General features: G+C 43.2%; 2 protein-coding genes across 2 annotated transcripts; one reads left to right on the top strand and one right to left on the bottom strand.

Annotated features, from left to right (window-relative positions):
• Positions 1–649: 649 nt before the first annotated feature.
• Positions 650–13378, top strand: LOC116971103 (claudin-23-like). The gene is made up of 2 exons (XM_033017940.1): positions 650–1564; positions 12634–13378. Exon 1 carries the CDS (start codon positions 819–821, stop codon positions 1515–1517), a length of 699 nt encoding a protein of 232 aa, XP_032873831.1. The 5' UTR covers positions 650–818; the 3' UTR covers positions 1518–1564; positions 12634–13378.
• Positions 13379–21390: 8012 nt separating this feature from the next.
• Positions 21391–56267, bottom strand: LOC116971561 (very low-density lipoprotein receptor-like). Its single transcript, XM_033018795.1, has 20 exons — positions 56204–56267; positions 55210–55380; positions 53962–54177; positions 51244–51473; positions 47792–47918; positions 47484–47662; positions 44458–44644; positions 42112–42327; positions 41019–41202; positions 39514–39715; positions 39155–39232; positions 37295–37456; positions 36689–36886; positions 35848–35883; positions 32317–32842; positions 30739–30864; positions 30569–30667; positions 24404–24634; positions 22616–23087; positions 21391–21619 (listed from the first exon to the last, which is right to left on the bottom strand). Exons 1-20 carry the CDS (start codon positions 56265–56267, stop codon positions 21526–21528), a joined length of 3798 nt encoding a protein of 1265 aa, XP_032874686.1. The 3' UTR covers positions 21391–21525.
• Between the last annotated feature and the right edge of the window lie 4681 nt (positions 56268–60948).

The raw sequence follows: 60948 nt of genomic DNA, 5'->3' as shown, positions 1-60948 counted from the left end.
TATAATGCTCTGATTTTCTAGTTTTACTGATAATTTATAATATTATTGATCATTGTATGTTTATTTATTGTGTTAATGTGCCAGTAAATCTGCAACACAAGAATGTCATTGTTCTGTTGCTGATCCATTTGATAGCCGGAAGATGGATCCTACTTGAAACGTTAATTATCAACTATATAGGCCTGACCCGATCCAAAAGTTCGTGTGTTTTTTTTTTGTAAACTAGCATCTGCATATCCTTGTATACATCTGATAATTAAACTTTCTCCTGATCCCCATCCATCGTTCCCGTTCTCATATGCAAAATATCTGCTGCTTTCCAGACCCAAGTATCGGGTTCTGAAAATATGCACAGCAGAATCTGAGCCAATTCGGCCGTGCATTCAATGTTCGTGCTATGCATACCACGGAGCAGGAAGAAATGTGTCTGGGTGCGTGCCATTCAACCACCGAAACCCAAACAGAAACTACAGGTGTAGCGGAAACGTTGAGATGTACATACCGACTTTACCTATTGGAACGCGTTTGGGTTTAATTCTGTACCCTGTCCCTCCCTCGCCTCAAGCAAAATAGCTCACATTGAAACTGCAGAGTTGATTACACACCACTTGAATGTGGGGCGGGGTTGAAGCAGGGAATTGAATGTTGAAAGGTACAAGCAGTTCACTCTTCTGGTCATGTGCAAAGGGAGCAAAACCTGTCTTTCTGCTTTTTTGTTGTAAACCGAGAAGCCTGGTGTCCCTGAGCATTTGCGTGTTTGCAAAACCCTGTGCTCTGCCTGCGACGGTGACTCCTGGATCTGAGCCCCAGTGTCCACAATGAGGACCCCGATGGTGATGATTCTTGGGCTGATTTGTGCCCCGGTCGGCTACGTGCTGATCCTTACGTGCACCGTGGCCCCAAACTGGAGGGACGTGGCCGAGATCCCCACCGGCTCTCTGGACGAGGTGCATCACCAGGGGCTCTGGGAGATCTGCAGGGACCTGGAATCGGTGCGAGAACTGTCCTGCGGCCAGCAGGACGATGTCTACTTCAATGACCAAGTGATCAGCATAGCGAGAGGACTGAGCATTGCCTCTCTGGTGGTGTCCGCCGCTGGCATCCTGTTGGCGTCCTGGGGCGTCCGCTGCTGGACGGAGACCCCCAGCCCAGCCATTGCCGGGGCAGGCGGGGTCATCCTGTTGATCGGCGGAGTCCTGATGCTGATCCCCGTCTCCTGGTACACGGACCGTCTCAACCAAATCCCCAACACCGTGGCCGGTGCCAGACTCACAGTCGGATACGCCGTGGTCCTTGGCTTCGTAGGCGGTTGCCTCATAGTGATCGGGGGCATCAGCCTGATGTTCAGCTTCGGCAAGTTAAGGAGACGAAAGAGTTCAGCCTTTGGGAATTATTACCCGAAGAGCGCGGCAAAGCCAGCAAACAGATACCCCACTGGGATCTCCAACCCAATTGCTGTCGTAGATGTCCCACCCTCCGCCCGCACCTCCACAACTCCCTGGGATGACGACTTGTGATCATTTGCTGATAAACGGCATGGATGGCACCATTTGGGATCAAGAAGGTACAACACAATCAAGTCATTAGGGCCATCTGGTCTTTCATTTCTCAATATTTATATAATTTGGGTATCTTTTCTTAGAAGCAAATAAATGGCCTTTTCAGCCTATCGCCGCCAATTCCAATTGTCAACAATTTTCCAATCCAATCCAAGTCCTAGTCTAGATGCCTTTTAAATATTGGTAGTTGTACCAGCCTCTACCTCTGGCAGCTCATTTCATATAACCACTGCCCAGTGAGCAATTTTTTTGCCCCGCGGGTCTCCTTTAAACTTCTCTCCTCTCATCTTAAACCTATGCCCTCTAAACTTTAATTAGTAACCTACCCCTTGTAATAATATTATAAACTTATTTCAGGTCACCCATCAGCCTCCAACTTCATTAGTGGAAATAAATCCGACCCATCCAGTCTCTCCTTGTAACGGAGTGCCTATTTCCGGCACTATCCTCGTAAACTGCACACCGTAGATTTCACTATTCTCATATGAGCGGCACAATGACGAAGCAGTAAAATTGCTTCCTTAAAGCGCCTGAGACCCGAGTTCGATCCTGACAACTGGTGCTGTTTGTACGGAGTTTGTACTTTGGCAGGATAGATTAGAGGGCTCGTCTAGGGAGGCTATTTGGGTGGAACTGAGAAATGGGAAAGGGGTAGCAACACTTATAGGGGTGTATTATAGACCGCCAAATGGGGAGCGAGAATTGGAAGAGCAAATATGTAAGGAGATTGCAGATATTAGTAGTAAGCACAAGGTAGTGATTGTGGGAGATTTCAATTTTCCACACATAGACTGGGAAACACATTCTGTAAATGGGCTGGATGGGTTGGAGTTTGTAAAATGTGTGCAGGATAGTTATTTGCAGCAATACATAGAAGTACCTACTAGAGAAGGGGCGGTGCTGGACCTCCTGTTAGGAAATGAGACGGGTCAGGTGGCAGAGGTATGCGTTGGGGAACAGTTCGGGACCAGTGATCACAATACCATTAGTTTCAATATAATTATGGAGAGGGTCAGAACTGGACCTAGGGTTGAGATTTTTGATTGGAGAAAGGCTAACTTTGAGGAGATGCGAAAGGATTTAAAAGGAGTAAATTGGGACATTTTGTTTTATGGGAAAGATGTGGAAGAGAAATGGAGTACATTTAAAGGTGAAATTTTAAGAGTACAGAATCTTTATGTCCCTGTTCGGTTGAAAGGAAATCGTAAAAATTGTAAAGAGCCATGGTTTTCAAGGGAAATTGGACACTTGGTTCGGAAAAAGAGGGAGATCTACAATAATTATAGGCAGCATGGAGTAAATGAGGTGCTTGAGTATAAAGAATGTAAAAAGAATCTTAAGAAAGAAATTAGAAAAGCTAAAAGAAGATATGAGGTTGCTTTGGCAAGTAAGGTGAAAGTAAACCCAAAGGGTTTCTACAGCTATATTAATAGCAAAAGGATAACGAGGGATAAAATTGGTCCATTAGAGAGTCAGAGTGGACAGCTATCTGCAGAGCCAAAAGAGATGGGGGAGATATTGAACAATTTCTTTTCTTCGGTATTCACCAAGGAGAAGGATATTGAATTATGTGAGGTAAGGGAAACAAATAGAGTAGCTATGGAAACTATGAGATTCAAAGAAGAGGAAGTACTGACACTTTTGAGAAATATAAAAGTGGATAAGTCTCCAGGTCTGGACAGGATATTCCCTAGGACATTGCGGGAAGTTAGTGTAGAAATAGCAGGGGCTCTGACAGAAATATTTCAAATGTCATTAGAAACGGGAATAGTGCCGGAGGATTGGCGTACTGCGCATGTTGTTCCATTGTTTAAAAAGGGGTCTAAGAGTAAACCTAGCAATTATAGACCTGTTAGTTTGACGTCAGTGGTGGGCAAATTAATGGAAAGGATACTTAGAGATAATATATATAAGCATCTGGATAAACAGGGTCTAATTAGGAACAGTCAACATGGATTTGTGCCTGGAAGGTCATGTTTGACTAATCTTCTTGAATTTTTTGAAGAGGTTACTCGGGAAATTGATGAGGGTAAAGCAGTGGATGTTGTATATATGGACTTCAGTAAGGCCTTTGACAAGGTTCCTCATGGAAGGTTGGTTAAGAAGGTTCAATGGTTGGGTATTAATGGTGGAGTAGCAAGATGGATTCAACAGTGGCTGAATGGGAGATGCCAGAGAGTAATGGTGGATGGTTGTTTGTCAGGTTGGAGGCCAGTGACTAGTGGGGTGCCACAGGGATCTGTTGGGTCCACTGTTGTTTGTCATGTACATCAATGATCTGGATGATGGTGTGGTAAATTGGATTAGTAAGTATGCAGATGATACTAAGATAGGTGGGGTTGTGGATAATGAAGTAGATTTTCAAAGTCTACAGAGAGATTTATGCCAGTTGGAAGAGTGGACTGAAAGATGGCAGATGGAGTTTAATGCTGATAAGTGTGAGGTGCTACATCTTGGCAGGACAAATCAAAATAGGACGTACATGGTAAATGGTAGGGAATTGAAGAATGCAGGTGAACAGAGGGATCTGGGGATAACTGTGCACAGTTCCCTGAAAGTGGAATCTCATGTAGATAGGGTGGTAAAGAAAGCTTTTGGTGTGCTGGCATTTATAAATCAGAGCATTGAGTATAGAAGTTGGGATGTAATGTTAAAATTGTACAAGGCATTGGTGAGGCCAATTCTGGAGTATGGGGTACAATTTTGGTCGCCTAATTATAGGAAGGATGTCAACAAAATAGAGAGAGTACAGAGGAGATTTACTAGAATGTTGCCTGGGTTTCAGCAACTAAGTTACAGAGAAAGGTTGAACAAGTTAGGGCTTTATTCTTTGGAGCGCAGAAGGTTAAGGGGGGACGTGATAGAGGTCTTTAAAATGATGAGAGGGATAGACAGAGTTGACGTGGATAAGCTTTTCCCACTGAGAGTAGGGAAGATTCAAACAAGGGGACATGACTTGAGAATTAAGGGACAGAAGTTTAGGGGTAACATGAGGGGGAACTTCTTTACTCAGAGAGTGGTGGCTGTGTGGAATGAGCTTCCAGTGAAGGTGGTGGAGGCAGGTTCGTTTTTATCATTTAAAAATAAATTGGATAGTTATATGGACGGGAAAGGAATGGAGGGTTATGGTCTGAGCGCAGGTATATGGGACTAGGGGAGAATACGTGTTCGGCACGGACTAGAAGGGTCGAGATGGCCTGTTTCCGTGCTGTAATTGTTATATGATTATATGGTTCGCCCTATGTTTTTTTTAACCGGGTGCTCCGGTTTCCTCCCATATTCTAAAGACGTGCAGGTTTGTAGTTAATTGGCTTCTGTAAATTGTCCCTCGTGTGTAGGATGGAGCTCGGGTATTGCTCGGCGCAGACTCGGTTGGTCGTAGGGCCTATTTTCACACTGTATCTCTAAACTAAACAATTAAACAAGTTCCTACAGATTGTAAATATCATCATAAGCCGTTTCTTTATCTTGACAATTTAAACACTCCTAATAAATCACCTGTCAAATCTTTCTAATATGGTTACATACTTTTGGAGGTTAAGGTATCACAAAAGTGAAGATGGTTTAGACATTTAAAAAAAACCCAATCAGTGCATTAGTACAAAAAAAAAGTGTTTTATTGTCATATGTCTCAGAACAGTAAAATTCTTACTTGCAATCACACAACAGAATATGTAAACATAGTACACTGTAAACAATATGATAAACATTGTTTACAGTGAGAAGAAAGAAAAAAGACAAAGGCTGGAGTAACTTAGTCAGGCAACATCTCTGGAGAACATGGTTAGGTGACATTTCAGGTCGGGCCCTTTCTTCAGACTGATTACCAAAGTCAGGTGGCTGAGGTTGGGGGCGGGAAGGAGGAGGAGAAAGCTGGAAAATAGGTTGGAGCAGGACAAAGCCTGGTGAGTGATAGCTGGATACAGGAAAGGAGATACTCCGGCATTGGTTTTTTTTTTAAGTGCAATCCTGATTCCAACCTCTGAATTATTTTTGCACCTTCTTCATGTTTAAAAAATGAAAACCAGATTTCTGCCCTGGGTTAGATTGGCAGAGGGTGGGCCCTAAAGTACTACTGTGGCAGATGAGAGAGGTAAAGCAAATATAGACAATTAAGCAATTAAAGTCAATAGTCAACCAGCTCAGACAGGGGCAAATCTGGGAGTGAGGAAGGTTGGCCAGAAAAAAAGTTTTAATACAACATAGAACAGTATCTGGAGATACAGTAGATAGATTCTTGATTAGTACAGGTATTAGAAGTACAGGTGCACAACCTTTTATCCGAAATTCCGGAAACCGAAAAGCACCGAAAATCAGACATTTTCGGTCCTGGAAAAAAGGGAGGGTATATTGCCCGGGAGAGTAGGAATCCCTAGACCTTGTACAGTGAGCGTCCACCGAGGGTCGCCCGGAGAGGTTCCGCGGTCACCTCTCCGGGTGACCCTCGGTGGACGCTCACTGAACTAGGTCTATGGATTCACAAAAATGCTGGAGAAACTCCGCGGGTGCAGCAGCATCTATGGAGCGAAGGAAACAGGTAACGCTTCGGGCCGAAACCCTTCCTCAGACTGCCCTATCAGTCCCCCCTATCAGTCTGAGGAAGGGTTTCGGCAAAGGGAGGGGAGAGAAGGGAAAAGAGAGAGGAAGGATCTGCCGGACATGCTGTGTTTGTGTGTGTGTTTGTTTGGCGGAGTCTGAGGGGAGAAGGAGGGAAGGGAGGGAGAGGTCCAGCGGCGGGAACGGATGCCTGGGTCCGGGCGTGAGCTGAGTCCGAGGTTTGTAAACATTGCTGCAACCCCCGGCCCGGCCCTCCGTGTATTGTTCACCGCGTCTTCCTGGAGAGAGGGGGGAGGGCGGGAGCCGGGGCTGTGTGTGTGAAGCACGGCGATTAGAGGGACGGGAGAGCTGCCCCGGGAGCGTGAGGGCACCTCCCCCTTCTCCATTTCCCCTCACACCCCCCTCCCCATCTACCCCTTTGTTCCCCCTCTACCTCTCTACTCTCTCGGCCCGCAGCGATCTGCCGGACATGCTGTGTGTGTGTGTGTGTGTTTGTTTGGCGGAGTCTGAGGGGAGAAACGCCGGCACTAAGAGCGAGCGAACGCGCGGACAGAACAGACAAAAGCAACGATCATAGGTCGGAATAGGTGACCAAAGGTGACATTTCGGGTCGAGACCCCTCTTCTGACTGACTCAGGGGAAAGAGGAGCAAGAGCTATGGACGGTACTAAGGACAAGTGAATGGAAGATATGCCGATATCTCCCGTTTCCCTTGACTATCAGTCTGAAGGGTCTCGACCCGAAATGTCTACCAACGCCGCTCTATGAACGTTGCTTTCGTCCGTCTGTTCACGCTTTCGCTCGCACTTGGTGCCGGCGCTTCTCCCCTCATGGCAGCTATTGAAAAAGTGCGCACTACGCGTCAGTTCATTGTATTTCGCAGGAGTGGACCATCTAGCGCGGGGCCGCCTTAGGCGCGGGGCCCAATTGGGAGACAGGTCCTATCGGCTAAAGGCCGGACCTGACCGGGTAACTGCCGGGATTGAGGCACAAACTCGCGACCTTGCGGCCACGAGCCGAGCACTCTACCACTGAGCCACATGTTAAAATCTATGCTAAAAACCTTCCATTCGGAAAACCGAAAAATCCCGAAATCCGAGAAGTGTCTGGTCCCAAGGCTTTCGGATAAAAGTTTGTGCACCTGTAATGGGTAGAAAGCAGGAGGATTGGGTTAGGAGGGAGAGAAAGATCAGCCATGAATGAATGGCGGAGTAGACTTGATGGGCCAAATGGCCTAATTCTACTCCTATCACTTATGACCTTACTACCGCACAGGAACAGGTCACAGCCCACAATGTCTAGGCCAAACATGATGCCAAGTTAAACTAATCTCCTCTACCTGCACATAATCCACAGCCCTTCAATCCTTGCATACCCATATGCTTATCTAAAAGCCTCTTACATGCCTATCATATCTCTCTCCACCATTCACCCCTGGCAGTAAATACCAGCCATGTACTTAAAAAAAATAAAAAATAAAAGTAATCATGCCCTGCACATCTTTAAACTTTGCCCCTCTTACCTCGAAATTATATCTTCCAGTCCTTGACATTTCCATCCTGGAAAACATGTTCTGACTGCCCCTCATTATTTTCCATACTTCTCCCGTCAACCTCCAAAGTCCCAGAGAAAACAATCCAAGTTTGTTCCAATATTTCCTTAAAGGTAAATCCAGGCAGTATTCTTGCAAAACTCTTCCGCACCCACTGCAGCGCCTCCACCACCTTCACGTAATGGGAGGACCAGAAATGCACACAATACTTCAAATGCAGCTTAACCAAAGTCCTGTAAAGCTACAACATGACTTCCTGACTGTTATAATTGGTCACAACTGATGAAGCCAAATCTGACAGATGAGCTCAGGGCATGATGGGCACATGTTATTGCCATATAACCATAAAACTATATAACAATTACAGCACGGAAAACAGGCCATCTTGGCCCTTCAAGTCTGTGCCGAACACTTATTTTCCCCTAGTCCCATCTACCTGCACTCAGACCATAACCCTCCATTCCTTTCCGGTCCACATAATTTATTTTTAAATGATAAAATCGAACCTGCCTCCACCACTTCCACCGGAAGCTCATTCCACACAGCTACCACTCTCTGAGTAAAGATGTTCCCCCTCATGTTACCCCTAAACTTCTGTCCGTTAATTCTCAAGTCATGTCCTCTTGTTTGAATCTTCCCTACTCTCAATGGAAAAAGCTTATCCACGTCAGCTCTGTCTATCCCTCTCATTATTTTAAAGACCTCTATCAAGTCCCCTCCTTAACTTTCTGCACTCCAAAGAATAAAGACCTAACTTGTTCAACCTTTTTCTGTAACTTAGTTGCTGAAACCCAGGCAACATTCGAGTAAATCTCCTCTGTACTCTCTATTTTGTTGACATCCTTCCTATAATGTACCTATGGTTAAAGAAATATGGTTGAGATGGACAGCACTGCCAACTCAGTATTCCAGGGTGCAAATGGAAGAGGCAAAGGTAAAATGAGATGGGGGTTTCATTTTTGAATGGGAAGATGATCATGCAGAAATTCCTGGGAAAACATCCAGTGAAGCAGTACATGTAGAATTTAGGTATAAAATGGCAGGGATTGTATTATAATCCCCCAGTAGTACTATATTATGAGGGGCATAGATAGGATAGACCGTCAGAACACTTTTTTTCCAGGACGGAAATGTCAAGCACTGGAGGACATAGTTTCCCACTCCCCCAGTAGTCAGTGGGAATTAGACAATAGGTGCAGGAGTAGGCCATTCGGCCCTTCGAGCCAGCACCGCCACTCATTGTGATCATGGCTGGTCATCTATAATCAGTACGCCGTTCCAGCCTTCTCCCCATATCCCCCGACTATGCTATCTTTAAGAGCCCAATCTAGCTCTCTCTTGAAAGTATCCAGAGAACTGGCCTCCACCGCCCTCTGAGGCAGAGAATTCCACAGATTCACAACCCTCTGTGTGGTAAAGTTTTTCCTCATCTCCATTCTAAATGGATTACCCCTTATTCTTAAACTGTGACCTTTGGTCTGGACTCCCTCAGCATAGGGAACACGTTTCCTGCCTCTGGCGTGTCCAAACCCTTAATAATCTTATGTTTCAATAAGATCCCCAAACAGCAATTAGCCTACTACAGAACCCCGAGGCAAACCACTCGTCACAGGCCTCCAGTCCAAAAAAAAAATATCCTTGCTTCTCTGCTTCCTTCCATGAAGCCAATTCTTTCTGCAGTCAGCTATCTTGCCTTGGATCCCATGCGATCTAACTTTCCACAGCACCTACCATACAGAACTTTGTCAACTGCCCATGCCTATATACAATATGTACACAATCAATATATTGTTTTCCCCTTCATATACATAAAATCCCTTTGGATTTTCCTTCATCTTATCTACCAGAGACAGTTCATGCTCCTTTTCTGTCCTCATAACTTTCTTCTTAAGTACTCCTCTGTACTCCCACAGGGATACACTTGATCCCATACCGTACCCGATTTCCAAATTCTCCCACTTCTAATATTAGTTTAGTTTTAGATATGCAGCAAGGAAACAGGTCCTTCTGCCCATCGAGTCCATGCTGACCATCGATCTCCCATTCACACTAGCTCTACTTTAGGATCCATTCTCCACATACTAGGGGCCATTGACCAAGACATGTCAACATACAAACCCACAGGCTTTGGGATGTAGGAGGAAACTGGAGCACCCAGAGAAAACATAAAAGGACTGGACAAGCTAGGTGCAGGAAAAATGTTCCCAATGTTGGGCGAGTCCAGAACCAGGGGTCACAGTCTTAGAATAAAGGGGAGGTCATTTATAACCGAGGTGAGAAAAAACTATTTCACCCAGAGTTGTGAATTTATGGAATTCCCTGCCACAGAGGGCAGTGGAGGCCAAATCACTGGATGGATTTAAGAGAGAGTTAGAGCTCTATGGGCTAGTGGAGTCAAGGGATATGGGGAGAAGGCAGGCACGGGTTATTGATACGGGACGATCAGCCATGATTTCAACGAATGGCGGTACTGGCTCGAAGGGCCGAATGGCCTCCTCCTGCACCTATTTTCTATGTTTCTATGAAACCCACATGGTCACTGGGAGAATGTGCAAACACCACACAGGTGAGGATTGAACCTAGGTCTCTAGCTCCGTGAGGCAGCAGCTCTACCCTAAATGAAAGGGTTAATGACTTGGAACAATAATGTTTTACCCTCCACTGTTGCTGTATGACCTGATCAACACTTCCTGCCTCCGCTTTTAATTTCAGATTTTCAACATCTACAATATGCTGGTTGTGTTATGCTAATAGTGCACCCAGTGAGTGCAGCATTGGTTATTCTGGATTTCCATTCTGCACTTCTCTTTACTCTATCTAGTCCTATAATTTATTTTTTCTTTTAATATGTTTCCTGCGATGTGCACCTAACACTATTTGGTCTGCTTTACTGTGAGTAAATGTGAGGTTATCCACTTTGGTGGCAAAAACAGGAAAGCAGACTATTATCTAAATGGTGGCCGATTAGGAAAAGGGGAGATGCAACGAGACCTGGGTGTCATGGTACACCAGTCATTGAAAGTATGCATTCAGGTGCAGCAGGCAGTGAAGAAAGCAAATGGTATGTTAGCATTCATAGCAAAAGGATTTGAGTATAGGAACAGGGAGTTTCTACTGCAGTTGTACAGGGCCTTGGTGAGACCACACCTGGAGTATTGCGTACAGTTTTGGTCTCCAAATCTGAGGAAGGACATTATTGCCATAGAGGGAGTGCAGAGAAGGTTCACCAGACTGATTCCTGGGACGTCAGGACTTTCATATGAAGAAAGACTGGATAGACTCGGCTTGTACTCGCTAGAATTTAGGAGATTGAGGGGGGATCTTATAGAAACTTACAAAATTCTTAAGGGGTTGGACAGGCTAGATGCAGGAAGATTGTTCCCGATGTTGGGGAAGTCCAGGACACGGGCTCACAGCTTAAGGATAGAGGGGAAATCCTTTAGGACCGAGATGAGAAAAACTTTTTTCACACAGAGAGTGGTGAATCTCTGGAACTCTCTGCCACAGAAGGTAGTTGAGGCCAGTTCATTGGCTATATTTAAGAGGGAGTTAGATGTGGAACTTGTGGCTAAAGGAATTAGGGGGTATGGAGAGAAGACAGGTACGGGATACTGTGTTGGATGATCAGCCATGATCATATTGAATGGCTCGAAGGGTCGAATGGCCTACTCCTGCACCTATTTTCTATGAGTAGGTATGTTGCAAAGCCTACCTGAAGCGTCTTTGAAAATCTGCCGCTGAGGTTGTGCGCGATTTTGGCGCCGTTTAGAGGGGGCGGGTTTAAAACGCGATTTTCTCTAGGCTGTTCAAATCGAAGATGTTCAGCCTAGTTAATTATTAACGAAAAATCGCTGGAAGACCCCGTCGCAAAAGCTATTATTAGGTTTAAAGGCCTCGTATAATAGTTATAGTAGTTTAAAAATCAATCTCTAAACCCGCGACTGCCAGCAACCGCAGGGTCTCATAAAGCAAATAGCAGAAGTTAGGTTGTATATTTTTACATTAAAAAGGGCTTCTAAAGATCCCTTTATACAAAATTTAATATTGCGAGTAGCTCATTTTGGGCAAATTATATCGCGCAGTATTTTTCTGGGCATTTGAGGCACAAATCTACCGCAATGTGAACGTTCTAAACCAGCGCGTTCCACAGGGACCCACTGGAAAGCTGATTTAAATGGGCATTTATTTACAGCAATTGAACACTGAATTCCTTCCATTTGGTCTATAAATTAATGTAAATGAGATTTAAAAATCATGTTTTATTGTGAATTATTTGTGAATATTATTTGGACATTTAGGCTATTTAAAAATGTTAATAATTTATTAAGAAATGGATAGATGTTTAGATCTAGTATTGAAGTCTGAAATTAGCTACAATTAGGTAACTAACTAATTATATGCTTTAATTTCAGGTCATCCAAGTAAGATTATTTTATATTTGTTTCAGAATGCTTCAATCTATGATAACTGAAAATTTCATTCAGTTCTCTTAATTTTTAAGAAAGTTATGGGCTTTTGACTGTTCACGATCACAACTTTTTTGTTATGTCCATAGAAAATCAATAGGGAACAAGATGCTCATTTCCGAGTATGAAAATGGCCATAACTTTTTAAATACTTGAGATATGAAAGTGAATTAGGTGTCAAATTAAACTTATTTTTATGCTTTATCTGATGGGATAAATTACAGACTTGATTTTTAAAATCTCAATATTTTGTAACATTGCTACTATGAGTATGTTTATCTCTGTTAAAAATCCAACTATTGCATATGATGAAGCTTTTCTACTTGTTACATTTTTAAAGTATTCAGTAGGTTGGTCAAGTATGAATTTCATCCTTGACCAACATGTTTTACTGATTTACCCAAAAATGATTGTTAGGATCATCCTCTAATGCATTGATTATCAGTTGCACATTTACACACTATCACTTAAAAATAATTGTTTGTGTTTTCACATCAAGGATTTTCAACACCACATCGCTGAAAAGCCTGCTGACTGAGAAAACCATCGTCTCCCAAGATCTTTCACAAGTCACACATGCTTCTGTTTTCAACTAATATTACTATTTGATCGTTATTGCTTGATCAAAATCTTGGAACACTCAGCCTAACAGAATTATAAAATTACTTTTGTTCCACAGCTGTTTGTGGTTTGTAAAGGAGCCCAACTACTTTCCCATGGGGCAAGGAGGCCGACCAATGTCAGCTCTCACGGTGACCCCGAGAACAAACTAATTTAACACATCTATTAATTGCTGAAGTTAATGGGAGCAACAATGGGCCATATTACTTGTTTAGAACTGGAGAAAAGAAGCATGAGGCAAGATTGAGAGAAAACTCACCTTAATAATACATTTTAGGAAACTGGTAAGTGTTTGTCAAAGATCAAAAAATGAAGGATTACAGATTATAGTACTTCTGAACACAAATGACGAGGTTAAAAATAACTTGGTATAATTATGAAATTAAACCAAACCATAGCCTCAAAGCAATCTATTGTGCATGCCAGGAATGGAATTTGAAATATGTCTGGAAAAATAAACCTTAACTGAAATGTAAATGAGTATGATTATGGAAGCAAGATTAAACATATCCAACTGATTTTTTTGATTAAATGCAGTGCGAACAAACAAAGGAGCACAAATGTTGTTAAAGGCAATTGTGATATGACAAAGAATGTATAAAGTTTAATAATATTTTCAGTGACTAGCTTTTATATTAACGTTTGCCATGTCAACCAGCCACGATGAAATAAGTGGGCACATAATGGTGACTGTTAGCTCACAGCATTCCCAATATGAATTAATATTGGGTCTACAATATTGTATGCAGGCATCTGAATCAACCTTGGTTTCCTAATTGGAGCAGGTGATGGTATCATTCCTGTAATCAGAGCAGAATAACCAGCTCCCAGTACTGTATCCCCAGCAGCAAACCTATGCTTTATATCACAGCCTCCCAGCAAATCAACCATACTTTACTACAAACTACAAGAAAAAAGTGGCTGGATATCCAAAGTGGGAATAGAATATACTTTGCAGAACAGACTAATGATTAACATCTCGTTGCTTTGTGCATCAGACTACTAGAAGTGAGGTGGCATTAACAAAGTGAATTTTAAAGAAAAGACAAATGCTTTGCTTAAAATGTTAATCCCAGAGATAGCATCAGTGACTGTGATGCTTTCAATGTCTTTTCCTTAAGTCTTCTCCATTGACACAGGGGAAAAGATAAGGCTTCCACTTGGCTCCTCAAATAACTTTGTCTGTGGACATCTGATTTATATATAGAATATTTGTGCCATACAAATGATGCCAAGCTGAACGGATCTCAATTGCTTGCACATGAACCACATTCCTCTCCCCCTGTACCTATCTAAAAGCCACTGAAACACCACTAGCATATCTGCCTCCACCAGCACCCCAGCAAGGCCTCCACCACCCTCAGCGTAAAAAAAAAAAATCCCCCTCTCTCAAACAATTGAAGTCTATCCAAACCCTGTCGCTGAAATCCTCTAATCAAGGCAGTCACAGTGGCGCAGTATGAGAGTTGCTGCCTTGCAGCGAATGCAGCGCCGGAGACCTGGGTTCAATGTAAAATTGTTCCTAGTGGGTGTAGGATAGTGTTAAAGTGCAGGGATCGCCGGTCAGCGCGAACTCTGTGGGCCGAAGGGCCTGTTTCCGAGCTGTATCTATAAACTAAAAGGCAGCACTCAGAGAAACTTCCTATCTGTAATGGGGCGACCCATACTGCACCCAATACTCCAAATGCAGCCTAACCAAAGACCTATAGTGCTGTATCATGACTTCCTGACTCTTATATTTAATGCTCCTAGCAATACCATATGCCTTCTTTACCACCCAAACTACTTGCAATTGCATCTTTAGTGAGCTATGAACTCCATGATTCCTCCACACATCAATCCTGTGAAAGGTCTTGCCATTAATTATATACTCAAGTTCCCAAAGTGAAACCTCACACTTCCTCCGCTTAAACTCCATCGGCCTCTTCACCGCCCATTTCTGCAGCTGATCTTTATCTTCTATCAGCTGTCCTCACAGCCTGCAACCCCTCCAATTTGTCAGCAAACTTACCAAACCCATCTGCATTTGCATCTAGGTCATTTACTTATATTTTTTATATCACAAAGAGCAAAGGTCCAAGTTCCTCTAGTCACAGCCCTCCTGCCAGAATATCTACCTTCCACCACAACCCTGTCTTTTATGAATAAGCTATTTCCGAATCTATACAACCAAGTCATAGAGTGACAGTGTGGAAACAGGTCCTTCGGTCCAACTTGCCCACACCAGTCAACAATGTCCCAGCTACACTATATCCATGTACCTGTCTAACTTTCTTAAATGATGGGATAGTCCCAGCCTCAACTACCTGCTCTGGCAGCTTGTTCCATATAACCACCACCCTTTGTGAAAAAGTTATCCCTCAGATTCCTATTAAATCTTTTCCCCTTCACCTTGAACCTATGTCCTCTGGTCCTCGATCCCCCTACTCTGGGCAAAAGATTGTGCATCTACCCGATCTATTCCTCTCATGATCTTATACATCTCTATAAGGTCTCCCCTTATTCTCCTGCGCTCCGTGGAATAGAGACCAAGCCTACTCAACCTCTCCCTATAGATTTTATCCAGTTTCCAGTTATCCAGATTTCCCTCCAGTCCTGGCAACATCTTTTTGGTCTCCAAATCTGAGGAAGGACATTATTGCCATAGAGGGAGTGCAGAGAAGGTTCACCAGACTGATTCCTGGGATGTCAGGACTGTCTTATGAAGAAAGACTGGATAGACTTGGTTTATACTCTAGAATTTAGGAGATTGAGAGGGGATCTTATAGAAACTTACAAAATTCTTAAGGGGTTGGACAGGCTAGACGCAGGAAGATTGCTCCCGATGTTGGGGAAGTCCAGGACAAGGGGTCACAGCTTAAGGATAAGGGGGAAATCCTTTAAAACCGAGATGAGAAGAACTTTTTTCACACAGAGAGTGGTGAATCTCTGCAACTCTCTGCCACAGAGGGTAGTCGAGGCCAGTTCAATGGCTATATTTAAGAGGGAGTTAGATGTGGCCCTTGTGGCTAAGGGGATCAGAGGGTATGGAGAGAAGGCAGGTACAGGATACTGAGTTGGATGATCAGCCATGATCATATTGAATGGCGGTGCAGGCTCGAAGGGCCGAATGGCCTACTCCTGCACCTAATTTCTATGTTTCTATCCTCGTAAATCTTTTCTGAACCTTTTCAAGCTTGACAATTTCTTTCCTATAACATGGTGCCCAGATCTGAACACAATATTCTAAATGCGGTCTCACCAAAGTCTTATACAACCGCAACATGACCTCCCAACTTCTATACTCAATACTCTGACTGATAAAGGCCAAAGTGCCAAAAGCCTTTTTGACCACCTTATCTACCTGCAACTCGACCTTCAAGGAACCATGCAACTGTACTCCTAGATCCCTCTGCTCCACAACACTACCCCAGAGGCCTACTATTTACTGTGTAGGTCCCGTCCTTGTTCGACGTCCCAAAATGCAACACCTCACAATTCTCTGTATTAAATTCCATCAACCATTCCTCTGCCCACCTGGCCAACCCATCCAGCTCCTGTTGCAATCGTTCACAACCACCTTGACTATCTGCAAAACCACTAACTTTTGTATCAGCAAACTGGCTAATCTTGCCCTATATCTTATTCCCCTAATCTTCTCATCCAAATAATTTATGTTGATGACAAACAGAAATGGGCCGAGCACCAAACCCTGAGGCACACCACTAATCACAGGCATCCAGTCTGAGAAGCAACCTTCCACCATCACCCTCTGCTTCATTCCATGGAGCCAATTCTGTGGCATATTGTATCACAGTGTGGTATGCTGGCTGCTCAGCAGCAGAAAGAAGAGCACGGCAGAGAGTGATCAAAACTGCCCAGAAAATCAGCTGCTTCTCTGCCTTCCCTGAAAGACATCTCCAGCTCTCAGTGCCTCCGTAGAGCCAGGAAAATAATCAAAGACCCCTTCCATCCTGGACAATCACTGTTCAACCTCCTGCCCTCTGGTAGGCGTACAGGTGCGTCAAAAGCCGGACAAAGACTCAAGAACAGTTTCTTTCCCTGGGCCATTAGAACTCTAAATTCCTCAACTATCCACACAACATGAGAATGCTGTCATCAATTCCTCTATAAAACAGACCACTGTTAATATTTCCTCTTTTTTTAAAATCCTTGAGTGTATTTACTAATTTACTAATTTTCGGCCACGTCTTAAAGTGTGAGACACGACCTCCCATGTACAAAACCATGTTGACTATCCCTAATTAGCCGTGCCCATCCAAATGCCTGTACATCCTATCCCTCAGAATACTCTCTAGTAACTCACCAACTACAGATGTTAAGCTCACCAGCCTATAGTTCCCAGCATTTCCCCTGCAGCCCTTCTTGAAAAGAGGCACATTTGCCACCCTCCAGTCTTCCAGCATCTCTTCTGTATTTAAGGACGACATAAATTTCAACCAGGGATCCCACAATTTCCTCTCTAGTTTCCCACAATGTCCTCGGATATATCAGATCAGGCCCTGAAGATTTGACTACCTTCAAACACGACATCCTGAATCATCTGGATCAGCCCACCACGAGGAACCTTATCAAAAGCCTTACTAAAATCCATATATACAACATCCACTGCCTTTTTCCCTTCATCAATCTCCTTCACCTGTACCTTGGAACATTGAGCTGCCAGTCCTGCCCCTCTCTTAACCAGGTTTCTGTAATGGCTATTAAGTCCTAGTAACACATACCTATCTATGCCACAAGTTCATTTGCCTTCCTCGTCAGGCCTCTCCCATTAAAATAGGTGCAATTCAAACCAAGTCGTTCCTCACTCCGCCTTTCTCCTGCCTGTTCTGTCCACTAAACTTTCATCACCCTCCATACTTGCTTCCAGCTTCTCACTTGCCTTGGTTATGCATAGAATCTTGCCCCACTGCCATCTAGTTTAAATCTTGTATTTTCCACACTGATTTCGCTGTCCTCCAAGTCCTTCTCTTCAGTGCATACAGATGCAAAGCACATGTTTACTACATCACCAACATCCTCTGACTCCAAGGATAGACACCCTCTTTTGAGCAATCCGACCTTCTCCCCGGTCCACTTTTATATTTAACGTACATATATATATATACACATTCAGAAATCAATCCCATATTTCCAATGATTGTTAACCAACACAATAATGCCATTATAATTAGCATTAAGGAGATCACATCAGTATATTGTAATTTTTGCTTTTTGTATGATTATCTTGAATAAACTGTTTGGTACTGTTACTGTGACTGATCTGTGGTACAGAATGCGTGGTAAAAGATTGACAGCACCCCTTCCTAAGATGCCACTCTGATCCCTATCACTGGCCGACAGGCCAGGGGGGGCAAAACCCCACATTAATGGTAACAGCTCTTCCAATTAACTGACATCCAGAGGAAACCCACGCAGTCACAGGGAGAAGGTACAAACTCCGTACAGCCAGCAATAGTCAGGATAGAATCCAGGTCTGTTGGGCAGCAACTCTACCACTGCATCACTGAGTTGTCCAACAGACAGAATTATTCTCCCCCACTTAGTCACAATCTTTCTCTCAACATTAACCAGTCCAAGGAGCAGACTTGGTGGAGAGTCAACAACTTTTAAGCCCTGGTTGTGCATATCTCTGAAGATTTGTCCTGGCTTGTGATTGAGGCAATCACAAAGAAAGCTTATCAACACCTCTACCTCCAAAGATTGAAGAGATTTGGCATTTTGCCAAATACTCAATTGGGAATCACTCAGCACAAAAATAGGCCATTTGGCCCCTACCTACTGAGCATCAAGCAGATATTTCACACCTTTTGCATACAAAAAGGTACGAGGTGAGTTTGGATAAAACCAGATTTTTTTATTTAAGCATTAGAAACCGAGGCCTCAAGTTTTGCTCAACCCCCAAAATAATGCTGTAATCTACTAGCACTGCAATTGAGTGGCTAATAACCTACCAATGATGCCTTTGGCATCTGGAAGGAAACTGGTGCAGAGAGAAAATTGGTATTCAGACAGTGAGGCAGCAAAAGGGTGGAAAAACATCAGATGGCACACATCTGTAATTGATTGAAATCCTGTTGTATCCATTCACAGCCCCTCACTATCTGCAAATGCCAATTTGTGTCAGCTGCAAATTTACTGACCAACCTCTTAACATTTATGTTCATTGTTTATATGGATGGACTTAAATGTAGATGGGTTGATTCGCAGATGACACCAAGATTGCTCGTGTCAGATGGTTCGGAAGGCTGTCAAAAGTAAGCAACAGGATATAGATCAGCTACAGAAATGGGCAGAGAAATGTCAGATGGTGTTTAATCCTAGTAAGTGGAATATTGTGTGCAGATCTGGTCGCCCCATTACAAGAATGTTGTGAAGGCTTAAGGTACAGAAGAAGTATCCAAGAAAGCTACCTGGATTAGAGAATATTAGTTACGAGGTTTAATAAACTTGGATGCAGCAAATGGAGTGGTGTCAATGACATGCAGGCAGAGATTACTTTGGCATCCGATTCAGCAGACATTGTGCCAAGGTCTATTCCTGTGCTTTACAATTCAATGTTCTAGTTAGCCTGGTGACAAAAGAACCCAAGACCAGTTCCTGCTTTCATCCTGGGAAATGTTTCACTCAAATTTCCTGTGGGATCTTCCAATGCACTGATTATACTCTATTTGCTACACTTAAAATCCATGTCTCTGGGGCAGCCAGGATTTGTACGTCACACCTGCCCATCCTCAATGCAGTAAAGTGTTCCAAATGAAGTTAGTCAGAGCCAACCATTGCAATTGCTTCTAAATCTAATCGTTGCAAATTGCATAAATGGCTGTTAATAGAAATCATTAGCTTGCCAAGTTTTGAACAGGATAAAAGATGTATAAGAGTAAATGGTTCAAATACTACCCAGTTGTTGAAGGCATCTGGAACTGGTGTCAAATTTGTAGTACGTTCAAATTATACCAAAGTACTTGCAATGAGCTATAAAATACGAAGGCCAGATTGTCAATAATGAAATCAACTAACATGTTGCAACTGTTTATTTCTATAAAATACAAATTTCAATCCATCTGGCTAAAAGTTTTTCTGGTGCTTCAACTAGATTTAGGTGGTTCCTGTAAAAAAACAAAACATTGGACTAATGTTAGACATTTTAATTAGATTTAATTCACTTGTTAAAATTGATTTTATCAAGCTGTTTCAAGGTTTGTTTTCATAATGCTGCAAAAGATAAAACTAGGAATTTTGATGAGGCAGCACCTGTGGAGGGAAGACAGATGTTTCAGGCTTGGATCCTTCAGGCTGACATCTAGAATTGGAAAGGTAATGAAATCAGATCCAATCACTACATTCAAGAGATACAAGTGGGCAGAGCATAGAGTATGCAGTTCTAATGCAGGTGAGTGACTTAATGTAGTTGATCAAAGAGGACACCATGGATGAAGGGGCCCCAATTGTGCCATAAACGAATGTGTTTCAGCTTCACAATCCCTTCATTAATCCAGAGAACACTAAACATAGAAACATAGAAAATAGGTGCAGGAGGAGGCCATTCGGCCCTTCGAGCCAGCACCGCCATTCATTGTGATCATGGCTGATCATCCCCTATCAATAACCCGTGCCTGCCTTCTCCCCATATCCCTCGACTCTACTGGTCCCTAGAGCTCTATCTAACTCTCTCTTAAATCCATCCAGTGACTTGGCCTCCACTGCCCTCTGTGGCAGGGAATTCCATAAATTCACAACTCTGGGTGAAAAAGTTCTCACCTCAGTCTTAAATGACCTCCCCTTTATTCTAAGACTGTGGTTCTGGACTCACCCAACATTGGGAACATTTTTCCTGCATCTAGCTTGTCCAGTCCTTTTATTATTTAAATGTTTCTATAAGATCCCCCTCATCCTTCTAAACTCCAATGAATACAAGCCTAGTCTTTTCAATCTTTCCTCATATTACAGTCCCGCCATCCCAGGGATCAATCCCGTGAACCTACGCTGCAACTGCTTCAATCACAAGGATGTCCTTCCACAAATTAGGAGACCAAAACTGTACACAATACTCCAGATGTGGTATCACCAGAGCCCTATACAACTGCAGAAGAACCTCTTTACACCTATACTGAAATCCTCGTTATGAAGGCCAACATTCCATTAGCTTTCTTCACTGCCTGCTGTACCTGCACGCCAACTTTCAGTGACGGTGTACAAGGACACCCAGGTCTCGCTGTACCTCCCCCTTACCTAACCTAACCCCATTGAGATAATATTCTGCCCCCTTGTTTTTGCCGCCAAAGTGGATAACCTCACATTTATCTATATTATACTGCATCTGCCACGCATCTGCCCACTCACTCAACCTGTCCAGGTCACCCTGCGACCTCCAAACATCCTCTTCACAGTTCACACTACCACCAAGCTTTGTGTCATCCGCAAACTTGCTAGTGTTGCTCCTAATTCCCTCTTCCAAATCATTAATATATATGGTAAACAGTTGCGGCCCCAACACCGAGCCTTGCGTCACTCCACTCGCTACTGCCTGCCATTCTGAAAAGGACCAGTTCACTCCTACTCTTTGCTTCCGGTGTGCCAAACAAATTTCTATCCATGTCAACACCCTACCCCCAATGCCACGTGCTCTAAGCAGTTTTAATATTGGTGATAATATTCACTTCAGGATAATAAACGGGATGAAAAGGAAAAATGTTAATTAACATTGAAATACCTGCTTTGCAATTGCAACTTCTAGAAGGTTGAGGGAAGCAGGTTTATGTTCCCATATTTACATTACCTCTAGTACTTCGACATAGGCTTCATCCATCCTGATCTGATCCTCACGTCCTGCTGCAGTAAACTGCAAGTTGGCATGATCTCTCCTGTATCAGAAAAAGTGACATTTCTTGGTTGCCCTTGGAAAATCCCATTCCTTTCTCTCCCCCTCCACCACGCTGAGATTCTATTAGCCAACTATCATAAAAAATTGCTTTGATCCACTAACAACATTTGCTTATTCTTTATTTTGGCTGTGCTATTATAAACAGGAAGTGACATTAGTTAGAACTTGAATGGAAACCTTTGAAAGTGCAAATATGTGCTCAAGGCCTAGCCTGGAACAAATACTAAGCTTCACCAATTAGAAGCCCATTTATATACTCACTGGACCACAGAGGATCAGGCCAAGTTTATTGTGGATAGAGCGCTCACCCACATCTCGTCCTGCAGTTCCATTCTCACTACACACTTTCCCTGCCCAGATGTAGAAAAGGTAGAGTTTCTCGGGTCTGCATCTTTCACTCCACTGAATGCAACACATTCTCCGATATTTCGTCATCATTATGGTGATCCCACTACCAGTCCGATCTTTGTTCCCATAGCGAGCACTCCCTCTGCAACTCATTGGTTAGCTCATTTCTTTCCACCCAACCAGTCATCTCCATGACACTTTCCCCCGCAACTACAGGGGATGCACAACATGTCCCTACAGCCCACTTCCATCCAGCCACTGAAGAAATTCTCCTCATCTCCATTCTAAAGATACATCCTTTTATTAAGGCCATGCCCTCTGGTCCTAGACTCTCCCATTACTGGAAACATGCTTTGCACATCCACTATCTAGGCCTTTCATTATTCGGTAAGTTTCCATGAGATTACCACTCAAGGTTCTGCTTTAACATTTTTGCCCAAACAATCTATATCCTGCTGTTTCTTCTGGCAGCCTTCCGTGCTGTCTCCAACTCCAATTTGGGTGTCAAACTTATTCACCAGCCCTATATCCAGATCTGCAGTATTTGATTCCATTGTTCACCTGCTCCAAATACTATACCCTTAATTGAAAAACAGTTGCCAATATTTCATAGCATTTAAATACAAACCTTTTCCCAGCTCTTCTTTTCAAGATGAATGCTGTAATAGCAAACAGCAGTACCACAGCAAGTATCCCCAGAACAATAGGAATGCCTATTTCTGGGCCCACCAGATCCTCACAGAAGCTTCCAGTGTAGCCTTCTTGGCATTTACACATCATTAAGTCATCAACTACATAGCATTCCCCATGCATGTTGCACCCTTCCGGTGTACACGACTTGGATCTTCCTGCTTCAGTTGCGTTGAAATCTCCATCAGTCTTGTTTGCAACGGGACTTGGTGTCATTGCATCATGCAGAGAGACTCCATAACTAGATGTGACTGCATCAGCATCTGTGTGAGGAAACCAGCTTCCTCTGAAGGTTGTGGGACTGACTGGAAGCCTTCTTGAAGTGGTTATTTGAGAGAAATAAGTGTTCAGTGTTGCAATATTGGGAAAGATGCTGCTTGTGTCCACAGGTTCCTTCCCCATCACATCACCTGCAAAAAATAATTTGAATATCAACATAGACCCAGAATGATTAAACAAATACCCAAGAATTTCTCATTCAATTTAGGAAAGGAATCATATTTGGCCTGTCTGAAATTTCCATCTTTCACCCATGTAACATTCTAAAGGAATCATCCTTTGCAGTCACAAGATTCAACTGGATTGTCACCCATTTGTATCTAGTTTAAATGCCTGAGCATTTCAGCTTTAAATGACAGTATTCAGTGCACGAGCAAATTATCTGCACAAAAAGGCTTGACTTCCATTTTATAGAACAACTTTGTTAGACCAAACTGGGAACCACTTGCTTTTCTAGACATACCCATTTCAAACTGTCCTACACCACCTACACCAAGGCAAAGCACTTGGCTTCACATGCACGAGTATTGGTGACATTGAAGAGCCCGATTCAAAGGCACAATACTAGGTAGGGATGAAGGCAGAGTGATTATAATAGACTTGTTTGTGAGGGGGACAAACATGGGATTGTAACTGCAAATTAAATTCCAAGATTGTGGACCCCGGCATCAGAAACCAATATACAGTGCCACAAGGCAGCTGCAGAACATTCGCAAGGGAAGGTCAAGCAGCACCAGTCATTTCAATAGTAAAATTGAAGTATTATTTTGAAATGGGTTTATTTTAATGAAACATTTCAGGGTAAAAATGTCAACAGCTAGAGGTCAAAGCATTAAGGTGAGAGGGGCAATGCTTAAAGGAGGTGTGGGTCAATTTTGTTTAAACACAGGCTATCAAATCTGTTGGAGGAACTGCAGCACAAGCAGCAGATACTGCAGCACAAGCAACATCTCTAGGTAGAAGGAATGGGTGATGTTTCAGGTCGAGACCAATGCCTGGATCGTACTAGTGGCGGATGCAGATGTATTGGGGCATTTGAGGTTTTTGATAGGCACAGATATGCAGGGAATAGGATCTAGATCATCGTCAGGTAGAGACCAGTGTAACTTGGCATCATATTTGGCAGTTGGCTGAAGCGTCTGTTCCTGTATTTATTTTCCATGAAGGTTTTGATAGTAATAACTTAGCTTGTGTTCTATTTGCAGCAAGATCTATAACCTGCATATAGACCACCAGGAGGACATTATACAGCACGATAAGGGTTGCATTTCCTAAAAATATATAGGAGGCTGAATAACTTGCAATTGTTAAAAAGTGGCTACAGCACCAGAAGCGGGTTTATGTCAAAGGTACAGAAATTACATTGCTCTTCACGAAAATTGGCTTTCTAGCCCAATTAGAGTACAATATTGCAAAATGGACCAACAACCAAATTTGAAAAACTTACATTTGATTTCATCTGATCCATCACGACAGTGCTTTTCACCATCGCACACGTGTTCATTCAAGATGCAACTGGATCTGTCAAGGCATGGCAAAGTCTGCTGTGGGCATTGCATAGCTTCACAAGCACCACTGACAAGGTGATATCCTGTGGAACATCTACATGTTCTACCTCCAGGGCGTGCTAGGCACAAATGGCTACAGCCTCCATTCTCCTCCGAACAGAAATTACTTCCTGCATCAAATTTAGAAAATATCTTTGTAGTAGGGTGCAAAAGTGCATGTGGACAGTCACATACACGTCAGAAATATACGACAATTAAAAATTTAGATCTTGGCCCAAAATAAAAATATAATACCTTCATGGATTTCTAATTTTAGAAATAAAGCAACAAATTTGATGACAAAGTTCAAAATTTCAGGTGGTGATATTTGTTCCCAAGGTTACTAGAGAGCATTCTGAGGGATAAGATATACATGTATTAAATAGACAAGGGCATTTAGGGATAGTCATCATGGTTTTGAAAGTGAGAGGTAGTTTCTCATGAATCGGATCGTTTTTTGGAAGATGTGACCAAAATGGTTGATGAGGGCAGAGCTGTAGATGTATATATGGATTTGACAAGGTTCTGCATGGTAGGCTGCTCTGGTAGGTTAGAATGCATGGGACCCAGGGAAGATAGCTGAATGGAGGGAGATGGTGGGTTGTTTTTCAGACTGTAGACCTGTAACCAATTATGTGCCTCAGGGTTTGGTAGTGGGCCCATTTCTGTTCGCCATCGGTTATCAATGATTTGGATGAGATTGTACAAGGCATGAGCAAGTTTGTCGATGATGCTAAGTGTGGGATATTGAAGATAGTTGTCAGTAATTGCATCAGAATCTTGATTGTTTGGGCTGTTGGGCCAAGGAATGGTTGGTGGAATTTACTTTAATTTTGTATCTGTCTTACTTTAGACATACAGCTTGGAAACAGGCCTTTCTGCCCACAGAGTCCAAACTGACCAACAATCACCCATAGCACACTAGCACTATGCTACATAATAGGGACAATTTACAGAAACCAATTAATCTACATAGGTCTTTAGTGCGAGAGGGAACTGGAGCACCCTGGGGAAAACCCACGTGGTCACAAAACATGCAAACTCCATACAGACAGCACCTGTAGTCAGGATTTAACCCAGGTCTCAGATGCTGCAAGACAGCAACACTACCTCTGTGCCAGCCCTAACTTTTTCAACATGAATAATTAGTAGAGTCATCTATTACTATTGGAGTGTCCCATTCCCAATTTAGATAAAAGATTTGGGAAGACTAACAAGGGCAGAACCCACATCATGAACGGCAGGGCTCCAGGGAGTATTGTACAGCAGAGGGATCAAGGAATGCAGGCATAGTTCCATGAAAGTGTCATCACAGGGAGATTGGAAGATCAAAAAGGCATTTGGCACATTGGTCTTCAGAGTATTGAGTCTACAAGTTGGGAGGTCATGTTGCAGTTGCACAAGATATTGGTTAGGCCACATTTAGAGCATAGTGTTCAGCTCTGGGCACCATGTTTAGGAAAGAGGTTATTAAGCTGAAGGTGCAGAGAAGATTTACACAGCTGTTGCCAGGACATGACAGCCCGAGCTATAAGGAGAGATTCAGTAGGCTAGGACTTTATTCCTTGGAGCATGGGAGGATGAGAGGTGATCTTAGAGGTGTACAAAATCATGAGGGGAATAGATCAGGTAAATGTATAGTCGCTTGCCCAGAGTAGGGGAAATCGAAAGCCGGAGGACACAGGTTTAAGGTGAGGGGGGATGTAATAGGATCATCATCGTTGAAAACATTAGCAACGCAGTGGTGCTGGTTTCAAACGGGATCGGTGACAGACACACAACACATTCATCCTCCAGTTCCTGCGGACTTCCGCCACTGGAAGTAGAGGATTTTGGTGTGTGCTTTATCATCGTTCCCTACAATGCTATGTACGACAGTGATCGCAACTTCTACTGAAGTGTGGATGGCCGTTGGCTCGCTAAAAACTCATCCGCCCTTTGACAGGTCTTGCTTTTAGTCCTGCTGGGGGTCCACAGCCCCCTCCTCACCTGGCAAAACAGGTGGGGGAGACAGTTTAGTTGCCGACTATAATAATAATAAATTTTATTTATGGGCGCCTTTCAAGAGTCTCAAGGACACCTTACAAAAATTGAGCATGTAGAGGAAAAACATGTAAGGGGAATGAAATAAATAGTAGAGACATGACTAGTACACAAAGTAAAGACAGAATTCAATACAAAACACAGTATGAGGCAATTAATGGTCAGATGAAAAGGGACGGGGACGTGGGGCTAAGGATAGGCAGAGGTGAAGAGATGGGTCTTGAGGCGGGACTGGAAGATGGTGAGGGACACGGAATTGCGGATCAGTTGGGGGAGGGAGTTCCAGAGCCTGGGAGCTGCCCTGGAGAAGGCTCTGTCCCCAAAACTGCGGAGGTTGGACTTGTGGATGGAGAGGAGACCGGCTGATGTGGATCTGAGGGACCGTGAGGGTTGGTAGGGGGAGAGGAGGTCAGTGAGATATGGGGGGGGGCCAGATGGTGGAGGGCTTTGTAAATTAAATTTTTTAATTACATTTCTTTATTTATATAGCACATTTTTAGTCAACTTGCATTGACCCCAAAGTGCTTCACATAATTACATCCAAACACACAGGCAAAGGTGGGTGGAAGTGTCTTGCCCAAGGACACACACAGGCAAAGGTGGGTGAAGTGTCTTGCCCAAGGACACAACGACAGTATGCACTCCAAGCGGGATTCGAACCAGCTACCTTCTGGTTGCCAGCCGAACACTTAGCCCATTGTGCCATCTGTCGTCCTACTTGTAGGTGAGGATCAGGATTTTGTAGTTGATCCGGTGGGAGATGGGAAGCCAGTGAAGTTGTTTGAGGACTGGAGTGATGTGATGCCAGGATTTGGTGTGGGTGATGAGTCGGGCGGCTGCGTTCTGGACCAGTTGGAGTCGGTTGATGTAGGTGGAGCTGATGCCAAGGAGAAGTGAGTTGCAGTAGTCCAGTCGGGAGGAGATGTAGGCATGGATGAGTCTTTCAGCAGCGGGAGGTGTGAGAGAGGGTCTGAGTTTGGCGATGTTGCGGAGATGAAAGAAGGAGGTTTTAATGACATGGTGGATGTGAGGCTCAAGGGAGAGGGTGGAATCAAAGATCACGCCAAGGTTGCGAGCCTGGGGAGATGGGGAGACAGTGGTGCCGTCGATGGTGAGAGTGGGGTTATTGATTTTGCTGAGTGTGGCTTTGGAGCCTATGAGGAGGAATTCTGTCTTATTGCTGTTGAGTTTGAGGAAATTATGTTGCATCCAGGTTTTTATAGCTGACAAACAGGAGTTGATATGGGAGAGGGGGGGGTTGTGGGGGATTTGGTGCCGAGGTACATCTGGGTGTCATCAGCGTAACAGTGGAAGTCCAGGTTGAAGTGGCGGAGTATCTGACCAAGGGGGAGGATGTAGATGATGAAGAGGGGGCTGAGTACGGAGCCTTGGGGAGCGCCTTGAGTGACTGTGGCTGTAGCAGAGGTGTGGTTGTGGAGAGATGAAGTGGGATCTGTTGGAAAGGTGGGAACGGAGCCAGCTGAGTGCAGAGCCTTCAATGCCGAGGTCTTTGAGTCTGGTGAGCAGGATGTTATGGTTCACTGTATCGAAGGCTGCGCTCAGGTCGAGGAGGATGAGGATGTTGATGGAACCAGTGTCAGCAGAGGTGATGAGGTCGTTGAGGACTTTGAGGAGAGCAGTTTCTGTGCTTTGGAGGGGGCGAAAGCCAGATTGGAGGGGTTCAAGTAGGTTATACGCAAGGAGGTGGGAATGAAGTTGCGACGCAACGATACGCTCCAGGGTTTTTGAAAGAAAGGGGAGGTTTGAGATTGGGCGGTAGTTAATGAGAGAGGAGGGATCAAGACCAGGTTTCTTTAAGATTGGTGTGACAGCAGCAGTTTTGAAAGCGGAGGGGACAATTCCTTGGGACAATGAGGAGTTGAAGAGATTAGTGAGGTAAGGGCAGAGAATGGGGAGGCAGGACTTCAGCAGGGGAGTGGGGAGAGGGTCGAGAGAGCAGGTAGTGGGTTTGGAAGAGCTGATGAGTTTGGAGATTTCAATAGGGGTGACCAGGTCAAACTGTGAGAGGAAGCAGTGTGGAGGAGGGGTAAGGAGGTCAGTGGAGATGTTGAAAGGAGGGGCCTTGGTAGGTGGTGGAGTAGATGCTGGGGAGTCGGGTACAGGGGATAAAGTTGCTGATAAATGGTGCTGATTTTATCAGCGAAAAAGTGGAGGAATGAGTTGCAGAGAACCGGAGTAGAGGTAGGGAGAGTGTTGGCTCGAGGCTTGAGGAGGTTGCCCACTGTGGAGAAGAGGGTTCTGTGGTTTAGGCAGGGATCGGTGAATATGGAGGAGAGGTAGGCAGATTTTGCAGCAATGAGGGCATCTTTGTAGTCAGTGAGGTGGAGTTTGTAAGCTTCAAGGTGGACTGTGAGAGATGACTATCCGACCATGGAGCAGGTAGCAAGGAATTGCATGGTACCTTAGGCGCGGGGGGGGGGGGGGTTGGGGTGGGGGAGGGGGAGGGTGGGGGGGGGGGGAGGGGGAGGGGGGGGGGTGGGGTGGGGGGAGGGGGAGGGGGGGGGGGGGAGGAACTCCCATATGACCCGACCGGAAAATGGTTTAATAGGAACCAGAGGGATAACTTTTTAAAAACAAAGGATGGTGGGTGTATGGAACAAGCTACGGGAGGAGGTAGTTACTATTGTAGTGCCTCTTTTCCAGAAGGGCTGCAGGGAAAATGCTGGAAACTATAGGCCGATGAGCTTAACATCTGTAGTTGGCAAGTTACTGGAGAGTATTCTGAGGGATAGGAAATACAGGCATTTGGATGGGCAAGGGCTGATTATGGACAGTCAGCATGGTTTTGTACATGGGAGGTAGTGTCTCACAAATCTAATTGATTTTTTGAAGAAGTGAGCAAAAAGGTTGATGAAGGCAGAGCTGTAAATGTTGTGTGCATGGACTTCAGTAATGGCTTTCAACAAGGTGCCACATGGTAGGCTGCTCTGAAAGGTTAGATCTCATGGGACCCAAGGCGATATAGCTGAATGGATAGCAAATTGGCTCCAATGAAGGAAGTAGAGGGTGATGGTGGAAGGTTGCTTCTCAGAATGGAGGCCTGTAACTAGTGGTGTGCCACGGGGTTCGGTGCTGGGCCCGTTACTGTTTGTCATCTACATCAATGATTTTGATGAAAACATACAGGGCAAGATTAGCAAGTTTGCTGATGATATAAAAGTTAGTGGTTTTGCAGATAGTGAAGATGGTTGTGAACGATTGCAGCAGAATCTGGATCGATTGCCCAGGTGGGCAGAGGAATGGTTGATGCCATTTAATACAGAGAAGTGTGAGGTGTTGCATTTGGGGACGTCGTACAAGGGCAGGACCTACACAGTAAATAGTGAAATCATGAGAGGAATAGATTGGATAGATGCACAGTTCTCTGCCCATAGTAGGGGAATCAAGGACCAGAGGACATAGGTTCTAGGTGAAGGGGAAAAGATTTAATAGGAATCCGAGGGGGTTACTTTTTTATTTTTTATTTTTATTTTTTATTTTTTTTATTAACAGCTGCCAGAGGATGTAGTTGAGGCCGAGTATCTCTCCTCCATATTCACCGATCCCTGCCTAAACTACATGGAACAAGCTGCCAGAGGATGTAGTTGAGGCCGAGTATCCCATCATTTAAGAAACAGTTGGACAGGTACATGGATAGGACCCAACCTTTTGTCCGATTTACCCCTGGCAACTTTTCAAAAGTAAATTTACCCCCACCCTAATTTGTTCAGTAATTTAAGTTTACACTTCTACCATAATAAAGCAACCGACAAAGGGGACATTTTAAAATACTGTTTTTAACATTATTTTAAGTTCCAGAATCAAAAGAATTACCTCCTGGGGTAAATTTACCCAGGTTGGGAACCCTTTGTTTACAGGGATATGGGCCAAACGCAGGTGGGACAAGTGTAGATAGGGCATGTTGGGCCACAGGGCCCGTTTCCACATTGTAGGACTAAATACAACACGGAAAATATATGCCAGTTAAAAAATCTAACCTGCGGCTGTTGGTGAAAACGTACCTTGTCGTCTGTGGTATATTTTAAGGCCAACAATCTTCCGCTCTATTTCAAACCATTGCTGTTCATTCTCCATTGCACTGTACCATAGTTTTGTGTCACCTGCCAGACACAACTTAGAATTACAATTCAAGCTACAAGCTAGACATCATGGTTAGGTATCACAAACTTACCATTATCCACAGTTGTCCAGAACAGTGTGCTCTCCCCATATGCAAACACAGAATGCTCATCAAGGTTTGTTTTAACTTCTTTAAATTCAGAACCATCCAGGAGAACACTGTTAATAACCCTACGATCTACCAGGAACAAGAACAAAGTTACTGGCTATTTGGTTAGGATTAAGTCTTCACATTGAAGTCTAACAATAGAGTTCAAGTTACAAAACTGTAGTAGCAGATAATCCCACAGTAGCCTTGCCAAAAACAAATACAGCAGGCAGCTAGATTTATCTGACACAAGGACAGTGGTAATAAGGAGTAAACATTTAAGCACAAAATGCTGCCCCTGCCACTCCTCCCATGTGAATTTCAACAGTTTCCAATTATTGATAAGGCAGGATTAAATGAGTGCAATTGGTATTCACTTTGAATGTTATTAAATGCATTGCACACAAAAAGGAGAATGGGAAACTGTTTACCTGCAAGCATTTGCAAGTCAAGGCACCTTCCCATGTAAACATGGTAAGATGGTTGTAGAATACTTCAGTATTCAAACTAAAGGGATCATATGACTAGACAATTCTGAGGCTAGGCAACAATTCTCGTCTTAAAATGCAAATGGTCACTATGACAAAATATAGTTGGAAGTTTTAATTCAGTGGAATTATAGGCAAAGCACAACAAATATCCAGAATTGCTGTACAAGCTTTTCGACCTTCAGGCTCTCCTAGTATTAAAATCTCATTGAGCAGTAAACACGCAGAAATCAATAACTGCTTGGAATACTTAGACAGTGAGGGGGTAGCATGGAGTCAAAGCTATGCAACTGGCCCTTTGGTCAACTCATTGATGCTAACCAAGTTGGCAAATGAGCTAGTGCTCCTGGCCCATGATCCTCTAAACGATTCCTACCATGAAAGTGTCAAAATTGAATGCAACGGCACCCACTTCCTCTGGTAGCTCATGTAATACACCACCCTATGGTTGTGCATTTAGCCCCCTTTAAATCTTTCCTCACCTGAAACTTATGTCCTCTAGTTTTAGACTCAATTCTGGGGAAATTGAACAATTCTTTACCTTACCCATGACCCTCATGATTTTATATATCTCTGCAAGGTCATCCTTTTACCTCGACTCAAGATGTCACCCATTCCTTTCCTCCAGAGATGCTGCATGATCCGCTGAGTTACTCCAGCTTTATTCAGCTTCACCTCCTATACTCGAGGAGCAAAACCCCAGCTACTCAAGGCTCAACACAAACCCGAATCCTAGTAACATACATAAAAGCCAAGAAAGGGATGTAACCTGAAAATTGTGTCCAATCCCTGCAGATAATGCATCAGATAATCTCCCTGTCATGTTGGAGCACCTTACAGCTCAGGCTGTCGTGTCCTGGCAACGTCCATGTAAATCATCCCTGCACCCGAGGCATTATCTGCAGGGAATGGACTTAATTTTGTGCAATTCTTTTCTCCAGTTTAGGGACATCAATTGTTCACCACAGTAGTCAAATAATCTGAAGCCAAATAGGCTTGCACCAACCCAAATCAAGGTACCTGCATTTTTAAAGGGTCCCTTTACACCACTTACCCAAATCAATCCAATAAAGCCGATCGCCAGATTCTGTAATGATCAGATCAGTGGGACGGCGACACTTTTTCCAAACAACTCTACGTTTCTGTCCATCCATAAGAGAACATTCAATCCTTGGACCATCTCCTTTGTCTTTGGACCCCCATTCAGAGAAACACATGATGCCTGAAGGTGGATGTAATGCAAGGGAAGTTGAATGACTGAGATTTGCTATTAACACAAGTCGATGAAGATCATTTATAGATGTCACTTCTATTGCACAAGGTCTGCTTGTGATAAAATAGAGATTTTGGCCCAACCAGTCCACTGTTAAAGAGGTGATCTCACTGTCAACCTGGAGAATCTTCTGCCATGAAGCAATGTTAGGCCCCATTACTAGTTGTCCAATAAAGCCTTCAGAATTTGCAAAGTAAACCATGTTGTCTTTCCAGATGTAATCAGCAGAAGTCACTTGCATGTTCAACAGCTGGTGGTTTAAGTGTTCTGGTAAAACCTTCAATTTATCTTGATGTTTCAGATACACCTAGAAGTTTCCAATATGCGCAGAAGTTAATGTCAAAATTACAGTCATAACATTTTTAAAGTAGCAAGTGAGGTGTAGCATCAATTTTACTGACACAAATTGGATACTTATGTTAGTCCTAACAGACAAAAATCTTAATACTTAATGTACCATGTTATATTGGTTAAGGCAAGCTAAAAATGATTACTATTAGCAAGAGAGCAAATGGCAAAATCATACCGAGTTGTATCAAACCAGTTTCATCCCCGGCAGACGGAGAATTGGGACCAGAGGCATCCTGATCAGCTCTGACTAGGTAGTATGATCATACAGCACGGAAGTGGGCCCTTCAGCTCAACATTCCCAAATGGACATTGTGCAGAGGGAGTGTTTGAAAACGGAGCAAATTGAATGTTCTTGACGTTTAGTCAAGAATAAGATCAGGACCAAGCAAATGCAATGCCAGGTTCTTGCAGATTGAGCCCACCTTCTATTGGAAATTGAAATGCACCCCATTTAGTTCTGGAGTCCAACAACAATCTCAATTATTTTTACAGGTAGACAAAAATGCTGGAGAAACTCAGTGGGTGAGGCAACATCTATGGACCAAAGGCAATAGGCAATGTTTCGGGTTTACATGTCTTTTCTCAATTTAAACACTTGCACCAATTGATTTGGTAACAATGCACCTTTCAAATTTACATTCATTGATCAATTATCAGCTGGGTTACCATTTTGCATTATGTTCAGTGTGTGAACACAAATAAAATCCATCTTCCGACATGAAAGTGACATGGCACAGTAGTAGAGCTGCTGCCTTGCAACACCAAAGATCTGGGTTCGATCCCGACTATATGTGTACGAAGTTTGTACGTTCTACCTGTGACCACATGGATTTTCTCCGGGTGCTCCAGTTAACTTCCACATTCCAAAGAGGTGCAGGTTTGTAGGTTAATTGGCTTTGAAAATTGTTCCTCGTGTGCAGGAGAGAACTAGTGCACAGGGGATCACTGGTCAGCATGGGCCAAATGGACCATTTAAATGCTGCATCCAAGCTAAAACCAAACATTCTTCGAGTGGTGGCGCCATATAGTGTGGCAGCCTCGTCTGCAGCTGTTTGTTCTTCACCCTTTTAAAACATTTTTTAGTATGTTAAAAAGTTTTGTTCTGGAGGCCTTTCAGTTTTTTATGTGGGGGATGAGGGGGGGGGAAGGGGGGAAACGGTTTACTCCAGTCCTTGCCTGGGCGAGGATGAGTCCTTCCTCCGAGCCGCATCTTCGAGCTGCAGCTTCAGCGACGGCACAGCACTGAGGTACCATCGCAGAGCGGGCGATGCCTTACTCGGGTCGCCGTGTTGGAGCACTGGAGTGCTGGGACTGCCGACTTCAACATCGTGGAGCTGTGGTCTGCGAAGCGTCCTGCCGCGGCAACGCTGACTTTAAACACCGCGGAGCCTGGGATCTTTCGCCGAGATCGCCTGTGTTGGCGCTTCGACCAGCGCAGCCAGTGGACTTCGGGAGCCGCGGTCTCCAGTAGGAAGCAGCTGTTTCAAAACTCCAAGCCGCTGAGAGTGTTCTTCTGACGCCGGAGTTCCATCATTCCGGCGAGAGGGCCTGAAACATCGAGCCGGCATAGCGGCGACTGCGGAGGCCTCAATAGGAGGAAGTGGACTGAACATTACTGCCTTCCCTCAGTGGGAAACGTTGATCCCGCTTGTGGGGGAGGGGGGGGGGAGATGTTTTATGTTTAATGTCAAATTCTATAATGTTGTGTTTATTTTATTGGTGTGCTGCAATGGCAACTCAAAATTCACTGCACCAATTGGTGTACGTGACAATAAATGTCCTTTGTTCTTTTGTCCATTACCTCTCCTTATAATTAACCCTAGTATAATACCACCTCAACCTTAGTGCAATAGATTAATCTTTGTTGGAAATTTAAAGCAGTAATCCTACCTCCAGTCCAAATACAATATATCCACTAGCTTTCCTCATTCCGGCAATTATATTATACATTTATTAAAAAGCAGCTTCCCTTTCACAAGTCTGTACACTGCTTAGTTTTCCAGTGATCCATTACCATCTTAGACTCTTCTATGCCAGCTAATTATTTCTTCTGCTTCATTTCCTTGTGGTAGGCAAGAGGAATTTCTACTTTCCCCATCCACAACTGTTGGAGTGATGAACGTCTGGATAGCAAGTTTCCATCTACAAGCCACTTTTCAAAGCACTGGTGTGGGGGTCATCTATTTATGGGCTCAATTGTCAATCATTAGAGGGTAACGAGTGCCTGGAACGCACTGCCAGGGTGGTGGTTGAAGTAGATACATTGGTGCCATTTAAAGTTTAAGCATAGATATGTAGGAAATGAAGGGATATGCCTTGTTGCAGGTACATAAGCAATGGTCCTGGCATAGTGTTCAGCACAATGTGGGCTGATAAGCCTGTTCTTGAGCTGTACTGTTCTGTGCCTTGGTTCCCTTAGTTATTAAGGGTGTGGCGGCGCCTTGTGGCAGCTGCTCGACTGCAGTGCGTCTGTCTTTACTTTCTTTTTGTCCTGTTAGGTGTATGTTTTTAGTTTTAGTTTAGTGGGGGGGGGGGGGGGGGGGGGGGGGGGACTTTAACTCTTCCCTGAACTGGGGATACAACCTTTTCCCTGTCGAGTCTGTTGTCATTGGGGCCCAACATCGTGGAGCCGGCGGCCTCCAACCGGAATCGACCTGGGGCTCCAGTCGCAGAGCCTGCGGACTCACCATCACAGAGCTGGCTGACTTGAGCGCGGAGCGCTGTTGTGGCGCGCGGCTGCGACCCGACTTCAGAGCTTTGGAGTCTTCAGCTGCAGGCCCTGTGGACGGTAACATTGGGAGCTCGCAGGTCCCTGGTGGGCGACCGCTTTTCAGAGCTCCCGCAATGGCAAATTCGCTCGCCCGAATCTAGGGGTTTAAATTGACCCAGAGCAGGGCCTTGCATCACCCCGTGCGGCTTAAACGGCCACGGGACTTAGCACCGCCCGCTCGGAGCTCTAACATCAAGACCCTCGATCAGCTCGATGCAGCCGTTTGACTGCGGGAGATGAATAAAGAACAGAACAGGGAAGTAATAAGACTTTTGCCTTCCATCAGTGAGGTGGTGTTTGGATTCACTGATAGATGTTTGTGTGGAATTGTGTTAATTGTGTGTTTTTTGCTGTTATGACTGCAGGAACGAAATTTTGTTTGAACCGTGTTTGTTTGAATGATAATAAATGGCATTCCATTCCAAGTCATCCTAATCCTAGGGTAATGTTGCAAAAAGCACTTAAGCCACTTAATTCCATTTTATTTTTGTAGACATGGCCAGACCACATTCTGTTATCTCTTTGGTACAAAACCTGTTTGCCATGGATAGCCAGTACCCAATAGCTTCCCCAACTGCTGTTCACGAGCAGTGCCCAAGTTTAACATATCGTCTAGACAAGCAAATTCACGGCGCATTGACATCTGGTTGTTTGAATTAAGGCCATTTGCCAGCAGATGTCCTCCCAAATGGAGCCGCTATTGCTCTTGCACCGAATTGTACGGAAACAAGCTTTCACAAATTTATGAAAGGCTGATGCTAAAGCGATTTTTTCTGCCTGCATGGAATTCACAAGTCTATGAAGCTTTTTGCAAGAGTCTTTAAAAAAGGACAAGCTTTCAAGGAAGCTCTAGCTTTGTTCTTTCCTCTGAAGTTATTCTGAATTTAAGCACTATTTTTGAAACAACTATCCTTTAAGTGACTACCACAAAAGGAATACCACTACGATTGAAAATTGGTAGGTCAAAGTGGATACCAAAGAACATTATGCAGATTCATTCTTTTGCTTGTTCAGCCTACAAGAACATCTCACCTGTGCAAGGACTGTGGGAGATATCATCAAGAGGGAAGGTTCATCTGATTTTACACAGGTTAAGCCATCATCTGCCAGAAGCATTTCTGGCCCACAGTGACAACTGCCCTTCATCCCAGGGCCCAACAAACAGAAATGCGAACAGCCCATTTGTTCACAAGGATTTACAGTCGTTGGTTGCAGCACTTCATGCATCACCTGCAGATAAAAGTGTTATTTAAATATTCAAATTACCACCGTCAAAAGTACTACAAATGCTCGAAATTCAGGTGCAGAGGGATTAAACTCAGGTGTTCAGTAAATTCACTTCCTCTCCATGATTGTCTAACGTGATTTGACTGCATTTGGAGTAAGAGTTGGCAATATAGGATGGGCCCAACGGATTAAAGAATTGCTGTCAAAACTATACAGCTCGTGAATGCCATTAATGAAAGAAAAAGTGTCATCTTTGTCTGCACGATTCTAACCTGCTTGCAGCTGACATCAAGGCAGTTCAAGAGCATTCATCAGTGAAGTGAATTTCTCAATCACATCATTATTGAAAGTAAGAGACATAAAAGGACTTTAAATACCAGAGACAAGCTTTACTAATAAAAAAAATATTACCTTCAAGCTATATGGTTGACCATGTTTCAAGAGTACAGTCCTGTTCTTTCCAAGTCTCTTATCAGCTTTTTGAATACTTCTCAACTCTACATCAGACCAGTACACATCATCCTCAAATATGGCTAGACCAAACGGCCTCCGAGTATATGCCAACTGGAAAATCTGATTAAAAATGGACATTGAAAATCATTAGGGAGAGATGAATGATCACAGTGAAAATGGATTGAAGAGTTTATTTCATTGCAGTGTTCACTGAGGTACTACAAGCAGAGCTCAAAAAGGTGTAATCAGTCCAGTGGGATTATATAGTTAGCCTAATAACTAGTACAGACAACAGATATGTAGATAGATTACAGAAGGATGCAAAAGAAACAGGGCTGTTATAGTGGGTGACTAACTTCCCCAATATTAACTTGGATTTTCATTAGATGCATCCAAAAGGGCCAAAGGGCAAGTGATAGCCCAACTCGAGTGCCATACTGGACCATGTATTGGGACCTCTGTAATAGCCTGAACTCAGGGGACTGGTGTTTCGGTGGAAGAGCATTTTGGGAACTCCATCTCTGGTGGCCAGGTTTCTGGTCAGGACCAGCTTGTGGTAGGGGAAGAAAGCTGGAAGAGAGATGGGGCAGAATAAAGACTGGCGAGAGATAGGTGGATACAGTCAGGTTGGTTTTGATAGGCAGATGGTTGGACAAAGGACAGATGAAAAGACAAGTGAGAGACAAGGATAGAAAAGGTGTGAATGGTGTGGCCAGAGTGGTGTGGGGGGGTGAAAGAATATGTGGAAGGGAAGAAATGGATGTGAATCCAGGTGGTGTAGGGATGAACAGCAGATGCTGGTTTAAAGCAAATACAGAAAAAGCTGGAGTAATTCAGTGGGTCAGGCAGCATCTCTGCAGAAAAGGAATTTGTTTCAGGTAGAGACCCTTCTTCAGACTCTGAAGGGTTTTGACCCGAAAAGTCACCTACAGTATTCCTTTTCTCCAAAGATGATGCCTGACCCACCGAGTTACTCTAGCTTTGTGTCAGTCTTCAGTAAATCCAGGTGGGGTATGTAGAAAAGGGGTGGGGTAGAGGTGGAGGGCTTTGTAGGTTACCAGAAATTGCAGAATTGAATGTCCATACTAGTAGGTTGTAAGCTACCCAAGTGGAATACAAGGTGCTGTTCCACCAGCTTGTGTGACCTCACTCAAGCAATGGAGGTGTCCCAGGACACAGGTCAGGATGGGAACAGGGTGAGGGGTTGAAATGGTTAGCAACCAGGAGATCCAGCAGGCCTTGCCAGACTACGCACCAGCATGTGTTGAAACTGTTGCCTAGTCGATGCTTAGTCTTGCTGATGCAAAGGAAGCCTCAGAAACATCAAATATAGTAGATAAGATTAGAGGTACTTGTGAACCTGTCTCACCAAGAAGGAATCGTTTGGACCCCTGGGTGAATGAGAGGAAGGTGGTACATGGCCAGATATCATGTTCCCCAGAGCCTCTCCACCCCTGTCCCCAGAGGGTGGATTTCACCCAAGCCCTTCGCCCATCAGGTTCTCACCTTTCTACCTTCCAAACACCACGTTTCTGAGTCAGAGAGCAGAGGCTGTACTTTTGTGCCCCTATGCCCACTCCTCAATCAGCTCTCCTCTAATCACAACTACGCTTCAAGATAGTTAAAAGTCTGGATCTTTGGGAAGTTAGCAAATTGGGGCAAGGCAGATTACACAGTTAGGCAGGAGCTAGCGAGATTAATTTGGGAGCAGCTGTTATTGAGCAAGTCCACAGACATGTGGGAATTGCTTAAAGGCCAGCAGATCAGAGTTCAGGACTGACATGTTCTGGAGGGACAAAGTTGGCAAGGTCAGGATACCTTGGGGATGACCAAAGTTGTAGTAAATTTGGTCAAGGAGGTGGCGTATGCAAGGTTGAGAAAGGTGACAGACATGACCTGGAGAAATATAAACAAGCAGGAAATTAGAAGGAAAAAAAGTGGCCATTGGTGTCAGATTAAACAAAAACCCAAGTCTCTGTACATTAAAAACAGGATAAAATTGAGAAAGACCACTCTAGTAGAGGATCTAGTAGGTGAGCTACTAAATGTTTACTTTGCAATGCACAAAGATGACAGTGAGATCAGTGTGGAGGCAGTTTAACTTGGTATTATATTCTGTATACTGTGGGCCAAAGGGCCTGTTCCTGGAATGTTTTATGTTTTTAATGTAACAGTACCTTCATCTCAGTTCCATCCAAATTAGACACACCAATACAATGAAGTTTTCCATCTGCCCAAAAGAGTTTCCAATCAATCAGGTCAAGTGTCAAGCTGGTTGGCCATCCAAGTCCTTGCTTGATAATTACTTTTCTGTTTGTCCCATCCATGCCTGCTCTCTCAATGTGCGGTTGGCTCCCAATCTCAGACCAGTACATTAATCTATACATAGAAATAAATAGTTACACAAGGTGATTATTCATTAAAACACTTCCTTTAAAAGTTGATCAGCATATACCAAAGTTCTTCAGTGACCATCTTTAGTTCTTCAGTGACCATCCAGGCAATTTTAATGGAATGAAGACCCCGACCCATTCCTTTCGGGCAACAAATACCTGGTCCCACCACTCCAGTGTAGAACAGTTCTCTCTGATCCCATTAGGATGTTACAATCGTCAACCACCCTGCCATGGTCTAATTCAGGGGTTCCCAACCTTTTTCGTCCCGTTTACTCCTGTCAACTTTAATGGCACATACCAATGTTATTTCACTTATTTATGAACTAATGAACAGATATCAGAATACCAGAAGCAAACACAGTCAATGAGAAAAAATGTACAAATCCAGAATCAACAAATTTACCCCCTGGGGAGGCGAGATTTACCCTAGGGGTAAATTTACCCCAGGTTGGGAACCCTTGGTCTAATTCTATCTTATACCAAGGGCAATTTACAGAAGCTAAACCTGCAGGTCTCTGAAATGTTGGAGAAAACCCAGGTGGTCACAGGAATAACGGACAAATAGCACCCGTAATCAGGATCTAACCTGGGCCTCTGGTGCTGTAAGGCAGCAACACTACTGCTGTGCCTCTGCCATATTTTGCATCCACTCCCTACTCAATGGCAGCAATTTAGAGGCTGTAAGTCTTTGAGATGTGGGAGGAACCCGAGGACCCAGAGGAAACCCACGTGGACACAGGGGGAATGTGCAAACTTCACACAGCAGCTGAAATCTGGCTCTCTGGCACTGCGAGGCAGCAGCTCTAGCTGCACCACTCACACCCAAATGAAATAAGACAAGATAAGATGAGCACAAAGTAACAAAGGATTCAATTCCATTTGTTATGTTGCTAAACAGTGTCCTCATCAGACACCTATGTTTGACACCAGTAAGCAACCTAGTACCAAGCTCTGCAAGACATTGTGCCAGTCCTCCAGTCAGGAGGTTGTTTTAGTACATTTATCCACAATCAAGGACTAGTTACCTAAAGATTCCCCATCTTTTCAGATCCACTGATCAAAATTTCATAACTGTCTACAGTCCATAAATGTCATTCTCTGAACTCAATTACCACTATATTTATAGCCAGTTTGTGAAACCGTACTAGCCATTGAATTTGCTGGGTAGTAGTGACTGTTCTCCCTAGGGTATTCTGGATGCAACTGGAAGTGCAAGTTGAATATGCTTTGTTTTTTAGTAACCCAGGGAACAGAATTTACAATGCCATTTCAAATTTAGCACTTACCCACTCAGTGGCTGCAAAACTAAAGAGCAAGGTTGATCAATAGCAGTGTCAATGACAACCACACGTTCTTTGATTTCATGCCATGTGGAGTTCAAGCTCACTGCCAGAATACGACCAGCAGCTCCTTCAGCCCAGTAAAGATTTCTGCCCACCCAGTCCACAGCTAAACATTCAGACTGGATTCCTGTAGAGTTGGGGGTTAAACAAAGTAGATTGCAGGATTAAAAACCAAATTCATGAATTCTGTTAAGGCTAATCAAAAAGTTCAGTTTAAATTTAGACATACAGAGTGGAAACAGGCACTTCGGCCCACTGAGTCTGCACCGACCAGCGATCCCCGCACACTTGCACTATCCTACAAACACTAGGGACAATTTAACATTTACATCAAGCCAATTAACCTAGAAACACGTACATCTTGAGTGTGAGAGGAAACCGAAGGTCTTGGAGAAAACCCATGCAGGTCACGGGGAGAACGTACAAACTCCGTACAGATAAGCACCCGTAGTCAGGATCGACCCTGGGTCTCTGTAGCTGCATAGGTGGAAGGAAAAATGAAGGGGGGGGGGTTGAATTCTTCAATTTTGGGTATCTAATGTTCATACCATTACGTTTTAAATTAGTCAAACAGAATGAGGTGCTGTTCCTCCATTTTGCAAGTAGCCTCACTTCAACAATGGAGGTGGCCCAGGCCAGAAAGGTCAGTATGGGAATGTATTATGGGAATGGTTAGCAACCAAGAAATCCAGCAGGCCTTCAGACCTCATCTATCATGTGCTGGCCCCCTATAGTGTACAATTCTTTCAAATATTCATATTTAATAATGATGTCTGCCACCATTCTGAGGGGTAGAATTCTTTAGTGATCTGTTGTATAAAAGTTGCTGAAGCTGATTATAATGTCAAAGGTCCAGGGTCTGGACCAGTTAAGAAAGGTCACTGAAGCAAAGTGTTTTTTTACTGATGCTATTCGATGCAAATATTTCCAAATATTTTTGCAAAAAAAATTTGGATAGTCAAATATTACACTATAACACAGCTTGACATTAAATTATAGAGCTCAAGATAACCAAGAATACTTGTTACAAACTAACCTTTGATCAGCATCCCCTGATCATTCTGGTCCATTTTTATCCAATTTATACTTTCAGAATAAGTGTCAATCCAAAAAATTACTTGTTCCTTCCAATCATAATCCAGAGGGAACATGATGCTCTTTGCAATAGCTGAAATAATGTCTTTTTTACCACCGTGTAATCTATACAAAAGGACATCGTGGTAATCAGAAGCAAGAAGAACTGGCTCAGCACCTAAAAGTGAAAGAAAGTTGTTAAGCTAGCCATTAATTTTGATCTTGCACGGAAGTGATTAGAATATTCTACTAGCTCCAATTATTCATTAAATTACCAAAATAAGTTAAATTGCACTATTACAGCTTTGTAATAGGCAAACTGCAGGCACTGGATTGTATGAAGAGCTCCAACCTTTCACTTTAGAGTGAGTCTATAGTCAGCCCTCTTGTACCATTGGCACGAAATAGGGCACGACAGAAGAATGGGAGAAATTTGATCATTCAATATAAAAAAGGTCTGAGTAACAAATCACAATTATAAAAAAGAAAAGAAAAAAAAAGACCTCAATATAAAGAGAAATAGCTCCAAGATTGAGATGTGATCAACAACATTGCTGCTGCTTATTGCAACATTATGAAGTGTATTGTGAGTTGGAAGCCGACCTAAACTGGTCCTTAAACCATTGGGTGAAGTATCAGAAGGGTCAGTGCTTAATCCAGCAATGTTACAAAATTTTGAGATTTAAAAAATCAAGTCTGTAATTTATCCCATCAGATAAAGCATAAAAAGAAGTTTAATTTGACACCTAATTCACTTTCATATCTCATGTATTTAAAAAGTTATGGTCATTTTCATACTCTGAAATTAGCATCTTGTTCCCTATTGATTTTCTATGGACGTAACAAAAAAGCTGTGATCGTGGACAGTCAAAAGCCCATAACTTTCTTAAAAATTAAGAGAACTGAATGAAATTTTCAGTTATCATAGATTGAACCATTCTGAAACAAATATAAAATAATCTTACTTGGATGACCTGAAATTAAAGTATATAATTAGTTAGTTACCCAAGTGTAGCTAATTTCAAACTTCAATTACTAGATCTAAACATCTATCCATTTCTTAATAAATGATTAACATTTTTAAATAGCTTAAGTGTGCAAATAATATTCATAAATAATTTACAATAAAACATGATTTTAAAATCTCATTTACATTAATTTATAGGCCAAATGGAAGGAATTTAGTGTTCAATTGCTGTAAATTAAAGTCCATTTTAAATCAGCTTTCTAGTGGGATCCTGTGAACGCGCTGGTTTAGAACTTTCACATTGCGGTAGATTTGTGCCCCAAATGCCCAGAAAAATACTGCGGGATATAATGGGCCCCATATTAGCTACTCGCAACATTAAACTTTGTATAAAGGGATCTTAAGAAGCCCCTTTTAATGTAAAAATAAGCTACATACCTTCTGTGGTTTGCTCTATGAGACCCTGACGGCTGCCGTTGTTCGCGGGTTTAGAGATTGATTTTTAAACTACTATAACTATTATACGAGGCCTTTAAAACTAATAATAGCTTTTGCGACGGGGTCTTCCAGCGATTTTTCGTTAATAATTAACAAGGCTGAACATCTTCGATTTGAACAGCCTAGAGAAAATCGCGTTTTAAACCCGCCCCCCTCTAAACGGCGCCAAAATCGCGCACACCCGCAGCGACAGATTTTCAGCGACGCTTCAGGTACGCTTTGCAACATACCTACTTAATCCCCAACTATTCACATAGAGTCATCTCAGGGGAACAATCAATATTTCCATGTTTGTAGATTAAATTAAAGTGGGTGTGCAACCATATGCAAGGTCTTCAAGGGGAGGTGGACAACTAAACATGTGAATAACAAAATAGCAGATGGAGGAAAATGGAACAGTGAATTCATGTACTTGTGCCAGGCGTTCTACAAAATTTAGAGATATTGGGAAGTGTGGATACTTCACGTACATGTCTACATTAGTTTAGTACTCATGTACAAGTCTACATTACCATGCAGATGTAGGAGGCAATACAGAGTTATGTTACCTTACTACAATTACAGTAGTTAATTGCCAAAATTCAAACTTCACTCAAAATTGTCAAGGAGTGGCATAGGGCCTTGGTGAGAATACTTTATATACAAGGAATGCGGCGACAATTCAGACTGGCTCCCGTGATAGCTTGTCTGTAATTGACAACATATCAGATAGGCTGGGTACCTATTCAATGGTGATGTAATTGGAAATACAACATTCTTCGAGAGTTCACAGAAAACCTATGATCTGCTTTGCTACTGCACAAACAATGACAAAGTAGATAACTGTTGTGAGGATGGTCTTACCTGTTACTTTACAGCTCTTTCCATCATTGTTTAGTAGATAATGAGGGTAGCAGCTGCAGCTGTAGGTACCATTCTTATTTACACACATTTGACTGCAAGGTCTAGTTGCTAGTTCTTTACATTCATCAATACCAACACAGCTGTGTGAATCAGGCACAAGTTTAAAACCATTTGGACAGCCACAGCTCTGCAATAAAAAGTTAATTTTGGATCAGACCTCCTTCTGCAGCAAGTTTCAAATTATTCGGGTAATTTTCTCCATAATCTTCAAGAATAATGGCTGGCTTGTTAAACAAGTGCTTTGAGGCTTGGGAGTGGGGAAAAAACTGCATGTGCACTCAATTGAGTACAATGATCAACCCAATTGCTTTCGAAGATATCAGCATGGGTTTATCGCCCATGTACGAAGATAGCGAAAATATTTGTTTGTGCATCATCCAGTTAAATTGTACTAATTACACACAATGTATACTAAAGTCATTCATAAGTACAGCAGGTAGTGCAGAGAGAAAAGCACCAGAATAGTATTGCAGCATTGTGGCATTACAGTTTACAGAGGAAAGAGTTCAAGGTCTGCAGTGAATTCGGTTGGAAGATAAGGACCATAACCTAGCTTATGGAGGGCTTTTTTTACTAGACTGATAGCAGGAAAGTTACTGAATCTGGTGGCTTTTATATCCTCCGACAGGAGACTAAAAATGAAACTGGGGTGAAAATGTAAATAGCTCATTCTAAGCTTCCCCCAGTCTAGTTTCAGTCAATAAAATACTGAATCAAGCACTTGAGCAACTAAACTTTATTTTGGATAACACAACACAATTTCCCCTATACAATACCTAACCACCGCGGGTTCGATCCTTGTATCTGCTTGGCCAAGCCCTTCTACCCTCGTGCAAGCAGAGACACTCCAAAAGGTCACGCAGTCCAAAGCACTCTTCCAGAAGATCGACATCGGACCTTGTGGGGGCTGCTTTGTATAGGTCCCTGAACCTTGAGGGGCCTAACTACATGGAGATGGTCTCTGTACAGTCCAATAACACATATCGATTACAACAGTACATGATGGACAATTCCTTATCTCAATAACATAGTAACTAATACATTGTATTCGAAAGAAGCTTCTAGAAGGAAGCCAACAGATGAATAGTGCAACATGTGCTCTGGGATTCAAACAACCCAGACAAAGCTTAACATTTCAACCAATTGACAACTAACAAAGTACAGCTTTGCAACATTTACACTATGTATATCTGGTTTGCATTGACCCAATTAGCTTTATGCATTTTACACCTCATTGTAAGTCCTCTGCAGATGTCATTCTTTTCAGCAGCTTGTCTCAGCTCTGCAAAGGCACATTTAACTTGACCAAAATGGCCTAGCAGTACACAAGCTCTTACTCAATTTCAATACCATGGCTGCTCCAATTTAGCCAGGATTAACAAAAAGAGGCCATGTTGGCTGCTTTCAAGGTAGTGCAAGTGTCAATGGAATGGGGAGGTTGGACTGTATGATGGACTGGGCGACATCCACAAGTCTGCAATTTATTGCATTCCTGGAAATGGGTGATGGCAAGTTCTTGAACCTCAAGTCCAGAGAGTCCTCACTAACGTTGGGCAGAATTTGGCACTCTGGAATTTTTTTGCACTGCTGTGCTTGTGCATGGCCTGATTTAACTCTTGCACAGTACAATTTTTATAGCATGCAAACAAATCTTCACTATCTTGGTACACATGACAATCCATTGGAAGGCAATTGGGTTGATCTTCAAATACTCACCTGCAATTGTACACAATGGAATACCTTGTTTCTCTTTCTTCTCCCTCCCCTCACTACTCCCAAGCCTCAAACATTTTAATTGAAACCAGTGTATTTCACCACAAAATAATTGTATTAAACTTGGAGAAACTAACAACTGCTGCCCTGCACATCTGCTTCCCTTCCTTCTTGCCACCCTCCACCAGTGTCGGAGGCCACCATTTGGGAGGTATAGTTCAATACAATTTCAGAGTGAAATATCTACTTTTGTCTAGTGGGTCCCAATAAACATCCTTCACCATTCCATTGGCCAAATTTCACATGGAATTCAGCCAATAAGAAATCCTGCTCCCAGTTTTACAGTTGCCTAAACATGGAATTGGATTAGAATCCCTTTTCACATGGAAAGGATAATAATTTTGGCTGGGCAACTGCTCTGTCTCCGACCGAAAAGCTCTGCAGAGGGTGGTGTAAACTGCCCAACGCATCACCGGTTTCTCACTCCCCTCCATTGAGTCTGTCTAGAGCAAGCGATGTCTGCGAAGGGCGCGCAGCATCGTCAAGGCTGCTCTCACCCCAGCCACAGACTGTTTACCCTCCTCCCATCCGGGAGGCGCTACAGGTCCCTCCGTTGCCGGACCAGCAGGTTCAGGAACAGCTTCTTCCCTGCGGCTGTTACACAACTTAACACTGCACCTCGGTGATTGCCTGCCAGTCACTCCCCCCCCCCCCCCCCCCCCCGGACACTCCTTCCCCCAGAAAAATTACACTACTGCCACTGTATGTACAAATATATATTTCACTCTTCTGGGTGAGATGCTAACTGTATTTTGTTGTCTCTGTACTGTACTGTACACTGCACAATTACAATAAAGATTGAATCCAAATCTAATTTCCATTTGGAAGCTAGGAAGTGCAAATACTTTTAAATGCTGGAGATTGGAGGAAATCACAAAATAGTTTAAAATATCTTTATAATTTAAATAATTTTGTTCTAGATATTTTAGCAGTGGGTGAAGTGCATAGACACCAATATTCTACTGCCTCCTAATATGAATGAATGAAAAGAGAAACACTTTGCCAAACATTCCCCTTCCACCCCTTCCCATCTCGCAATGTGCTCAGAACAAATTGAAGACAAGGTCAGTGTCAGCTTCCAATTACTCAAGCATCAGGAAGAAAACAGAGTTCAGGTAGAAACTCAGAAGTATACCCCAACTACACAATACATTTAGCAAGTTTTTCCAGTCTCCATGTTTTCAGAAACTTACCGGCCCCTTCGGTGTGTTGTAACATATATTAGTACAGTTTATGCATTCATGCAAGTCACAATCGCCACCCTCATCGGAAATATCTGAACAGTCAGGCTTTCCATTGCAAACCAAATTCATGTTGATACACTCCGATGTTGTACATTTTAGCTCAGAACTCTTGCATTGTCTTGGCTGGCCTTTTGGCAGGGAGGGAGGGAGGGAGGGAGGGAGCAAGAGGAAAGAATTATTTAAAGTTCAAGCTTAATCACCAACCAATAAAACTAAACTCCTCTGGATTAGAATAATCCACATGGGTTAAAACTCACATGTTGTCTCATCACTACCATCCTTGCAGTCTTTCAGCCCATCACAATGCCAAAAGTTTGGAATACATTGAGTATTATTGCACATCCATTGAAATTTCCTGCACTGGATTTCTGAAGATTCACAACTCTGGAAAATAGTTTTAGAAACTTAATGTTGGTAGCAGAGTTTTGGCATTAATAAATTCTGACATTAAAACAAGGCAAATAAAGACTGAACCTGCACAAATCCAGAATAAATGCTGAAAGTACTTGAGAATGGATTGGATGCAGAGGCCGATGAGGTGAAAGACAAGAATCCAAGGAAGTTTATTGCTGTTTGGCCTGCAAGGGGGAGCGGTCAGAAGAGATATGTGGGAAATGCTGGAAATACGTGCAAGGGCTCAAACTAAGGAAGCAGGAAAGCCATTCTTGAAGAGAAGCTCTGGGGCAGAAGCTCTCATCTTGAGAAGCGGTGCACAAGAGCAGAAAGCAACCAAAACCCAACCAATTCCTCATTAACCACTTGTCAGTACTCAACTTTTAATTTTTCGCCACTTTTGCAGATCAAAGGAGTAGCCATGGCAATCCTTGATCCAACATCTCGAACCTACAAACACTCAGCATAGGAGCACCACAAGGCTGCGTACTCTCTCCTCTCTACACCAACGACTGCACCTCCAGACACCTCTGTCAAGCTTCTCAAGTTTGCGAACGCCACAACCCTGATTGGACTGATCCAGGATGAGGAGGAATCTGCCTACAGACATGAAGTGTCACAGCTGGCATCCTGGTGCCATCGCAACAACCTGGAGCTCAATGCTCTTAAGACAGTGGAATTGATTGTAGACTTTAGGAGAGCTCCCCCTCCCCTCTAACCATCAACAACACCACAGTCACAACTGTGGAGTCTTTTGAGTTCCTGGGAACCATCATCTCCAAGGACCTTAAGTGGGGGGCTACCATCGACTCCAGTCAAAAAGGCCCAACAGAGGATGTACTTCCTGCGGCAGCTGAGGAAGCACAATCTGCCACAGGCAATGATGGTCCAATTCTACACGGTCATCGTAGAGTCTGTTCTCACCTTCTCCATCATGGTCTGGTTTGGCTCAGTCACCAAGCACGACACATGGAGGCTGCAGCGAATCGTCCGATCAGCAGAGAAGATTGGCTGCAACCTTCCCTCCATTGATGAACTGTACACTGCAAGGGCCAGGAAGCGAGCGGGCAAGATCATCACTGACCTCTCTCACCCTGGCCACAAACTCTTTGAATCACTTCCCTCTGGAAGGTGACTGCGGACTGTTAAAGCTGCCACAGCCAGACATAAAAACAGTTTTTATCCACAAGTAGTTGCTCTACTCAACAGCCAAAAATCTGTAGCCTCCCTTTGATCTGGTATTTTGTTGGTTCACATGCTTGATCAATGGTGCTTTATCATTAATGTTTTATTATTATTATTATTATTACTATTAATGTTTAGTGTTGGAATCATTCGTAACTGTCACTGTATGTCATGTTGTTTCTTGTGGGCGGAGCACCAAGGTAAATTCCTTGTATGTGAATACTTGGCCAATAAACTTACTTACAACTACACTGGCGTTGTTGGCCACTATTCTACACACCTTCCCCTCAGCTCTGTTACATTCCCAACTGCAGAGATGCTTCCTTCACTCAAACTGTCTGCTCTGAATTCTCTACATCCAACATATGTGCTGCTATCTCCAACAGGAGATAATTGCCAGTCACAGCTTTCTTCCCCTCCCCTCTTTCTGCTGAGATTTTAGACTCCCTGATCCACTCATCCCTCCATCCCGGCAATTTCCCCTGCAACTGAGGGGTTTAACAACTTGTTCTTTCACCTCCTCCCCCCCTCAACCATCTGATAGTCCTTCAAGTGAGACAAAGGTTAACCTGCACCTTCTGCCTGGTCCACTGCATTTGGTGCTTGCAGCATGTCTGCCTTTACATTGACAAACAACATTTAGTTTAGATATACCGCATAGAAGCAGCCTTTCAGCCTAACAGGTCTGCACTGACCCATGTCTTAAGCATCTCGACCCAAAACGTCGCCCACTCCTTTTCTCCAGAGGAGCGGCCTGTCCCGCTGAGTTACTCCAACTTTGTGTCCATCTGCACTGAACCGTGATCAACAATACACTAGTTCTATTGTAGACACTCGGGATAAGTTATAGAAGTCAATTAACCTACAAATCTTTGAAACTGAGCACCGAGAGAAAACCCACGTGGTCACAGGGAGAATGTACAAACAGCACCCATAGTCAGGATTGAACCTGGGTCTCTGGCACTGTAAGGCAGCAACTCTGCTACTGTGCCACCGCACTGTGTCCAGGTTGTGATCGTTTTGAGGAGTATTTGCTGAAATGTTTAGCAAGCTCTCTCCTGCATGTTATTTTAACTCTCCTTCCCACACCCACCAAGTTTGTAGAGCTCAGGTAATGAAAGCCCTAGTGGTTCATGAATGGCCAGCATTAGTGGAATAGCAGTATTTAAGGCAAGTGATGTAATTTCGGTAGGTGCTGAGATTTGGGCTCGAGCAGCTTCAGCATGGAGGTTGAGCTTTCCTCTTAACTTAGTGCAGTTGGGATGACAGTTAGGGCAGTGGTATGCTTTCCATGCAGAATGCAAGAGATTGGGGAACCTTCATGGTGACTCCACCAGTGGGGAAGTGTTCATAAGTTCATTTATTGTCACATACACCAATTGGTGTAATGAAATTCACTGGACAGGTCAGTCATACAATTTAAAAAAGCAACAGACTCAGAAAACACACTTTAACATAAACATCCATCACAGTGACTCCTACACATTCCTCACTGTGATGGAAGGCAAAAATAAAGTTCCAAGTCCTTCCCTTGTTGTTCTTCCTTGGTCGGTGTCCAGCTGTAGCTCGGAGTCTGCATGCAGCAATTAGAGCTGGATGCAGTCAGGATCATGCAGGATTGCAACAGCATCACAAATAGGACTTTTAGTGAGGTGGTATACACCCAAGATGCTGACAGGAAGTAGCTGGGTGAAAACCAGGAAAGGTCAAGGGGGTGGGCAGAGCATTGGAATCCTGAGGCAATTCCCCTCAAACACTATTTTGGATACTGTTCGATGATAACTGTAGAGGAGAAAGCAGGGATTGGAGGCACAGCAGGAGAGTTGCTTCTGCTGACCAAGAAGCTCCATCTACACTAGCATTGTGCATGCATGTGTTTGAGAAAGGGTGAGCACCAATTTTGACAATTAGACAGGAGCTTGCAAAAGTTGATTGGAGTCAGCTGTTTGCAGGCAAAGAATGTAATGAACATAAGATTAGTAATCACAAGTCTACAACTCTGATACTAAGATTTTGTGGCTGCTCCCACATCTACAAACTAATGGAAACACCAAATTCAAGTTGCTCCTTTTCCTCAAAAAGCCATTAGAAGGATATTTTGCATATGAATTATTACGACATTGAACTGTACCTGCTCGTCCATTCCATCTCCACAGTCCACATAATCATCACACCACCACTCCTTTATTATGCATTCTTTGCTGACAGGACACAATTTCTCGTCAGGTTTACAGATAACTTTCTTTGGTTTGAAACAATTGCGCTCATCTGATTTATCCCTGCAGTCATACTTCAAATCACAGTGGAAAGCTAAAGAAATACATTGACCATCATCACATGTGAAGTCATCGTTGCTGCACCCTGCAGAGAAAAGAAATAGCAGCAAGTCACTAATGTGCAATGAAAGAAAAGGATTTGTGAACGAAGCCCACAACTGTGGATATTTTTGTGCAAAAAGCCATGTATTTGGATTTCAAAATATTTTGGACCATCAACTTTATATCCAAATATTGGAACAGGTAGTTTGAAAATTGTTTTGAAATGTAGTTTTGCAAGTAACCCATTGACCATTCAGCCCACTCCTTTAAGCAATAAAATATTCAAATCAGGTTACATGGTTTGACCTCCGGCATTGTCCTATGCCAACAAGCAGTTCAGGTAGTCTCATCCCCCCCCCATATACTATTTAACTCGGACATTACATCTAATAATCATACATAATTAACTGGCTTCTACAAACTAGATACACCAACGTTGACAAAATAATTTCCTGGCAAGAGATTAGCATGGAGACAAAAGACAGCAGGCAATGCACTGGGTGGGGATGGGCAGAGAAGCAATAGGAGAAAATAAATGGGGGAAAGGGCATGACTGAGCAGCCAATTTTCACAGCTTTCAGTGACAAATGCACCCCAGTATTCCAGCAACATTCACTTTACACAATTGCAGTGCACACACCACTACATGGTCTGCAAATTAAGTAAGGGGAAATGTCAATTTTGAAACAGATACAATCAAAATCTGAAAATGCAGAGGAAAGTAATAACAGCTTGCTTTTGAAGTTAGCTTCTGCTTAGAGTCAACTGTTAACATTTATCATCCAATTAGTCATGTTGTTGATCCCTTATCTTGCACTTAATTGGAGATGAAGCATCTGCTGCTAATAGATATGACAGCAGGGTCAAAAAGGTACAGCAAATTCATTTACACAAAATATCATTTACAAAACATTCCCATCTCCCATCAGCACTTACTGGTTTGAAAGGAAGGTCATTTGCCTTTTACACCATTGCCAGCAAGGGGAAAATGTAAATAGTTAGCATGCAATTAAAATGAATGAGCCCTTTCACTGGAATTTGACCCAAGTGTGCACATAGCAATTTAAAGTCACTCTCAACAAGAACCAAAAATCAAACCAGTTTCGGTCAGGAATGGTAGAAACAAGGAACCGCAGAAGCTAGTTTACAGGAAAAAGCACTGAAATAGCAGAGGGCAAGTAGCATCTCAGGAGAACATGGAAAGGCAATGTTTCAGGCACAACCTAAAATGTTGCCTGTCCATATTCTCCTGAGAACCTGCTTGACCAACTGAGCTACTCCAGCACTTAAAAAGTGGAACAAACCATGATTAATCAAGAGGATTCTAAACCAGGGAAAGCAGTGAGTTAAGTAACAAGATACAGCCCATAAAATTTCCAGTAATGTTGAAAGCATAAACATTAGGGCCAGTTACCCCAGATCAATGAACCGGTCAAATTACTGTATATTAACAAATGTGTCATGTTAATGTATCAAGATTGCTCAATGTTGTCAAATTATACTTAATTTTAAGCGAGAAGCCATTTTAATTCCAAGCGAGTATCTGCAGGTAATCATTCAATCCAGATTCAATTGCTGGGTTTGAATCCTGATCAGTTAAGGGCCTGTCCCACTTTTGCGTCATTTGCGCGTCACCCAAATGGCGTGCAAAAATTTTGGTACATCCCAAAATCCTGGGGCACTGCGCGCGACCGCATGTCACTACGCACGACCGTGACGCATAAATGTTGCGTAAATTACGCACAAATGACGCCCAGGTGGGACAGGCCCTTTAGTTCCCAGTAAAGATCAATCACAGAACAGAAGGCGAGAAAAGCAGAACTCAAAATTTGAGCACCCAGAAACAGTGACAAGTACTGGGAATAGTGAAAGCAGGAGAGAATGAATGCAACACATTTCGAACTTGGAATTTCCTTGAGAACATTGTTATTCCTGTGAAAAAGCAAGGAAATGCGAATGTTTGATTTACAACATACAAATTACTGGTATAACTCAGCAGGTCAGGCAGCATTTCTGGAGAACATGAATCGGTGATGTTTTGGTTCTGGACCCTATACACAGATTTGGGGGAGGGGGGGGCTGAGAGGGGCATGACAATTCCTGGATAGAGACAGGGGAGGTGGTTGTTGATAAGCAGATGGTTGGACAAAATCCTGTGATGAAAAGACGAAAAGATGAGATAAGGATGGAGTAAGTGTAGAACAGGGAAGTGTTGTAGAGTGCGTTAAAGGGGAACTGGTTGGGCCTCTGCTCTCTGGGCACATTCCATCTGCTCTCATTCACTCAATGATCAATGATCCTCATTTACAGTTCATCCCCAAAGTCACCCATAGTCAGCATGTCTAAAGCAGAGTGCTACTGACTATATTCCAAGAGTATTATTCAATTATTAATCCACACAGCACATATCAGGATGAAGAAACTTATTCGAGATTTTTGCAGTTCGCTTGCGATTGTAAAAGGCATATCCACAGCCTGGCAGCTGGTGGGATAATACAAATTGTCGCGCTGTTAAATAGTTAACATCTTACCACAGTCACGTTCATCAGTCTTATCACTACAATCTTCACTGCCATCACATATCCAGTGGGATGGAATACATCTCTGGTGATTGTCACACCAGAGACTACACGATTCTGATTCTTCAAAACAATTAACTTCATCAGATTCATCTGGACATTGGGCAATACCATCACAGCGTAGAAGACCTTGAATACAAATGGTCCCTTCTTGGCATTTATATGCATCTAGAGGAAAGAAAGCCAGCATTCCATAAACATTAGAATAATGGATTATCATGGTTCCAGGAAGATCTTGTTTGGGTAAGTACAAGGGGTTTGATGGCAACTGACCAAAAGGCAGGTGTCACAAAGTAGTAAATATTCAAAGCAGAGTAAAGATTTCAGATCGCTGCTATGATACACCACTTCAAATCTCACAGGCGAAGCCCAGTTTCTCCTCAATACTCGCTAAACCTTTTACAGGCAGGCGAGCACAACCCTAGATTTGCCAGGTTAAATATTGCAACCACTTTCCCCAGCCAATAGGAAACATTGTGCAAACCATAGGTTCAGCTCAACTACCAGCATGTTGGTTACAAGTGACGGAATCATTGTAGAAATAGCTGAAGAGTGTAAGACTGGGCAAGATAAAGTGAGTAGGAAGGAACTGCAAATGATGGTTTACACTGAAGATTGTATCTGGATGGGCACTTGAGCACAAAAAGCTGCAGACCAATTGCTGGCAAATAGGACAAGCATAGATGGGTACTTGGTTGACATGAGAATGGTAGGCCAAATACCTGTTCTTGTTTAGTTCAGACATACAGCATAGAAACCAGCCAATCGACCCAGAGTCCATGCTGACCATCTATCACCATTCAGTAGTTCTATATTATCCCAGTCACATCCACTCCTTACACACTGGAGATGATTTACAGCACCCATTAAGTCTTCAAAGCTATATATTTTCTGATGCGGAAGAAAGCCTACGTGGTCATAGGGAGAACATGCAAACTTCACAGACAGCACAGAGGTCAGAATTGAACCCAGGTCTCCGGGCAGTGACACAGCAGCTCTACCAGCCGTGTCACTGTGCTCCATGACAATAAAATCCTGGAGTGTTCTTGCTGCAAGTGAAAATTTTAATCACTTGGCTTAACTGGAAAATCCATGCAATTGCGGTGGACATTTACATTAAAATTGGTCACAATAAGCAGCTTATGGCCTTTTCATAAATCTGCAATTGGGTTATTTCAAAGAAGAAATATGGACAGGTACCTGGTTCATCACACACTTCAGAACAGTCCATCTCATCAGACCCATCAAGACAGTCTTTATCACCATCGCACAGGTATTCAAAGCTGACACATTCTGTTCCATCTTTACAAAGGAAGAATGTTCGATCACACTCCAGCGTTGACTCAGAGTCCTGCTGGACCTCCCAAGTATCTACGGTACAGACCAAATAAGGCAATGATCATATTCTTCCAAGCTCAAATTGTGGTTATATAACTAATGTGAATTACATTTTGAAAGCAAAAATTTAAGTTACTAAATACAAGAGAAAATAGGTTAATTTAAAAAAGGGACATGCCAGCCACTGCAGATGTCCCACAAAGGAAGCTGAGTTGAGTTGTCCCATCTGCACCAGAGGTCCCACAAAGGAAGCTGGACCTTCCAATTGAGTTGTCCCATCTGCACCAGAGGTTTCACTTTCTAGACACAAGTCCAAGGGCAAGTTATATTGCTTTGACCTCGAGTACAAGTAGAACAGAAGTTTAGTCTATTATTCTTTTACATCCCATCCTGGATGATTCAACACATCTAATTAAATACTGGAGACTACAGCATGGTCCCACAATTGTTCTATCTTTGCTGGATTCCATTCCCCAAAGAGTGGCAGGTGGTTTTAACTCTAATTCATTATCTCTGCACTGTGTCCAAGACTAAATTATCTGATGAAATGGAGGCTCATCTCAGCCTAAAATGAAAGTTACGTTTCCAGAAATATTTGCTCACCTATAACTTCAGCTCTCGTGTACGTTTCCCAACCCACATACCAGACTTCCAACATTTGTTCCTCCATTATCTAAGTGCCATTGCTGTCAAATCACTGCTCTCTTTTACAGCAACCTTCCCACTTGCATTCCACTGCTTGGATCTTCTGAAATTGCTCCATCTCTGGAGGTCCCCTGGTTTAAATTCCCTTTTAATCCAGGTACCCGATACCATCTCCTTTAGCTAATTGATTCTTCGGTTAAAGATCACCCACCTCTCTGTTGCCTTGTTTTCTTTGAAGTACAGGGCAACTGGTAGGTAGGTCGTCTTTCCCACATTGTCGATATGTTAAGACAGGTTTTTGCACTGGTAACATTTTGCCATAAACAGACTTTAAGTGTCCAGTTAACTAAATGCAATACTTTTCATTTCAACTGGGAAACGGAAAGTCCCTATTCACATGAAAGAGATAATCCAGGGAATTATAGGTATGAGGAAATTATAGGTTGATGAGTTAAAGTTGGGGAAGCTATTGAAGAGGACTATTTGGGATAGAATATATTCCCATTTGGAAGGGAATGGTTAATTTAAGGAAGGTCAGCATGGTATTGGAGGCAGCAGGTCATGACATAAAATAGTTTATTTGAGGAGGTGACAAGGTAATTGAGGGTAGGGATATGGATGTTCGCTGTAGACGGTGTTATTCAAGCCTGAGGTCTGTGACTAGTGGCACTCATAGAAACATAGAACATAGAAAATAGGTGGAGTAGGCCATTCGGCCCTTCAAGCCTGCACCGCCATTCAATATGATCATGGCTGGTCATCCAACTCAGTATCCTGTACCTGCTTTCTCTCCATACCCCCTGATCCCTTTAGCCACAAGGGCCACATCTAACTCCCTCTTAAATATAGCCAATGAACTGGCCTCAACTACATTCTGTGGCAGAGAATTCCAGAGATTCACCACTCTGTGTAAAAAATGTTTTTCTCATCTCAGTCCTAAAAGATTTCCCCTTTATCCTTAAACTGTGACCCCTTGTTCAGGACTTCCCCAACATCGGGAACAATCTTCCTGCATCTAGCCTGTCCGACCCCCATTCTGCAGGGAGTCAAAGTCAGAGTGCATAGAAACTTGCCCTTCAGCCTGTCAACTAAGATGCCCCATCCAGACTAGTCCCACACCCTCTAAACCTGTCCAAATGCCTTTAAATACTTTTATAGCACCTGCCTCTGCTACCTCCTCTTGCAGCCCATTCCATATATCCACCATCTTCCAAGTCATAAAGTTACTCCTCATGTTCCTAATAAATCTTGCCCCTCTCACCTTAAACCTACGTCTTCTGGTTATTGATTCCCCTACTCTGGGTGAAAGACCTAATTCACATTACCTATTGTCCCCATGATTTTGAAGAGTCATACTTCTCAGATCACCACTCATAATCCTGGCTATGCTTTAAGTCAGTAAGCCAGCCCAAACTCTTCCTATAGCTCAGGGCCTCAAGTCCTGGAAACATGCTCGTAAAGCTTCTCTGCACTCTTTCCAGATTAACATCCCTCTACAGGAGGTGACCAAAACTAAACAAAATCCAAATCCAGCCACAACAACATCTTGCACAATTAACATAACATTCCTACATGCTCAATGTTGTGACTGAAGAGGCCAATGCACCAAACATTTTCTTGGCCATCTTATTTACCTGTGATGCCATTTTCAAGGAAAATGTACCTGAATTCCTAGATACCTCTGCTCTACAATGCTTAGTTGGTTAGCAAGATTGCTGGAGTACAGCTATGATGTACAGAATGATCCAGATTCATAGCTTCTGGTAAGTAATAATGGAAGCAGATAGAGTGGTAAAGGTGGCTTATGGTATGCTCAGGACATACAGTACAAGAGTTAGGAAGTCATGATGACACTTTAAGCTTTCAGTTAGACTATATTTGGTTTATTGAGTACAGTTCTGGTCATCCCATTACAGGAAGAATGGAGCCTTGAGAGTGCAGTAGATTTACCATAACACTGTCAACATTAGTTATATTGAAAGGTTGGACAAACTTGGTTGTTTTCCAGTAAAAGAGATCGAGGCGCAGAAGTATATAAAATGACAAGAGGCATAAACATTCAGAATCTTTTACCCAGGGTGGAAAAGTCAAAGGCTAGAGGGCATAGCTTTAAAGGTGAGAGAAGAAAAGTTTAAAGATGTGCAGGGCAAATGTTTTTAAGCGATGGGTGCCCAGTTTTTTTTGTACTGTTAGTTGTGGTAGTGGAGCCAGATAACTGGCCATGTGGATTTTAAATAGGTACATAGATATGTAGAGAATGGAGGGATATGGATCATACTGACAGACGAGATATTCTTATGGTCAACACCGATATTTTGGGCGAATGGACTTGTTACTGGGGTGTTTCATGTTCTCAAACCAATAGCCACCAGTACTCAAGTCCCCTAGCTTCAGGTAAAGTCTTGCCTATTCCCTCATGATTTTATACACCTCAAGGCAACCCCCAAGCCTTTTGCACTCCAGGGGACTTGGTACAGAAGTGAGACTTTGGCAGAATATGATGACACCATTGTAAATGCAGTGTAGTGACAAGAACTGGGCATCAACACACAGAAATTACTTCAAGTGGCAGATAGAACAGGACAGTTGATTCAGAATGGATATCAAAGTAGGGAAATTACAACATGCTTATCCTGGTTAAACCACTAACCCAATTCTAATCACTGCACTTTAAGGAAATTGTTATTTGAGAGCACAAGGGAAATTTAACAGCATTATTCAAGGATTTTAGTTTTAAGTTGAGAAGCTGCTCTCCTTAAGAACAAACAAGTCAAGGCAAACTTAGAGATGTACAAATTATGACAAGTTTGGACAAAGTGGCTAGCAAGCCAATATCGGGAAGTCCATAAAAACTTACCCAGGCAATACCACCCTAGAGTTTGTGATTTGTTTGCTTCACACTATGGACACATGACACGCTAATTGCACTATCCATACTATTGGGGGGGGTTTTGGTGAGCAAGTAATTCCATCACTACTGCAAATGTTCTAATGTCTTCCTCCAGCTCCAGGCAGTTATTTCAAAACAGCATCCGCTCTCGACCTCATAGAAGCCGGATTCTGACTACTGACCCCACATAGGAGACTACCGACATTAACCAGACCAATTAGGAATATCGTTACAATTTCTCGTTTTCCTAAACAGTTCCTGCACAAAGCCAAAGTTTCCAGCCAGCCAAAACCCACTGCAGAGTTCATCACTTCCGTCTGGACAATCTTCTTGGTCAACGCACAGTAAATAGAGCGGGGCACAGCCGCCTCCACAGGGAAAACCGGCCAAATAACTGGCACCGATCCGGATCTACCGGAAAAGTGGAGAGTTTAACAGTGAAACTACACAGGTAACCGAAGAACAATAGACTACTTGGTAACATTGGATGCGGTAGAATAAAAGAAAGCTACCAGAAAATATATACCTTCCCTTTACCAATAACCTCTCCCACCCGTCAATCCCATCAAGTAACTTCCAACTATACCATCCCAGGTTCAATGGACAAAAACAGCGCAACGGTACTACTGGCTGTTACACGCTTATAACGAACATCACAGTGACTTACATACAACAGCACTTTTAGTAACAATCAAATAGTTTGTAAATATCCCAAGGAGCAACCGCTTCAAAATGCACCACCCCATTTATTTTCCTTTCTTTTTCCGTTCCGTTCTTTTTTTTTTTTTTTTTTAATCGGTACCGCGGTTATTGAAAGACTAGCTCTAACAACCTCCAGCTCACTACATATAGGCCAATTCATTGGCGCCAATTACAGTGCAAATCAGCCATTTGTTGAATTTACGGAACGCCTTGTAAAACAATTAACGCCAATTGAATTTCATCCCTTTATCTCGTTCCTTCCACGTTGAATAATCAACGACAGTTGAACACCGGCTACCTTGAAAACAGCGCTATGTTCCGATTTAATATTGATTTGAAAGAACATTTACAATCAGTTAAAGACAGGCCACATCCCCAATTGAAACCAAGGTTAATATAACCATGTATAATCAGATTCAGATTGAGATTAAGCCAGGTATATGTGGGTATACCCCAACATATGTAACTGAATTGTGACACATATAATAAACTGAAACTACATTGAAATCATAAATTACCTCAAAGAATGTTTAATGGCTTCAATGTAAATTTAATTAAGCCATAAATAAACGTCTAGAAAGTGGATTTCACCAATTTTTGATGTTATTGCTCAGACTTCGAACGCCCGGTTATTTCACCTGCAAAGAAGTTGGACAAAATAAAGTTTAAACTAGCCCTGAGAACTATGCTTAACTCTGAAAATGGAGGAGATCTAGTGCAGAAATGTGTAGGGATTCAGATTCAGATTCAACTTTAATTGTCATTGTCAGTGTACAGTACAGAGACAACGAAATGCAGTTAGCATCTCCCTGGAAGAGGACATAGAATATAATTTCAATAAATAAATCTATTTACATGCATACAGTCATAGTGTTTTTCCTGTGGGAGGAGTCTCCGGGGGGAGGGGAGGGGGGGGGGGGGGTGATTGGCAGTCACCGAGGTACATTGTTGAGTTGTGTGACAGCCGAAGAAGCTGTTCCTGGACCTACTGGTCCGGCAACGGAGAGACCTGTAGCGCCTCCCGGATGGTAGGAGGGTAAACAGTCCATGGTTGGGGTGAGAGCAGTCCTTGGCGATGCTGAGCGCCCTTCGCAGACAACGCTTGCTTTGGACAGACTCAATGGAGGGGAGCGAGGAACCGGTGATGCGTTGGGCAATTTTCACCACCCTCTGCAGTGCTTTCTGGTCGGAGACAGAGCAGTTGCCATACCATACTGTGATACAGTTGGTAAGGATGCTCTCGATGGTGCAGCGGTAGAAGTTCACCAGAATCTGAGGAGACAGATGGACCTTCTTCAGTCTCCTCAGGAAGAAGAGACGCTGGTGAGCCTTCTTGACCAGAGTTGAGGTATTATGGGTCCAAG

This window comes from Amblyraja radiata, chromosome 3, assembly GCF_010909765.2.
Source record: "Amblyraja radiata isolate CabotCenter1 chromosome 3, sAmbRad1.1.pri, whole genome shotgun sequence".
Taxonomy (NCBI): domain Eukaryota; kingdom Metazoa; phylum Chordata; class Chondrichthyes; order Rajiformes; family Rajidae; genus Amblyraja; species Amblyraja radiata.
Note: the sequence above shows the minus strand (reverse complement) of the source record. Positions and strands in the feature narration are given on the sequence as shown.

Excerpts from the sequence above, each read along its gene's own strand:
- LOC116971103 (XM_033017940.1), top strand. The coding sequence starts at position 819 with ATGAGGACCCCGATGGTGATGATTCTTGGGCTGATTTGTGCCCCGGTC.
- LOC116971561 (XM_033018795.1), bottom strand. The coding sequence starts at position 56,267 with ATGTGGGAAAGACGACCTACCTACCAGTTGCCCTGTACTTCAAAGAAA. Across the intron at positions 41,203-42,111 it reads TCAGGGGATGCTGATCAAAG|GAATCCAGTCTGAATGTTTA; the intron begins GTTAGTTTGTAA and ends CCAACTCTACAG. Across the intron at positions 30,865-32,316 it reads GCTTTATTGGATTGATTTGG|ATCGTAGGGTTATTAACAGT; the intron begins GTAAGTGGTGTA and ends TGTTCCTGGTAG.